Source organism: Carassius auratus, unplaced genomic scaffold, assembly GCF_003368295.1.
Source record: "Carassius auratus strain Wakin unplaced genomic scaffold, ASM336829v1 scaf_tig00215914, whole genome shotgun sequence".
In the NCBI taxonomy this organism is placed as follows: domain Eukaryota; kingdom Metazoa; phylum Chordata; class Actinopteri; order Cypriniformes; family Cyprinidae; genus Carassius; species Carassius auratus.
Window position 1 is genome coordinate 49,693 of NW_020528308.1, and position 72,089 is coordinate 121,781.

General features: G+C 37.6%; 4 protein-coding genes across 6 annotated transcripts; 3 read left to right on the top strand and 1 right to left on the bottom strand.

Moving 5' to 3' along the window:
- The first annotated feature begins 2,674 nt into the window (after positions 1-2,674).
- Positions 2,675-15,269, top strand: LOC113096421 (uncharacterized). Its single transcript, XM_026261805.1, has 10 exons — positions 2,675-2,792; positions 11,174-11,221; positions 11,469-11,587; positions 12,710-12,742; positions 13,083-13,172; positions 13,348-13,419; positions 13,509-13,597; positions 13,706-13,808; positions 14,007-14,106; positions 15,178-15,269. Exons 2-10 carry the CDS (start codon positions 11,215-11,217, stop codon positions 15,267-15,269), a joined length of 705 nt encoding a protein of 234 aa, XP_026117590.1. The 5' UTR covers positions 2,675-2,792; positions 11,174-11,214.
- Positions 15,270-15,316: 47 nt separating this feature from the next.
- LOC113096419 (uncharacterized) lies at positions 15,317-24,268 on the top strand. 2 transcript variants are annotated; one of them, XR_003288503.1, is made up of 5 exons: positions 15,317-15,515; positions 17,034-17,088; positions 21,302-21,492; positions 22,382-22,511; positions 24,033-24,252. XR_003288503.1 is itself a non-coding variant. In XM_026261803.1 (5 exons), exons 1-5 carry the CDS (start codon positions 16,318-16,320, stop codon positions 24,199-24,201), a joined length of 861 nt encoding a protein of 286 aa, XP_026117588.1. In that variant the 5' UTR covers positions 15,317-16,317; the 3' UTR covers positions 24,202-24,268. The 2 variants fall into 2 exon arrangements, 1 of the variants encoding a protein (XP_026117588.1); XM_026261803.1 differs by having other exon boundaries at positions 15,317-16,633; positions 24,033-24,268.
- An 82-nt stretch (positions 24,269-24,350) lies between these two features.
- LOC113096418 (uncharacterized) lies at positions 24,351-32,909 on the bottom strand. Of its 2 annotated transcripts, XM_026261801.1 has the most exons (7): positions 32,770-32,909; positions 27,413-28,330; positions 27,103-27,199; positions 26,878-26,979; positions 26,286-26,461; positions 25,681-25,782; positions 24,351-25,287 (listed from the first exon to the last, which is right to left on the bottom strand). In XM_026261801.1, the coding sequence occupies exons 2-7, from the start codon at positions 28,324-28,326 to the stop codon at positions 24,519-24,521; spliced, it is 2,160 nt and encodes a 719-aa protein (XP_026117586.1). In that variant the 5' UTR covers positions 28,327-28,330; positions 32,770-32,909; the 3' UTR covers positions 24,351-24,518. The 2 variants fall into 2 exon arrangements, with proteins under 2 accessions (XP_026117586.1, XP_026117587.1); XM_026261802.1 differs by lacking the exon at positions 32,770-32,909 and having other exon boundaries at positions 27,413-28,595.
- Positions 32,910-38,134: 5,225 nt separating this feature from the next.
- LOC113096422 (fucolectin-4-like) lies at positions 38,135-43,053 on the top strand. The gene is made up of 6 exons (XM_026261806.1): positions 38,135-38,140; positions 38,333-38,354; positions 38,566-38,845; positions 38,937-39,067; positions 40,658-40,714; positions 43,034-43,053. The coding sequence occupies exons 1-6, from the start codon at positions 38,135-38,137 to the stop codon at positions 43,051-43,053; spliced, it is 516 nt and encodes a 171-aa protein (XP_026117591.1).
- Positions 43,054-72,089: the final 29,036 nt, after the last annotated feature.

The following is a 72,089-nucleotide window of genomic DNA, read 5'->3' on the forward strand; positions in this document are numbered from 1 at the left end:
GAGTCGGCGAACTTCAAGTCGAAACTCCATATCAGCCCGACGATCTTCTGGCCGTTCACGCGACTCCATTTGGACTCGTGCTAAGCCGACTTTAAGCCGCACATCACCTTCTCCAGACTCAGCAGAGCCCGGAGAAAAAGGCTCAAAGGGCGGCAGAGCGGCCTTGGCACCAGAATCCTCTACCTCAGCCATTCCACCTCGCTCTGCTTCGCCAGGGCGACCACCAACACCTCCAACTACTGCAGGCAACACTAAAACACCTAGCTCCACCAACTTTTGAGACACAGTATACTTAATCTCTCTTTTTAGCCGCTGCCTTGAAACAGCAATCTGATAATGAGCAGCAATACGCAGCAAGTCATCTTTTCTACTTTTATTTAACTGCTCAACTGTAGGTGCACTGACAAAAGTGTCTAAATCAAAATCAGCCATACTGAAACTAAGGTTTTAAACCCCACACACTAGTTACCACCTCACACAACACTAACTCTTCAAAAAAAACTGAACATGGATATTCCACCATCCACACCAGCAGTAATTAATATCTCTGGAAAATATATATAGAATTTAAAGATCTCGGACGAGCCCCCATTTAATGTTATTGGCATTCCATTACAATGAAATCATTTAGATTCCATGGCTGCAGATGCAGAGAACCTGGCTCTCACTTAGTCTTTTCACAGGTCACTCTTTTGGACACGGGCTATTATGAATGCAGTCTCTATCAAGCTGATGAATATATGGTCATTCTCCCATTTGAGTTCTAGGTAAGATTTGTCTCAATGCTCAGCAGACATCTTTAAGCTAGAATCAGGCTTGTATATTTTGCATCTACTGGTGGTGGTTCACTCTGTTTCTTCATACCTGTTGGTTCGATTTTACTTGGCCTGTTGTGGCCTTCACATTAAACAGACTATTTTGGCACTTTGCATAACTCTATGCTATGGTGGTCATCAGGTAAGCTTGTCCATTACTGTTTATGGAGTATGGCTTATCGTGGCCTTCCCATATAATAACCTATCTGGGACTTCACCTAACACTGAGTATCTCTTCTACTAATGGTCATGCTGATTTGGCTCATTTTCTATTTTGGGGGGATAGGTTTCCTCTGTGGGTTCCAGCAGTTAGATGGAGTTCTATCAAGCATATGCAGCACTCTAGCCTAAATAATATTTCTGTGTATATGTTCTTTCTTATGTTGCTGTTAGACCCCTAGCAGTAACTTACCTCTCTTACTCAATACAGTGGTTTGGAATTCTTGTAATCCGCCATCAAGCTGCTATGTACATGACCGTCCTCCTCATCTGAGTTCTGTCAAGATCAGACTGTAAACTATTTCACATAATACTCAAGGTACAGTATGATACTCTTAACAAACTACATGTGGTGGTTATTTCTCACATGTCCCTCATGTCTAGTCTATCATGGTTTTCAAATACAGTGGCCTATCGTGGTCATCTACACATGATGCTTTCACAACACATATTTTATAGAAACATACACAGGCTATCAATGTAATTGCAGCCCATTGGGCCTTCACTTTACATGGGCTACTGAGGCTTCACATTACTCACTCGATTGCAGCTTTTGCTCATTTTGGCCTATTGTGGCCTTCAGGTAAATGACTATTTTTGTTTATGTAACTCTGCCTATCCTTGTCCTTCACAAAATTGGCCTGTAATGGCTTTCATTACATGAACTACACTGTCTTTGTGTTAAATGACATAATGTGGCATGTCATAAGATAGCTCATACAGTCATTCGTCTGTAAATATTTATGCATTTTTGTTTAAAATGTAATGCTTTAAGGTAAATTAAGCAAATACTGGTGGTGGTGTCACACCTATTCATTACATCTTCTCTTTCAACGCCTCTCGCGGCCTTCTGTCATGGATTTTGTGGCTATCCTCTCTATGGCGTTTTATAGCCTTTCTCTCATGACCTATCATGACCTTTCTTTCTGCAGCCTATCAAGGCCTTTCTCTCTGTGGCTGTTTCAGCTCTATTTAGTCACAGAAGCTGCAGTCTGTCATCTCAGTACACAGGCCACTACTGCTGTTGAACGTGGAGTTCAAACATCAGCCATTAAGTTACTGGGCAGATGGTCATCCTCCACATTTGAACCCTACATTAGACCTGAACCACAAACCGTCTCAAAGGTTCAACAAATAATTATCAAGCTGTCCTCAAGGTAATCTATATGCAATTACTGATGGTGTTGTAATACCTATTCATATTCTCCTAATAATTGTTGTAGTTTTCTATCAAAGGCTTATCCTAGCCTTTCTCTCTGATTCCCATTTTTTATGGCCTTCCTCTCTATTGCCTATCTATAGATTATTCTTGCTGAGGAATTTGAGATCAGTAGGAAGCTTCTTTGTGTTGTGTTTATTTATTTATTTTTTATTCAGGGAATCATGGTAGGTGTTTAGTTTTATGCAGTGCTCTGCTGGGGATGTAGAATCACTGTCGATGACAAAAATAGGATTAATAAATGGATTAGAAAGGCTGGAACGGTTATTGGCCTCAATCCTGATTCACTTGAGGTAATTGTGGAAAAGAGAACAAGGACAAATTTTAAATTATTTTGTCTTACAAAGGTCATCCACTACACTGTTTTTTAGCGCAGATGGGAGTTTTACTTACTCAAACATGTTCTGAGGGCAGAAAGGAAAATGATTGGTTTACAGATTCAACCAATGAAATTGAAGCAGAGGCGGGATCAAGTTTTTTTTTTTTGGCGGGATTCTAGATACGTTATCGACTGTTGATAGATCGCGGGTTTTGTAGAGGTAAGTGAATTTACAATATATTTTGTTAAAATTCTGTGATAAACGGCCTCTAAAATGTACTAAGATAATTGGGGAATATTGAAAATGCACAGAACTATCATCGTCTAATATCGGATCATTTGTATTTTGATTCGACTGCTAACTCCACTGCACATAACTAATGGTCTAAATGGGGTTAAACAAGCTGTCTGTAAAGCCGACATATGCGAAGACAGAACGGAAATAATTTCATTTCGATGTTATTTTTGGTCAACTATGCTGCTCTTAAAGCAGGAGTTACACCGTGTGTACACCAGACGCAATCTTTTATCGCAGCGCGGCGACTCTACACTGAACGCAACAACACGACCGTTGCATAGCACGAGGACAGAAACAGTAACGTTATGGGGAATCCGTTTACGGTCGGGAATTTGAGTAGCTGCTCTCAGAGCTGCAGTACTCAATAGATTCATATTACTGTGTTATTTTAGTGTACTATGCTCAGGAACGTGCACACATAGACATCAAAGGGGGCTTGAGCACCTGCCCTTTTTATTCCTGGAGAGAAAGTGCCCTTTTTTCTGGGGTGCTTTTTTTTTTTTTTTTTTTTTAAATAATATATATTCCTGTTTGCGCACAGCTTCCCAGTCAAACAAATACATTTATTGAAGAATAGTATAAATATCAGGTCAGGAGCGCTCATTGACTACCAAACATAGCAAACATGCTATAGTGAAATAACAGAACCCATTCTACATCGGACATCAACAAAGCCATGTAATAAAATAAGTTAATAAAATAAGAACGTCCCCAGTTAGTTAATGACTTGCATCAAGAGTCTTTCCCCCTGAAATTTAGAAATCTAAATTGGTGAATCTAGAAGAAATCTACAGATGCAAACAAATGGAGGATAGGGTACACTCTAAAAAATGTAGTAAATCTGAGTAACTGCATCTGTACATTAATAAATAAAACTGAGTAGAAATAAGTTAACATTAAAAATAACAATATTTATAAATTAACTTTTTAATTATGAACTTTTTATTATTTCCTCTAAACCTTTAAAATAGTATTCCATACAACCACAAATACATACATGACATTGGCTTTTATTTAATTTAATTTAATTTTTACTCAATTATTTTGGTAAGTTTAATTCAAACAATCAAGTAAGATTTTCAGAGATTTTATTAAGTTAATTAAGTTAAATATTTACTAAGCCACAGAATATTTTTTGAGTGTGGTTTAAAACAAACTCCATCTAAATGTGGATTTTGAAGGTTTTATTTGATGATGGTGATGATACAGTCCTCCCTCAAATGTGAAACTAAGTCCTTGTCAGTCACCATCAGTTATTGTGTATGTGTACATGCATAGCAATAATAATATAAATGTATTTGATTAAAACATTAAGGCAATTCAGTATTCTGATGCTTAGTTGTGTGAAGCTAAAAAGTTATTTTGCTTGTGAAACAAAAAGTATTTAAACAATTAATTTTAATCATGCTTGCAGTGCAGGGCCAGGCAGGCAGCATAATGCAAAGTTAACAAAATAGCAGCAACAACCCTCTTCAGTTTAGAGTGAATATTTGTGTTGATTTAAAAGTGTTATGTGTTCTGATAAAACCAAAATAACTAAAATGATTTAGTGCCTTGTGCAAAAAAAATAAATAAATAAACAAATTATTAGTAAAACACACCCCTCTGCTTGATGCAGTTATTTTGGTTATTCTAAATATATACTTGAAGCTAGTAGCATAGAAAATGTTTTCAAAACATGCACATTGTGGGATGGTTTCCTTTGCTGCTCTATAAACCTAGTGAATACTAAGAAGACCATGGTTTCTGTGTGAACTGATTATTTTGTAGACATCTTTTGAAAATTAGAGTTTGAGGAACATAAAATTAATTAACTTTTTTAAATTATTTTTTTTTTAAAAAGGAAGTCAGTGTTGCGTTAATATATATACTTTTTTGTTTAAAAAAACAAAAAGAAATACGTAATTATGAGAAGATCCTTTATTTCACTTGAGCCCCTGCCCCTCAAAATGTCTGTGCACGTCCCTGACTATGCTGCTCTCAGGGCTGCAGTACTCAATAGATTCATATTACTGTGTTATTTTAGTGTACTATATGCTGCTCTCAGGGCTGCAGTACTCAATAGATTCATATTACTGTGTTATTTTAGTGTACTATATGCTGCTCTCAGGGCTGCAGTACTCAATAGATTCATATTACTGTGTTATTTTAGTGTACTATATGCCGCTCTCAGGGCTGCAGTACTCAATAGATTCATTTTACTGTGTTATTTTTAGTGTACTATATGCTGCTCTCAGAGCTGCAGTTCTCAATAGATTCATATTACTGTGTTATTTTAGTGTACTATGCTGCTCTCAGGGCTGCAGTACTCAATAGATTCATATTACTGTGTTATTTTAGTGTACTATATGCTGCTCTCAGGGCTGCAGTACTCAATAGATTCATATTACTGTGTTATTTTAGTGTACTATGCTGCTCTCAGGGCTGCAGTACTCAATAGATTCATATTACTGTGTTATTTTAGTGTACTATGCTGCTCTCAGGGCTGCAGTACTCAATAGATTCATATTACTGTGTTATTTTAGTGTACTATATGCTGCTCTCAGGGCTGCAGTACTCAATAGATTCATATTACTGTGTTATTTTAGTGTACTATGCTGCTCTCAGGGCTGCAGTACTCAATAGATTCATATTACTGTGTTATTTTAGTGTACTATATGCTGCTCTCAGGGCTGCAGTACTCAATAGATTCATATTACTGTGTTATTTTAGTGTACTATATGCTGCTCTCAGAGCTGCAGTACTCAATAGATTCATATTACTGTGTTATTTTAGTGTACTATCTATGCTGCTCTCAGGGCTGCAGTACCCAATAGATTCATATTACTGTGTTATTTTAGTGTACTATGCTGCTCTCAGAGCTGCAGTACTCAATAGATTCATATTACTGTGTTATTTTAGTGTACTATATGCTGCTCTCAGAGCTGCAGTACTCAATAGATTCATATTACTGTGTTATTTTAGTGTACTATCTATGCTGCTCTCAGGGCTGCAGTACCCAATAGATTCATATTACTGTGTTATTTTAGTGTACTATGCTGCTCTCAGAGCTGCAGTTCTCAATAGATTCATATTACTGTGTTATTTTAGTGTACTATCTATGCTGCTCTCAGGGCTGCAGTACTCAATAGATTCATATTACTGTGTTATTTTAGTGTACTATATGCTGCTCTCAGAGCTGCAGTACTCAATAGATTCATATTACTGTGTTATTTTAGTGTACTATATGCTGCTCTCAGGGCTGCAGTACTCAATAGATTCATATTACTGTGTTATTTTAGTGTACTATGCTGCTCTCAGAGCTGCAGAACTCAATAGATTCATATTACTGTTATTTTAGTGTACTATGCTGCTCTCAGAGCTGCAGTTCTCAATAGATTCATATTACTGTGTTATTTTAGTGTACTATATGCTGCTCTCAGAGCTGCAGTTCTCAATAGATTCATATTACTGTGTTATTTTAGTGTACTATCTATGCTGCTCTCAGAGCTGCAGTACTCAATAGATTCATATTACTGTGTTATTTTAGTGTACTATATGCTGCTCTCAGAGCTGCAGTACTCAATAGATTCATATTACTGTGTTATTTTAGTGTACTATATGCTGCTCTCAGAGCTGCAGTTCTCAATAGATTCATATTACTGTGTTATTTTAGTGTACTATGCTGCTCTCAGAGCTGCAGAACTCAATAGATTCATATTACTGTGTTATTTTAGTGTACTATGCTGCTCTCAGAGCTGCAGTTCTCAATAGATTCATATTACTGTGTTATTTTAGTGTACTATATGCTGCTCTCAGAGCTGCAGTACTCAATAGATTCATATTACTGTGTTATTTTAGTGTACTATGCTGCTCTCAGGGCTGCAGTACTCAATAGATTCATATTACTGTGTTATTTTAGTGTACTATATGCTGCTCTCAGGGCTGCAGTACTCAATAGATTCATATTACTGTGTTATTTTAGTGTACTATGCTGCTCTCAGGGCTGCAGTACTCAATAGATTCATATTACTGTCTTATTTTAGTGTACTATGCTGCTCTCAGAGCTGCAGTTCTCAATAGATTGATATTACTGTGTTATTTTAGTGTACTATGCTGCTCTCAGAGCTGCAGTACTCAATAGATTCATATTACTGTGTTATTTTAGTGTACTATGCTGCTCTCAGGGCTGCAGTACTCAATAGATTCATATTACTGTGTTATTTTAGTGTACTATATGCTGCTCTCAGAGCTGCAGTACTCAATAGATTCATATTACTGTGTTATTTTAGTGTACTATGCTGCTCTCAGGGCTGCAGTACTTAATAGATTCATATGACTGTTATTTTAGTGTACTATATGCTGCTCTCAGGGCTGCAGTACTCAATAGATTCATATTACTGTGTTATTTTAGTGTACTATCTATGCTGCTCTCAGGGCTGCAGTACTCAATAGATTCATATTACTGTGTTATTTTAGTGTACTATATGCTGCTCTCAGGGCTGCAGTACTCAATAGATTCATATTACTGTGTTATTTTAGTGTACTATATGCTGCTCTCAGGGCTGCAGTACTCAATAGATTCATATTACTGTGTTATTTTAGTGTACTATATACTGCTCTCAGAGCTGCAGTACTCAATAGATTCATATTACTGTGTTATTTTAGTGTACTATCTATGCTGCTCTCAGGGCTGCAGTACTCAATAGATTCATATTACTGTTATTTTAGTGTACTATATGCTGCTCTCAGAGCTGCAGTACTCAATAGATTCATATTACTGTGTTATTTTAGTGTACTATGCTGCTCTCAGGGCTGCAGTACTCAATAGATTCATATTACTGTGTTATTTTAGTGTACTATGCTGCTCTCAGGGCTGCAGTACTCAATAGATTCCTATTACTGTGTTATTTTAGTGTACTATGCTGCTCTCAGGGCTGCAGTACTCAATAGATTCATATTACTGTGTTATTTTAGTGTACTATATGCTGCTCTCAGGGCTGCAGTACTCAATAGATTCATATTACTGTGTTATTTTAGTGTACTATATGCTGCTCTCAGAGCTGCAGTACTCAATAGATTCATATTACTGTGTTATTTCAGTGTACTATCTATGCTGCTCTCAGGGCTGCAGTACCCAATAGATTCATATTACTGTGTTATTTTAGTGTACTATATGCTGCTCTCAGGGCTGCAGTACTCAATAGATTCATATTACTGTGTTATTTTAGTGTACTATGCTGCTCTCAGGGCTGCAGTACTCAATAGATTCATATTACTGTGTTATTTTAGTGTACTATCTATGCTGCTCTCAGGGCTGCAGTACTCAATAGATTCATATTACTGTTATTTTAGTGTACTATGCTGCTCTCAGAGCTGCAGTACTCAATAGATTCATATTACTGTGTTATTTTAGTGTACTATATGCTGCTCTCAGAGCTGCAGTACTCAATAGATTCATATTACTGTGTTATTTTAGTGTACTATCTATGCTGCTCTCAGAGCTGCAGTACTCAATAGATTCATATTACTGTGTTATTTTAGTGTACTATATGCTGCTCTCAGGGCTGCAGTACTCAATAGATTCATATTACTGTGTTATTTTAGTGTACTATGCTGCTCTCAGGGCTGCAGTACTCAATAGATTCATATTACTGTGTTATTTTAGTGTACTATATGCTGCTCTCAGGGCTGCAGTACTCAATAGATTCATATTACTGTGTTATTTTAGTGTACTATATGCTGCTCTCAGGGCTGCAGTACTCAATAGATTCATATTACTGTGTTATTTTAGTGTACTATGCTGCTCTCAGGGCTGCAGTACTCAATAGATTCATATTACTGTGTTATTTTAGTGTACTATATGCTGCTCTCAGGGCTGCAGTACTCAATAGATTCATATTACTGTGTTATTTTAGTGTACTATATGCTGCTCTCAGGGCTGCAGTACTCAATAGATTCATATTACTGTGTTATTTTAGTGTACTATGCTGCTCTCAGGGCTGCAGTACTCAATAGATTCATATTACTGTGTTATTTTAGTGTACTATATGCTGCTCTCAGGGCTGCAGTACTCAATAGATTCATATTACTGTGTTATTTTAGTGTACTATATGCTGCTCTCAGAGCTGCAGTACTCAATAGATTCATATTACTGTGTTATTTTAGTGTACTATCTATGCTGCTCTCAGGGCTGCAGTACCCAATAGATTCATATTACTGTGTTATTTTAGTGTACTATATGCTGCTCTCAGGGCTGCAGTACTCAATAGATTCATATTACTGTGTTATTTTAGTGTACTATGCTGCTCTCAGGGCTGCAGTACTCAATAGATTCATATTACTGTGTTATTTTAGTGTACTATGCTGCTCTCAGGGCTGCAGTACTCAATAGATTCATATTACTGTGTTATTTTAGTGTACTATGCTGCTCTCAGGGCTGCAGTACTCAATAGATTCATATTACTGTGTTATTTTAGTGTACTATGCTGCTCTCAGGGCTGCAGTACTCAATAGATTCATATTACTGTCTTATTTTAGTGTACTATGCTGCTCTCAGGGCTGCAGTACTCAATAGATTCATATTACTGTGTTATTTTAGTGTACTATGCTGCTCTCAGGGCTGCAGTACTCAATAGATTCATATTACTGTGTTATTTTAGTGTACTATATGCTGCTCTCAGAGCTGCAGTACTCAATAGATTCATATTACTGTGTTATTTTAGTGTACTATCTATGCTGCTCTCAGGGCTGCAGTACCCAATAGATTCATATTACTGTGTTATTTTAGTGTACTATATGCTGCTCTCAGGGCTGCAGTACTCAATAGATTCATATTACTGTGTTATTTTAGTGTACTATGCTGCTCTCAGGGCTGCAGTACTCAATAGATTCATATTACTGTGTTATTTTAGTGTACTATGCTGCTATCAGGGCTGCAGTACTCAATAGATTCATATTACTGTGTTATTTTAGTGTACTATGCTGCTCTCAGGGCTGCAGTACTCAATAGATTCATATTACTGTGTTATTTTAGTGTACTATGCTGCTCTCAGGGCTGCAGTACTCAATAGATTCATATTACTGTGTTATTTTAGTGTACTATGCTGCTCTCAGGGCTGCAGTACTCAATAGATTCATATTACTGTGTTATTTTAGTGTACTATATGCTGCTCTCAGAGCTGCAGTACTCAATAGATTCATATTACTGTGTTATTTTAGTGTACTATGCTGCTCTCAGGGCTGCAGTACTCAATAGATTCATATTACTGTGTTATTTTAGTGTACTATGCTGCTCTCAGGGCTGCAGTACTCAATAGATTCATATTACTGTGTTATTTTAGTGTACTATATGCTGCTCTCAGAGCTGCAGTACTCAATAGATTCATATTACTGTGTTATTTTAGTGTACTATGCTGCTCTCAGGGCTGCAGTACTCAATAGATTCATATTACTGTGTTATTTTAGTGTACTATATGCTGCTCTCAGGGCTGCAGTACTCAATAGATTCATATTACTGTGTTATTTTAGTGTACTATATGCTGCTCTCAGGGCTGCAGTACTCAATAGATTCATATTACTGTGTTATTTTAGTGTACTATATGCTGCTCTCAGAGCTGCAGTACTCAATAGATTCATATTACTGTGTTATTTTAGTGTACTATGCTGCTCTCAGGGCTGCAGTACTCAATAGATTCATATTACTGTGTTATTTTAGTGTACTATATGCTGCTCTCAGAGCTGCAGTACTCAATAGATAACTTTTACTGTGTTATTTTAGTCTACTATATGCTGCACAGACGAGGCTTATGCCTATATTAAGACTATTTTATACTGCTTCAGGTACCACTTCAGAGTAGCACAATACCTGCGTGACTTATCATAGACATGTTGCTCTTGAAGCACGAGAGCTTATTTTATTAGGACCTGAGCACTGATGGTGTAAGGACCCTATTGTAATTGCTCAGTAAATTATTCTTGTTCTCTGAAATCATTTTAGAGGGCCTAAACATTCTCGAAAACTCATGAAACTTTGCACACGTATCAGAAGTGGTGGAAATGTATGTCTCATTTGGGATTCACAATTAGGTGTGGCAAAATGGCTTGATAGCGGCACCTTCAAAATGTCAATTAAGCACAGTTTGTGCTACGTTTAATGTACAAGTATGAAATTCGGTTGCCCACCGGTTTTCCTAAAGCCACTGGGTGCAAAGGCACTTTCATCACTGCTTGCAGCTTTAATTTTATCCTAATATTTGATGCTTTAAAATTGGTGCCATTGTTCTCCATTGGTAATGCTAATGTTTCCAATGTTTTATTATCAGCTTATTCCTCTGCTTTCAAGGAGCATTTCTTTCTGAGAAAAATGAATGGTAAGTATGTGTTTTTTTTTTTTTTTTGTAATGTACTTTAGCTAGGCTACCTGAACAACAATGTATTTTAATAAACAATAAAGGGAAAAGGGTGTAGTCTAAGACTACAAGAGTACTTTATAGGCCTGTATTTTCTGTAGAAAATGTTATTCTGTGATCTTTGCACATTATTTCAACACTAAAATATAGAATATTAAAACAATAGTTTAAAAACATTTAAATAAGGGGAAAATAATCATTTATGCAGTCTTACAAATTATGAAGTCTGGAGGACTGCATGGAAGAGGCATCGGAAGGATTGGACCCTATCCACTTTACATGGAGAGTTTTGAATCCCTCATAGAAAACAACGAAGTATCTGATGAGGTACCATTCTCTTGTATTTTATAATTCAACTTGTGTGTAAGAAATGTTTTAAAGAGAAAGTTCACCCTCAAGCTGCACGATTCTGCTCTCTGTTGAACTATATGCTGCTCTCAGGGCTGCAGTTCTCAATACATTCATTTTACTGTGTTATTTTAGTGTACTATATGCTGCTCTCAGAGCTGCAGTACTCAATAGATTCATTTTACTGTGTTATTTTAGTGTACTATATGCTGCTCTCAGAGCTGCAGTTCTCAATAGATTCATATTACTGTGTTATTTTAGTGTACTATATGCTGCTCTCAGGGCTGCAGTACTCAATAGATTCATATTACTGTGTTATTTTAGTGTACTATATGCTGCTCTCAGAGCTGCAGTACTCAATAGATTCATTTTACTGTGTTATTTTAGTGTACTATATGCTGCTCTCAGAGCTGCAGTACTCAATAGATTCATATTACTGTGTTATTTTAGTGTACTATATGCTGCTCTCAGGGCTGCAGTACTCAATAGATTCATATTACTGTGTTATTTTAGTGTACTATGCTGCTCTCAGAGCTGCAGAACTCAATAGATTCATATTACTGTTATTTTAGTGTACTATGCTGCTCTCAGGGCTGCAGTACTCAATAGATTCATATTACTGTGTTATTTTAGTGTACTATATGCTGCTCTCAGGGCTGCAGTACTCAATAGATTCATATTACTGTGTTATTTTAGTGTACTATATGCTGCTCTCAGGGCTGCAGTACTCAATAGATTCATATTACTGTGTTATTTTAGTGTACTATGTGCTGCTCTCAGGGCTGCAGTACTCAATAGATTCATTTTACTGTGTTATTTTTAGTGTACTAGAGTACTATAAATTGATCTTGGAAAATATAACTGAATTAACTACCATAGAACTATCCCTTTTATGCATGTAAGTTAGTTTGGATAAAATCATTAGAAATATAAGTCTAAGGCTTTCAGAAGTTTTATTCTTTTCACAGTTCTCCTCAAAACACAAATTTTGAAAGCTTGAACTCAAAATTCTCAAAACAAGTTTGCTATCACTTTTACTATTTGTAATTTTGTGCTTTTTCTTTTTTTCCCTCTTTTTTTCTTTGGTTTATGTCTCCTTAGATAATGGATGCCTTGTTCCATCTGTTCAGCAGGGTAAGATGTTAACTAAACTAATTTGAACACTTTCTATATAAGGGGAAGACACCAGTCTAATCTAACACACCTGTGTATTTTATCATGTATTGTGAAAATGTCTTGACGTATTGTGATATATATTTTCGTTATGGCCCAACCCTGCCTAGGAGTATTTTCAATACAAGAATTATTGGAACAGTACCATTAACACTTGTGAATGAAGACATCAAAATGGTCATAAAATGATCGCTGGTATTGTTCGGATAATTAGTTTGCTTTTTTTCATGCACTTCGTTGACCTTGTGAAGTTGCACTTATTTTAAAAATGATTGTCAGTACCTTTCATTTTTTTGTTTAGAAGCGGCCAGATGTTTTGGCCATCAATAATCAGACCCTGGGTCACATTCTGGAGGGTGACACCCGGGCTAGGAGCAGTTATTTTACGAAGGTAAGAAGTACCCTGACAAAACTTGAAAAGCCAGTTCTTACCAGTGTTACAGGTATAACTAATATAGACAAATATTCATTGCTAGTCTCACAGAATAGTTTTTAATTTGCTCTTACTGAATTAAAGGTATTACATACATTTCATTTTACATTCATATTTTTACTTTCCTTTTAAGAAGAACATGTTTGAAAATAAAACAGAGGTTGTTGGTCCCTTTTTGGAGGACGGGAATCATTGGACTTTTTTTGTAAGTTACTAACCAAGTAACTATGTACATATTATAAACATGTCAAGCATATTGGCTCCCAGTGTAACATTTATTTATTTTTTTTCTAGCACTGCAGCATTGTTGACCGTGCAATTACATACCTTAATTCACTTGGGGAAACAGATGAACAATATAACAAAATAGCAGAAAACTGGAGGTACAGGCATTTTTTACCCCCAAAAAACAAAATTACATTTCTGTTTTTCTATGTAAACTTTATTTTACACATCTGCATTACATATTTTAATCTTTATCTACATTTCAGCACATTTGCTGCTTCAAAAGGCTACCAGGGGCCATGGAAAAGAGTACTCAGGAAACATAGCTTACAGCATGATAGCATTTCATGTGGTGTTTTCACAGCTGTGGTAAAATGCTTTTAATTTATTATTATTATTACTACTACTAAAAAATCATTGTCAGTTTTTTGGATCATGAAACTTTTGTCATTTGTAATGATATTGCATATATTTCATATGACTAATTGGTTTATTGGTTTTAGAAATTCTACAAAATTCCAGTTGATTATGGCATTGAACTAATCATTCTTTTTGGAACACCTTTAGTTTGCTGAGGCCATACTTGGAGGCTCAGGGGGATACCTTACGTGCTCTCCTATCCAGGAAGAGAGGGAGCGTCTGGGGACACTTCTCTTTCATTCACTTGGTAAGTACCATGCTCATGTATGAATTTAGAGTTCTCTTTCGAAAGGGAACTTCTACTCTGCGCTGACAGTGCTATGGGGAACGTCCTCTGTGACCCGTGCTCGAAATGCCAAAAATCACAACACTCCAATCCTATTGGCCGGCGACAGTCTATCACATCAAACGGCGCGAACCGTGACGTATAAAGGGAGCGCCTGGGGCAACAGACGAGATCCTTTTGTCTTTTCACGACTGTTTTTTGCTCGTGCCATTTTCACTCTGCCAAAAAATGTCTTCTAAATCGTTCAGGAAGTGTGCTGATCCTTGTCCCAGGTTTCTGACACTGGAGGACACACAAAACTTGTGTGTATCTTGTCTGGGCGAGGAGCACGCACGGTCAGTACTCGAGGGTGCTGCCTGTGCTAACTGTGAGCGTTTTCCCATGAAAACGCTCCGTTCTCGTTTGGCCCTCTTCTCGAGGTGCCGTCACCGCTGCCTGGTGGTTCCGGCCCCGAATGTGCTGAGGCTGAGCGGCGGCTGAAATCATGGGGCTCGCAGGTGGAGCTCGCTGAGGAATTTGAGAGGGGTGTCAATCTTTCTCAAGCCGAAGCGGCTGACGAGGATGCGCTTCTGGCGGATGATGGCGATGTGCTATCTTTGACATCCTCGGACCCAGGAGCGAGTGCTCTCTTGGCTCAAAGCCCCAGAGAACAGGAGATGGCCGAAGTGGGAGAAGTGGGCGAGCCCGCAGCTCCCGCTAGGCCACCCTGCGCTGCTTTTTTGGAGTTGCTGGAGGTTATGGAACTGCCCTGGGAGCGCGTGAGGAGGGAACCCGCTCGCAGCAGGTTAGACGATCATTTTCTCTCTACCGTTTGATGTGATAGGCTGTCGCCAGCCAATAGGATTGGAGTGTTGGGATTTTTGGCATTTCGAGCACGGGTCAAGGAGGGCGTTCCCTATAGCGCTGTCAGCACAGAGTCTCGTTCTCTGTTCTCAGGGAACCATGGTTACATACGTAACCTGAGACGTTCCTATTGGTTGTTTCCTGTCGATAGATTAATAATGCAGCAAATATGTTTCCTATGTGTTTCAGATAGGTCAGATATTTGTGGCATCTGTTTTCATAAAGTACCCAGGAAGAACAAGGCAAGTGATGCAAATGACAATTTAAATATTAGAAAATAAAGTTAGATTCTAAGCTTCAACTGATGTTTGACCATTGGTTTTTTGATCTAGTACACCAGATTAAATTGTTTAATTAGTTGGGGAATAAAAGATAAATACAATAAATAAATGTTCCTTAGGAATTGGATAACCTTGATCTAACCTTTTTTTCATGCAAATGATCTTTCTAGGAAAAATGTTCAATATGTTTTGTCAGTATTCATAAAAGATGTCTTCCTGGGAAACCGGAGTGTCTTTTTTGCAAAGGTAGTACATTTTGGATTAAATGACCCTTGTGACTACATTGTAAAATAATCCTTCTAACAACTGCAAAGTTTAGGGTTAGTTCACCCAAAAATGAAAATTCGGTCATTAATTTCTCACTCTCAAGTCGTTCCACACCCGTAAGACCTTCGTCATCCTCAGTATTGGGCTGATTTTCAAAACACTGCTTCATGAAGCTTTTAAGCTTTACAAATCTTTTGTTTCAAATCAGACGTTCGGATCACTGAAGTCAGATGATTTCAGTAACCGAGGCTTCGTTACAGCACAAGTGTTTTGAAATGTCAATGGTTCACGTGACTTTGGCAGTTTGATATGCGCTCTGAACCACTGATTCAAAACAAAAGATTCATAGAGCTTCAAAGCTTCACGAACCAGTGTTTTGAAATCACCCATCACTAGATATAGTTGAATAAAGTCATTTCGTTTTTTGTTGCACATAAAGTGTTCTCATCACTTCATAACATTAAAGTTTAACCACTGTAGCCACATGGACTGTTTTAAACGTGTTTTTATTAGCTTTCTGGGCATCTGATAGTGTTGATTATCTTGCTGTCAAGAGAGGCCTCACTGAGCCATCAGATTTGATCAAAAATATCTTAATTTGTGTTCCGAAGATGAACAAAGGTCTTACGGGAGTGGATCTATTTAATGACATATTTTTTTCAGGGCAAACTAACCCTATATGGCACTTTACATTTTTAGAGGCTGTATAAACTATTATTAAAATTGACTAACAGATAGTCTGTTCTCTATTCATTTAATATTATTTCTAAATACATCAATTATGTTAGAAGACAGCTCAGGAGAAAGCGAGAATGAACCTGAGGGACAAGATAGATCAGGAGAAAGAGAGGACGAACCTGAGGGACAAGACAGATCAGGAGAAAGCGAGAATGAACCTGAGGGAGAAGACAGCTCAGGAGATAGAGAGGATGAACCTGAGGGACAAGATAGATCAGGAGAAAGAGAGGATGAACCTGAGGGACAAGATAGATCAGGAGAAAGAGAGGATGAACCTGAGGGAGAAGACAGCTCAGGAAGAAGCAAACAAAATGAAGGAATTCAGGAAGAAAGCAGCTCGGGACTTAACCAAGTTGAAGGTAAAGTCTTAAGTAAGATCTTGGAAAAACACAAATTTGCTTAAAAATTTGTGGACACTTTGTCCTACATGAATTTTCATGTGAAATTAAGGTTGTTAATATTGAGATATTATGCCATTTGCTGCTGCTATGTACTTCTTTAACCTGTGGAAGGTTGTAGCCATTGTAAAAAATAAATAAATAAATGGTTTTAATGTTACTGCAGTAAACAATGTGATTAGTGTGTTGATTTGTGTAGTAAAGAACCAGTTTTTATATTGACACTGGTATAAACAAAGAAAACCACAATGCATTTATTAATCTATAGACATAGTAATTACTTTTAACTTAATTTAAATGAAAGCATGCTATGCCTCTCCCATACTGATACTGTTACTTTTCTTTTTATTCACCCTTCCAGGGGGATTCCTGGTGGAAAGTGTTTTAAAAGTTTCAGACTCTCATCAAGCAAAAAGGTAAAAAACAAAAATAAATAAAAAAATGTGTGTGTGTATATATACAGTATTGTTCAAAATAATAGCAGTACAATGTGACTAACCAGAATAATCAAGGTTTTTCGTATATTTTTTTATTGCTACGTGGCAAACAAGTTACCAGTAGGTTCAGTAGATTCTCAGAAAACAAATGAGACCCAGCATTCATGATATGCACGCTCTTAAGGCTGTGCAATTGGGCAATTAGTTGAATTAGTTGAAAGGGGTGTGTTCAAAAAAATAGCAGTGTGTCATTCAATCACTGAGGTCATCAATTTTTTGAAGAAACCGGTGTGAATCAGGTGGCCCCTATTTAAGGATGAAGCCAACACTTGTTGAACATGCATTTGAAAGCTGAGGAAAATGGGTCGTTCAAGACATTGTTCAGAAGAACAGCGTACTTTGATTAAAAAGTTGATTAGAGAGGGGAAAACCTATAAAGAGGTGCAAAAAATGATAGGCTGTTCAGCTAAAATGATCTCCAATGCCTTAAAACGGAGAGCAAAACCAGAGAGACGTGGAAGAAAACGGAAGACAACCATCAAAATGGATAGAAGAATAACCAGAATGGCAAAGGCTCAGCCAATGATCACCTCCAGGATGATCAAAGACAGTCTGGAGTTACCTGTAAGTACTGTGACAGTTAGAAGACGTCTGTGTGAAGCTAATCTATTTTCAAGAATCCCCCGCAAAGTCCCTCTGTTAAAAAAAAGGCATGTGCAGAAGAGGTTACAATTTGCCAAAGAACACATCAACTGGCCTAAAGAGAAATGGAGGAACATTTTGTGGACTGATGAGAGTAAAATTGTTCTTTTTGGGTCCAAGGGCCACAGGCAGTTTGTGAGAAGACCCCCAAACTCTGAATTCAAGCCACAGTACACAGTGAAGACAGTGAAGCATGGAGGTGCAAGCATCATGATATGGGCATGTTTCTCCTACTATGGTGTTGGGCCTATTTATCGCATACCAGGGATCATGGATCAGTTTGCATATGTTAAAATACTTGAAGAGGTCATGTTGCCCTATGCTGAAGAGGACATGCCCTTGAAATGGTTGTTTCAACAAGACAATGACCCAAAACACACTAGTAAACGGACAAAGTCTTGATTCCAAACCAACAAAATTAATGTTATGGAGTGGCCAGCCCAATCTCCAGACCTTAATCCAATTGAGAACTTGCTGTTTCTGAAGCAAAACCAAGAAATGTGAATGAATTGTGGAATGTTGTTAAAGAATCATGGAGTGGAACAGCTGAGAGGTGCCACAAGTTGGTTGACTCCATGCCACACAGATGTCAAGCAGTTTTAAAAAACTGTGGTCATACAACTAAATATTAGTTTAGTGATTCACAGGATTGCTAAATCCCAGAAAAAAAAAATGTTTGTACAAAATAGTTTTGAGTTTGTACAGTCAAAGGTAGACACTGCTATTTTTTTGAACACACCCCTTTCAACTAATTGCCCAATTGCACAGCCTTAAGAGCATGATATAATGAATGCTGGGTCTTGTTTGTTTTCTGACAATCTACTGAACCTACTGGTAACTTGTTTGCCACGTAGCAATAAAAAATATACTAAAAACCTAGATTATTCTGGTTAGTCACATTGTACTGCTATTATTTTGAACAATACTGTATATATATATATGAGCTGGAGCTTCTTCCTGTTATAGCGTCCTGTGTTTCACACTGCGCATGCGCAGAACGCCTACATGCAATGCAGCGAAAATTACAGCTGTTTGGGAAAGCATATGCATTTTACTTGGTTTTACTCTCACTTGAAGCCTTCAGAATGTGAAAATATTGATCCTAAAGTATTGTGGCAGAGCAAATGAACACCTCCCAAAAACAAGAGTGCCCAGAGTGCTGCTTATGTGATGGTGGCACATGTTTGTGTTTCTGAGTTCATTCTTTCGAGTTTCTCTATCCATAATTTCATAGATATGTGGCTATATTTAAGCACTGGTTCACCTAAAACTCTTACACTATCTGTAGTTAATTGGCATGGTTTGATATAGTGCTCAGGTAAATTTGATTAAGTAAATGTTAAACTTTTGAAATTCAGAAAAAAAGAACCACATGATGAATCAATACATGAATATAATGTATCTGTGTCCTGTTATTTATCTTTTGGTATGCATTTCAGAAAAAAAAATGGTTAGGATTCAGGTGTAATTGCAAATAGTGATTAATCATGATTAATCCACTGAAAATTCTGATTAATTTGATTAAAAATTTTAATCATTTGACAGCCCTAATGTATGTATATATATATATATAATGTATATGTATATATGTGTCACGAGATCTCGCGAGACTAAAATGTGATGAGATTTCTCGTCAAGGCGAAAAGTATTCTTGTGATGTTGCCATGACAGAGTGTTAGGATGATTAGGAAAGAATATGCCACCGCTACATTTACATTACGTCTCCACTGACATTTTTTTGAGCGCGATCAGTCATAAGTATCAATTTACATTCACTTAAAGCAGCGCACACACTTAGTGGATTCATAATATCGGACTCACCGCAGGTAACTCATAATCTGCAGTTGTTACTCCTGTCTCCTGACAAAAACATTGTATGCAGTGCCTGTGGAGTGTGCAGTGTTACTGGAGCGCGCAGCCGCGCACGTCTCTCACAAGGAACGTCATGGCAGTGATTGACAAGCCAGAGGAGATGGTCCTCACTGCAGAACACAAGATCCAGGGGGCGTGGTTGGATCCAGATCCAACTCCTCCCACCTTACATATACCTAAACCTACCCGTCTCCACCCCCTGCACCCTTAACCCACCCACCGCCACCCTTAAACCTACCCATCTCCACCCCTAAACTTACCCATCTCCACCCCCTAGATGGGGATCCAACCACCCCCTGGATCTTGTGTTCTGCAGTGAGGGGCTACTGAGACAGAGGGCAAATCGTTTACGCGATGATCGCATAATCAGTTTGTGGAAAGGAGTTCAGTTAGGAGGTCAAAGGTTGTAGAAGCTCATAAATAATGTACAGTAAGGTCTGAAGAGACTGAAATCATACAGAAGAGAAGTCAGTGAGTTGAGTTTGTGGCAAAACCTTTTACAGTGCTTGAGTATTGTTGCCTTTTACTGCATATGATAATTCATAATCAGAAAGTAGAAATGAAATGGCATTCATTACAAGATGATTAGTTAAAACATTTCAAATACACCTGCAGAATATGTTTTCTAGTCATGTATTTCACCATTGAGGATTTCTTTAAAATAGTGTGTAAAAATCTTGTCTCGTCTCATCTCGTGAACTCAATCTTGAGTCTCGTCTTGTCTCGTGAGATACCCGTCTCGTCACACCCCTAATATATACAGGTGCTGGTCATATAATCATCAATAAGTTGATTTATTTCACTAATTTCATTCAAAAAGTGAAACTTATATTATATTCATTCATTACACACAGACTGATATATTTCAAATGTAACAAAGCTACCAGTACCTGGTTTAAGGACCATGGTATCCCTGTTCTTAATTGGCCAGCAAACTCGCCTGACCTTAACGTCATAGAAAATCTATGAGGTTTTGGGAAGAGGAAGAAGCGATATGTCAGACCCAAGAATGCAGAAGAGCTGAAGGCCACTATCAGAGACACCTGGGCTCTCATAACACCTGAGCAGTGCCGCAGACTGATCCACTCCATGCCACGCCGCATTGCTGCAGTCATTCAGACAAAAGAGCCACAACTAAGTATTGAGTCCTGTACATGCTCATACTTCTCATCTTCATACTTTTCAGTTGGCCAAGATTTCTAAAAATCCTTTCTTTGTATTGGTCTTAAGAAATATTCTAATTTTCTGAGATACTGAATTTGGGATTTTCCTTAGTTGTCAGTTATAATCATCAAAATTAAAAGAAATAAACATTTGAAATATAGCAGTCTGTGTGTAATGAATGAATATAAAATACAAGTTAAACTTTTTGAATGAAATTAATGAAATGAACTTTTTGATGATATTCTAATTATATGACCAGCCTGTATATATAAATGGGTTATTAATTATAGCAAATTATGCTGTATATCAGTTATTTTAAAAATCAAGTTAATTATCTTATTGCCATGGTTCAAATCCTTCTTTCTTTTGTATATAAATATTTTTTTTTTTTAAGATAAAGCACCTCTGCCTTTGCAAGGATTTTTATAATGTACATAACACATTGATATTTCAGATACCTGGTCACATTGGATGAACTACAGAGGAGGTGCTCTCCTCCAGAGAGTTACTCAGCAAACACTGTTGTGTCTTATCTACGGAAGGCCAAAGGACAAAAAACGAAAATCACAGAGAAGTTGGCAGAGTTGGAGGTGAACCCCTCGAAGCGCACAAAGTTCACTTCACAGTGCTCCAAACTTTGTGAAGGTAAAAATATAGTAGTAGTAATAACTCTAAAGGGAATTCTGAGACCAGTATCCTTGTTTTGTGTTTTTGAATCATAAGTTTATTTATTATAGTAAAATTTTCTAACAATATAACTTCCACTGAAATTCCACATTACTTATAACTGTATTGTTATACAGTTATATAAATGTAGAAATAAAAAGTAAATATAATCGTAGAAAAGTTGTTTTGCCACTATGGGCAAGTTTTATGGTGTTCAGTTTTACCAAAATAAATCAATATATTACGTTAATAGCCTGATTTGCTGTTTTACTGCCAGTTTTGGAATATACACTCACTGTCCACTTTAATAGGAACTCCTGTACACCATGTCCTTCATAGAATCATACAAGCAGCAAATCATATGGCAACTGCACCCTGCATAAAATCATACAGATACAGGTCAAAAGCACATCAATCATCAGAATGGGGAAAATGTGATCTGTAACTTTTACAGTTTCTGTGCCTCAGATTAGGCATTTGCACCCCCATAATTATTGCTTACTTAATATTTTTTGTACCATTCTGTGCAAACTCAGAGACTTTTGTGTGAGAAACATCCCAGTATATCAGCAGGATCTGAAATATGGCACCAACAACCATGCCACGGTTATGGTGTTGTTGATTCTGATAGTTGATGTGAACATCATTAACCAGAGCTCTTGGAATGTATCTGCATGTTGTTGTTATGTTTACATTATGCTGCTGCCGTGATTGGCTAATTAGATAACTGCATGAATATACAGGTAGTCTTAATAAGGTGGACGATGAGTGTATCCACATACTTCATCTTTTGTTATTTTTTTTTGTACTGCTTATAAGTTGGACATTATTACAAATAATTTTGCTGTTGTATTTATTTGTATTTTAGATGAATGCAAGGATCTGGCTGGGGACATAATGTTCCTTGCCGCAAAATTCATCCCCCAGAAAAGGGTGGGTGAAGCCTTGCTTAAAGAAGGGAATGTCCATGCAGCTATGGTCAAAACCGAAGACTGCAGGTAATTTAATAACAATTTACTACTACACTTGATGTTAAAGGGATAGTTCACCAAAAAATAAAAATTCTGTAATTAATTACTCAGCCTCATGTCGTTCCAAACCTGTAAGATGTTCGTTCATCCTCAGAACACAAATTATTTGAAACAAAAGATTTGTAAAGATTTGAAGCTTCATGAAACTGTGTTTTGAAATCACCATCACTAGATATTGATTAATAAAGTCATTATTTTGTCATTTTTGTCACACAAAAAGTATTTTTGTTCACTTCATAACATTAAGGTTGAACCACCACAGTCACAAGACCTGGGGCCTGTACCATGAAGCTGGATTAGGTGGCTAGCCAGCTATGTTTCAGCTTAGTTTCCGCCAACCCTGGGTTTTAGGTACTATGAAAGTAGCTCTGGTTTAATCGGTGTTCGTTGCCATGGTATCTTGCGCTGCACGGCTAACCTGCTCCGGGGCAGGTTATGTTCTGGATTCAAGATCTCAGACTGAAGGTGAACCAATCAGATGTGAGAGAAGTGACACATGTCTGACACAAAGTCACTCCAGTTTATCTTGCTCCACATTAAAGGTCACTTATGCTTAAAAAAATAGAAGTCTGGCTTTAATGATAACATCATTTTATGATTTATATAATTATTGTGATTCAAATTATTATTTATCTCTTACACACAAGCAATTTTAGTTTAATTGTTATTATAAACTATTTAAAATAAATATTAATGTATACAGATCATGTAATATAAATAAGCTGTAGTATCAAAAGACTGAACTGTTTAAAAAATTACAAATCTGAACTTACATGTTCAAGTCTCTATCACTATATATTTTCAAATGTATAAACTAAGTTAACAAGTTCCACTTGTGACTACACTGAGAGAGCAAGATCATTTATTTTATTAGTCCTCCATTTTTCATATGACATTTAAATTTGTCATATTCTTCAATCTCTTAACCTTTAGCAAAACCTTTAACCTTTAGTTTTGATTCTCGCTGGGTCTCTCGCGAGAAGTAAATCAAACTTGCTTTCTGTTGCAAGGCTCGTGATTGGCTGTTCGCCAGTGATGTCACACATTCATGTGCACACGCTCCACAAACTCAGGATCAAAGCCTAAATTGACAAAGAAAGTTGATGAACAGCATCATGGTACCAACAAAGCCGGACTGGAGAGGTTTGGTTTTGTCAACTCCAAACTAATCCTGTAACTTTGAATTTGTTCAGCTACCATCATGGTACAGGCCCCTGTTTTATATATGTCTTTAGTACCTTTCTGGGAATCTGAAAGTGTTCATTGTCTTGCTGGCAATGGAGGCCTCACTGAGCCATTGGATTTTATCAAAAATATCTTAATTTGTGTTCTGAAGATGAATGAAGATCTTATGGGTGTAGAACGACATGAGGGCGAGTAATAAATGTCGATTTTTTTTTTTTTTTGGGTGAACTAACCCTTTAACTTAATGATTCAATGATCAGTTGAACTGGAAAAATAAATAGCTTTTTGTATTTTTTATTGCAGGAAGACTTTGAAAGATTTAAAGGCTGCTCTAGAGAACAATTGGGACACATTTGACCTGGCAACACATGGTCTTGGTCCTGCCGTAATAAATGGCACTTTTTCATTGATAGATGCGTGTCTTAAGGAAAAGATGAGAGCACTGAAAAAAAAAGACTCCACAGATGAGTAAGGTTCCCCCACTTTTTTTTTACTTGTATTGTTTAAAACTTGTTTCTCGATGTTCAGCTGTACAAAAATTAAAAAAAAAAAATAATAATAAAACATTACAAAGAATTGTGTTTTTTATTTTATTTTTTAAATCTTAATTACTTACAATTCATATCTGTTCCTTCAATTTGTTCTTATACAAAGTATCTGTACAACACTCATTGAAAAAAGACAGTAGCAGCAAGAGGAAAAAACAAACAAACAAACAAAAAAACATTCTCGCTAGGCAAAGCAAATAGTGATTGTTTCATCAATGAAACATTTCTTATCTCTACAAGATCAAACACGTTTTTTCTTCTTTTTGACCATGTAGGGTACAGTGACTACATCTTTTGCTTTTTTGATCCTTTTACGATAACTATGAAGTGCAGTCACTTTTCTTTTTCTTGACAGTTTACTAAACTGTGAAAAAACTAACTTGTGTGCTCTTTCAACTAACCTGTACACTTCATTACCCTCACAAAATTTTTCTGATTTGCTCCACTCATGGAGATCTGTAAGCATGGCTTGCAGTGTAACTTGTTTTCTCTCACTGGACCTAAAGCAGTGTGAATCATCAGGTATGTTCTCAGATGATGTTGGGTATAGAATGTTGTGAACCAATATACATACACACACCACTCCATGGCTATTTGCAATGCATGTGCAAAATTTGGTCCCTTTACAACTCACAGTTTCTACACTGCCATCAGAGTGGTAGACAGTAAGGTTTTCATCGACCCTGAGGTAAGATTCACTGTCAACAATTTTTTTTGCTGCTTCTGCCCTAAGATCTCGAATTATAAGTCCTTGTTTCTCTGCAATGTTTTGTGAAAAAATTAAGTGTTTACACACACATCCACATTGGAATCTTTTGCAATCGCATTTGTGCATGACCAAGTCCACACTGTGACATTGTGTGCTTGTGTCGGGTGGAACCAAACACACTCCATTTTTTATTTCCACTTTTGCACCCAGGCCTTTTGCAATCATAGAATGGGCGGCATTAGTGGTCTCTTCAGTGTTTGCTCCTTTGATTCGTCCAGTTTCTGTGAGGTCATCCAGGTAACTGAACAATGAAATAAAAGAACAAGTTAGGAAATGGTAAACTATTGTAAAAATGAAATGACTGAAAAAAGCCAATACCCTTAAACATTTGTATAGATTTTATAGGCTATAAAATAATTAAAGAAAAAAGGAAGCTGGGAGCTGACAGACCTTTTTACTGAATGATTTGTGCTAAGGAAAAGATCATGTCATAGACAATAGTGAATGTTTATTCAAGAGAGCTTCCTGTATCCAAACAAGCTGATAATGGCAACAGGTAATGGCCAGAGATAATCTAATTTGCAATATTATCACATGATTCTGTATGTCACATGATTTCTGTAATTGGCAATTACAATTTAGCACCATAATAAAAGTAATACATTGAACTATATATACAGCTAAATATATTTACCTGTAATATTTTTGGACATCTCCACACAGTAAGCGAAGAAGCTGATCAATCCTGCTATTCATTCTTCCCTTAAGGAACTGGTACTTCATTGTAAGAAAAAATCTATGTACAAAAGTTAAGAAACTTAAAATATCCTTAATGAATATTTGTCCTGGATATCATGTTATTTAAAGGTGCTCTAAGCGATCTCACGTGTTTTTAGGCCAAAAACATTTTTTGTCACATACAGCAAACATCTCCTCACTATCTGTTAGCTGTCCCCTGAACAACACTGTTAAAAAAACGTGGTCTCTGTAGTCGCCACAAGCTCCAAAAACGGACACAAAAACAAACTGGTGCAGCCTGTACCACGAAACAATAAACAGTGCCTCAGGCAATAACCGACAAGCAGCGTCAATACGCAAGCTATATTTTAAATGCACGTTCATGACTGTTTCAGGAAGCACAGAGGGGAGGGGTAGGAGGAGGAGGAGGGAGGGTCTAGCTAGCCTCTGTTTTGTTTGACAACACTTCGAACGTCAACAGGAAGTAACTCCGCTCAGGATCGCTTAGAGCACCTTTAAAATACGATTTTAGGGCATGATGTTATAATTTTAGTAGCTGACCTCTCTGCCTTGTTGTTGGTTTCGCTGTTATGGTGATAAAATGACCTGCCAAAATTGGACCATAAATCACCAAAACAAATCCACTGATTCTTGAGGTAGGTTGATACATGAGAACTACCAAGACATGTATCAAGCTCTTCACACTTTCTGGATGACATGCTGTTGAACTCTTCTTCCTGTAAAGAAAAAGACACAACATTGTAAAGTTATGCCACCTTAAGTTTACACACATTTAAAGGGGTAGTTCTCCCAAAATTGTAATTTTGTGTCACTCCAAACCTTTTTGACTATTTCCTCAGTAGAACACAATATTTTTTTTTTTTTCATGCAATGAAACTTAATGGGATACAAAACATTTCTATATTCTATTGCGGAAAAAAAAAAAAATCTTTTGAATTTGGATTTACATGAGGGTTAGTAAAGAAGGATTTGAATTTTTTTTGTGGGAACATTTTTAAAAGACAATTCATTAAAAAATAATACACAAACTTAACTAATCCCATTGAAATTTATAGTAAACAACTCAAGATTTATTTCCATGTACTGAAATGATTTCTAAAGAATGAAGTGATTTATGATATAAAAATATTACCGTTAAACAGGATTTCATTCCAACCATTGCTTGAATCACAAGATTCCGCTGATTCACTGGCAAGTTTCCTCCATCTCTTTTAACCATCCACCTATGTACAGCCTACAAAAACATTCAAAAGCTATAGTCATATAATGGCATTTGAATTATAATTGTATTTTTAAAATAAATAGGTCTGTAAAATGAATAGGTCTTTTTCCAGTGCAAAAGATTTAATAAACCTACCTGGAGTACATGAAACCAGCAAAGAAGAACCTTGGCTGTTGGAAAAACTCTTCTTATGGCATTGAGTTCCTTAAGGTCACGGTCAATCATTATCGACCTACATGATAAGGAATTGAGAATTAATGAATATACGTCAACATCTTTAGAGTTTGTAAAAATGGACAGCTTTTGTAAAAAGGTAGTTTACAATGTGCGGTATTTAAGCAAGTGTTCCATCCAATAGTAATGTTTGTACATAGAAATACCTCAATACATCAGCACACTTTGCTGCCAAACTACTACTGACTCTACTATGTTTTTAACTTCTTACCTGGGAAGAAATCCAGGGTTGTGATTTGCGAGCTTTTCCAAGCAGAGAGCAAGTATGTCCGCTGATTCCTCACTAATAATAAAGTAAGCAAATGGGACTGCTCTTCCAATACTGTTGGTCAAAAGAAGAGCATAAAATGCATAACCATATGATGTCATGGCTTTGTAAGTAGCGTCCATGAATACCATGGTATGGGGATGTTCTCTAAGTATATCCTTTTGCCAGGGTGTCTGCACTACAATTATAAGTGGTTGATTTTCACTCAAAGGCTGGTAGTAACAAATGTGTTCCTGCAGCTCCGATGTGATCAGCTTGTCCACACTAATGCAGTCTTTCGCATCAGGAAAACTAAGAGCATTATTGGTCTTCTTGATCAATCGTATATCTTCAGGTGTAACGTAATATCGCCGATTATATTTGTCCATATGTCCATGACGTTCTGCCCAGTCCACGGATTTTAAAAGTGTTTCTGAAATTGACAGTCCTTGACCAAGCCACATTTCAATGAAGGTCAATAACTCTGGATCAATGAGATTTTTTATGCCCTCTTCTTTCATGCACACATCATGTCCGTTGTGTTGAAGCATTTTGTTGACCACAGCACCTGTAAAACTACCATCTTTGATTATTTTAAATGACACATAAGCTTTGCAGGAATTAGCTCTTGTCTTTGTAGGTTCTCCTTTGCTTTTCCCACTTGCTTTGGTCGATCTTTCACATGAAAAGTAAAAGTAGTCTTTATGAGTAGACACAGGGGACTTGAAGGTGCTTTTGGTTTCCTCCTCCAGTTTCTTAATGTAACCCTTCATGAAATCAGTCTCCTCGCCAGAAAAAGGTATGACCTCTTGAATGACTCTAGCATCCCTTACTTTCTTTAACTTTCGCCTTATCCCCTCAAGCCAAATATTCTCCATTTGCCTAGAAAAAAAACAACAAATAAAATGGTTATAAAAGCACTAGCACTACTCAGTACTACATTTGCAGAGAGCAGCATATAATACACTAAAATAACACAGTAATATGAATCTATTGAGTATTGAAGCCCTGAGAGCAGCACATAATACACTAAAAAATAACAGTAATATGAATATTGAGTACTCCTTCCCTGAGAGCAGCGCATAGTTGAGTAAAATAACAGTAATATGAATGAGTACTCCTGCCCTGAGAGCAGCACATAATACACAAAAAATAACAGTAATATGAATATTGAGTACTATTGAGCATAGGCTAAATATAACAGCGATATGAAACCACTGAATATTAAAAATAACATCGATATGAATCTATTGAATACTTCTGCCCCGAGAGCAGCATAGACTAAAAATAACAGAAATATGAAACAACTGAAAATTAAAAAAAAAAAAAACATCGATATGAATCTATTGAATACTTCTGCCCCAAGAGCAGCACAGACTAAAAATAACAGCGATATGAAACCACTGAATATTCAAAATAACATCGATATGAATCTATTGAATACTTCTGCCCCGAGAGCAGCATAGACTAAAAATAATAGCGATATGAATATTAAAAATAACATCGATATGAATCTATTGAATACTTCTGCCCCAAGAGCATCATAGACTAAAAATAAGAGCGATATGAATATTAAAAATAACATCGATATGAATCTATTGAATACTTCTGCCCGGAGAGCAGCATAGACTAAAAATAACAGCGATATGAAACCACTGAATATTAAAAATAAAAGCGATAAGAATCTATTGAATACTTCTGCCCCGAGAGCAGCATAGACTAAAAATAAGAGAAATATGAAACAACTGAAAATTAAAAATAACATCGATATGAATCTATTGAATACTTCTGCCCCTAGAGCAGCATAGACTAAAAATAAGAGCGATATGAAACCACTGAATATTAAAAATAACATCGATATGAATCTATTGAATACTTCTGCCCTGAGAGCAGCATAGACTAAAAATAACAACGATATGAAACCACTGAATATTAAAAATAACAGAAATATGAATCTATTGAATACTTCTGCCCCGAGAGCAGCAAAGACTAAAAAGAACAGAAATATGAAACCATTAAATATTTAAAAATAAAATCGATACGAATTTATTGAATACTTCTACCCCGAGAGCAGCATAGACTAAAAATAACAGAAATATGAAACAACTGAAAATTAAAAATAACATCGATATGAATCTATTGAATACTTCTGCCCCGAGAGCAGCATAGACTAAAAAGAACAGAAATATGAAACCATTAAATATTTAAAAATAAAATCGATAAGAATTTATTGAATACTTCTACCCCGAGAGCAGCATAGACTAAAAATAACAGAAATATGAAACAACTGAATATTCAAAATAACATCGATATGAATCTATTGAATACTTCTGCCCCGAGAGCAGCATAGACTAAAAATAATAGCGATATGAATATTAAAAATAACATCGATATGAATCTATTGAATACTTCTGCCCCAAGAGCATCATAGACTAAAAATAAGAGCGATATGAATATTAAAAATAACATCGATATGAATCTATTGAATACTTCTGCCCCAAGAGCATCATAGACTAAAAATAATAGCGATATGAATATTAAAAATAACATCGATATGAATCTATTGAATACTTCTGCCCCAAGAGCATCATAGACTAAAAATAAGAGCGATATGAATATTAAAAATAACATCGATATGAATCTATTGAATACTTCTGCCCGGAGAGCAGCATAGACTAAAAATAACAGCGATATGAAACCACTGAATATTAAAAATAAAAGCGATAAGAATCTATTGAATACTTCTGCCCCGAGAGCAGCATAGACTAAAAATAAGAGAAATATGAAACAACTGAAAATTAAAAATAACATCGATATGAATCTATTGAATACTTCTGCCCCTAGAGCAGCATAGACTAAAAATAAGAGCGATATGAAACCACTGAATATTAAAAATAACATCGATATGAATCTATTGAATACTTCTGCCCTGAGAGCAGCATAGACTAAAAATAACAGAAATATGAAACAACTGAAAATTAAAAATAACATCGATATGAATCTATTGAATACTTCTGCCCTGAGAGCAGCATAGACTAAAAATAACAACGATATGAAACCACTGAATATTAAAAATAACATCGATATGAATCTATTGAATACTTCTGCCCCGAGAGCAGCAAAGACTAAAAATAACAGAAATATGAAACAACTGAAAATTAAAAATAACATCGATATGAATCTATTGAATACTTCTGCCCCGAGAGCAGCATAGACTAAAAAGAACAGAAATATGAAACCATTAAATATTTAAAAATAAAATCGATACGAATTTATTGAATACTTCTACCCCGAGAGCAGCATAGACTAAAAATAACAGAAATATGAAACAACTGAAAATTAAAAATAACATCGATATGAATCTATTGAATACTTCTGCCCCGAGAGCAGCATAGACTAAAAAGAACAGAAATATGAAACCATTAAATATTTAAAAATAAAATCGATACGAATTTATTGAATACTTCTACCCCGAGAGCAGCATAGACTAAAAATAACAGAAATATGAAACAACTGAAAATTAAAAATAACATCGATATGAATCTATTGAATACTTCTGCCCCGAGAGCAGCATAGACTAAAAAGAACAGAAATATGAAACCATTAAATATTTAAAAATAAAATCGATACGAATTTATTGAATACTTCTACCCCGAGAGCAGCATAGACTAAAAATAACAGAAATATGAAACAACTGAAAATTAAAAATAACATCGATATGAATCTATTGAATACTTCTGCCCCGAGAGCAGCATAGACTAAAAAGAACAGAAATATGAAACCATTAAATATTTAAAAATAAAATCGATAAGAATTTATTGAATACTTCTACCCCGAGAGCAGCATAGACTAAAAATAATAGCGATATGAATATTAAAAATAACATCGATATGAATCTATTGAATACTTCTGCCCCAAGAGCATCATAGACTAAAAATAAGAGCGATATGAATATTAAAAATAACATCGATATGAATCTATTGAATACTTCTGCCCCAAGAGCATCATAGACTAAAAATAATAGCGATATGAATATTAAAAATAACATCGATATGAATCTATTGAATACTTCTGCCCCAAGAGCATCATAGACTAAAAATAAGAGCGATATGAATATCAAAAATAACATCGATATGAATCTATTGAATACTTCTGCCCGGAGAGCAGCATAGACTAAAAATAACAGCGATATGAAACCACTGAATATTAAAAATAAAAGCGATAAGAATCTATTGAATACTTCTGCCCCGAGAGCAGCATAGACTAAAAATAAGAGAAATATGAAACAACTGAAAATTAAAAATAACATCGATATGAATCTATTGAATACTTCTGCCCCTAGAGCAGCATAGACTAAAAATAAGAGCGATATGAAACCACTGAATATTAAAAATAACATCGATATGAATCTATTGAATACTTCTGCCCTGAGAGCAGCATAGACTAAAAATAAGAGAAATATGAAACAACTGAAAATTAAAAATAACATCGATATGAATCTATTGAATACTTCTGCCCTGAGAGCAGCATAGACTAAAAATAACAACGATATGAAACCACTGAATATTAAAAATAACAGAAATATGAATCTATTGAATACTTCTGCCCCGAGAGCAGCAAAGACTAAAAAGAACAGAAATATGAAACCATTAAATATTTAAAAATAAAATCGATACGAATTTATTGAATACTTCTACCCCGAGAGCAGCATAGACTAAAAAGAACAGAAATATGAAATTGTTAATTATTTAAAAATAAAATCGATACGGATATATTGAATACTTCTAACCCGAGAGCAGCATAGACTAAAAAGAACAGAAATATGAAACCACTGAATATTAAAAATAACAGCGATATGAATCTATTGAATATTTCTGCCCCGAAAGCAGCATAGACTAAAAATAAGAGCGATATGAATATTAAAACTAACATCGATATAAATCTATTGAATACTTCTGCCCCAAGAGCATCATAGACTAAAAATAACAGCGATATGAAGTACGTTGGTCCCACTTGCAATGCTAGGGCGGGGGATGTATACATTTGAAGGTGGCTTGAACGAATTATGTGATCGCATATATCGGCTTCACAGACAGCGGGGTAGGTTAGCACTGGAAAACCATGTTTTACCATAGTTATCCAATTAAGTTAACAGCTTTGGCGCTGTGAACTGAAAAAGTCAAATCAAAATACGATCGGATGTTTAGACGAGGATTATTATTTTTGTGCACTTTCAATGTTCCCTTAATTATCTTAGTAGCCTACACTTAGAGGCTGTTTATGTTTTTTTTTTTTTAACAATATATCGTAAATTTACTTACCTTACAATATATGTGATATCCCACTCCAACGAACAGTCGATTACAACGGATCTTCCCTCCAAATTTCCAAACGTCTAGACCCCGCCTCTGATTTAATTTCATTGGTTGAATCTTTCAACCAATCATTTTCTTTTCTGCCCTTAGAGCAACTTTGAGTAAGTAAAACTCCCACGAGCTTTTTTAGCGGACTTGGAAGATTAGTGATGCCTCAGTGCCTCAATTAGTATTATACTATTTGTGGTGTTTGTATTGTGTAATCTAATATCAATACTAGACCTATAGAACTGAACTGTTATATTTATGACTGAGAAAAAAAATATGCATCACAAATATGTTCATAAGTTAAAGGGGGGTGAAATGCTGTTTCATGCATATTGAGTTTTTTACACTGTTAAAGAATTGGATTCCCATGCTAAACATGGACATAGTTTCAAAAATTAAGTTGTACGTTTGAAGGAGTATTTCTGTTCCAAAAATACTCCTTCCGGTTTGTCACAAGTTTCTGAAAGTTTTTTTCGAGTATGGCTCTGTGTGACGTTAGATGGAGCAGAATTTCCTTATATGGGTCCTGAGGCACTTCTGCCGGAAGAGCGCGCGCTCCAGTAGAGCAGAGCAGAGACATTCACTGACCAGAGCGTCGCGAAATGTCACAAAAGAAGTGGATTTTTGGTTGCCAGGACAAGACATCCCTGCACAGATTACCAAAAAAAAAAAAAAAAAAACAGCATTAAGGGACCAGTGGATGGAGTTTATTTTTACAGAGCATCAAGGGAGTTGTGCAAGTGTTTGTGTTTGTTCCCTGCATTTCGAAGATGCTTGTTTTACAAACAAGGCCCAGTTTGACAACGGATTTGCGTATCGTTTATTTCTTAAGGATAATGCAATCCCAACGAATAAGGGTCACGATCGTGTGTTGGAACCGCATGCGGTGAGTAAAACTGCTTCAAATATCTCTGTGTTGTTAACTTCGCTATCGGCGCGTAAGCACATCAAGTAAACAACATGCAATGTTGTCATCAAACTGCACTTTCCACATGTACAGCTTAAAAAAAAAAAGACAACATAAAGTGGAACTTAGTCATTTTCCAAAACCGCTAAGCAAATATATACAGTTTCAGTACATACCACATAGAGACGCTGTTACTGATGCTGGTCTTGTTAAATTTCAGCCTCTGGATCTGATTCTGGATCATAAATATATGCTGAATCTGACTGTTAGCAATGGTTTGTTTCGGTTGGTTTTGTCCTCACGTAATGTCACAGCTTCCAAACGCTCTCAACGCAAAAGCCTACTCGCGCTCGTGATTCTTTAGCTCCGCCCACACATCACACCTCCAGCCACTCTTTCTCTTATAAATATAATAAAACTAAATACTTTTTGGAGTTATGAAAGATGCAGTACTACTCTATAGGTACTCAAGATTAACAGGAGATTGAGTGAAAACGAGCATTTCACCCCCCCCTTTAATGTTAAAACTAATCCATTCTATATCTAAACCTAAATATATTTTGCAGGTTGGTTGATTGACCTCACAAATGAATATATCAGCAATGTGAAGGAAAATAACATTGAAGGAAAACATAGTAAAAAAAACAAACACACACACACAAGTGACTTTCTGAACACTAGTAGCTTACAGCATCACTGATGTCTGAGTTTGAGACAAAACAGCCAAAAATGTACAGTCTGACATCTGTATAAATTGACAGATCTTTTGAGCTTTGAGCAGATGATGGACTCCTGTTGAGCTCTTGATTTACATCCTGCCTGAGATCATTCAAATACACAGAAAACAACATGGAAATGATCAGTGATCAGACTGATGGAGTGGAAATCATGAACTAAAGGTCTGTGGGTTCATCTAGAGCAGGGGTGTCAAACTCATCTCCTCGAGGGCCGGAGCTCTGCTGAGTTTTGTTCTGACAAAGAAACCATGTAGTTTCTAATAAGCCTGAAGGACTTGATTGATGGGATCAGGTGTGTTTAATAAGGTTTGAATCTAAACTCTGCAGGGTTCCCCGTCTGCACTGTGTTCTTGGTGACTTGCATAGTAATTATAAGAATTTTGATCTGATACATCTGGTGATGTATTTTTCTGTGTTTATCTTTGTCTTTCTCTCACTTGTTTCTAAGTGAATCTTCCCTAATTGGGCTTAAAAAGATGCACCTGCTGATTCATCACCCAAAGTCCAGCAGCTTTTGAAATATCAGGATGTAACGATCTCAGAGGTAGGTCAAGGTCGGTCCTAGAGAGCCGCAGTCCTGCACATTTCAGCTCCAACCATGAAAAAAAAAAAAAAAAAAACTCACCTGCCTCTACCGTAGTAATTCTGAATGGATTGATGAGCTTGTTCAGGTGTGTTTGATTAGGGTTGAAGCTGAACTCTGCAGGTCATTGAGTTAATTGTTGTTTTTGTTGCCTAAGCCATTCAGCTATTTTTTTAAATCCCCATTTATTTCTTTCCCTTGAGTTTTGTGAGCTTGCGAGTGTGACACTTCTTTTGTTCCTTGTGAAAATTGTAAATAGTACCATAGGGATTCTGTGCCAGTTTTCCTTCAAGCTTAATTTCAGGTTGAGCTTTATTGTCATTCTGCTACATGTTTGGACATACAGTGGAACGAAATGTCGTGGCTCACAAGTGCTACATAAATACATACAACAATAAAGTAAAACCTATACAAAGTATAAACCTAAACAAAACTAACCTACTGACAGATTTTGACTATACATATACTACAGGTGCATCTAAAAAAAATTGAATATCAAGGAAAAGTTTTTTTTTTTTTTTTTTTTATAATAATACTAAATAAAAAAAAAAAATTCTAGAATCATTGCACACAAACTGAAATAGTTTTTTGTTTTACTTCTGATGGTTATGACTTACAGCTTAGGAAAATAAAAAATTCAGTATAAAAAAAAAAATAGAATATTTTCTCAAAGATTAAACAATCAAAAAAAAAACGATGAATGTTCAAGATCTCCAAAGAGAGTTTAATTATATGCAATCAATTGGTTGGGGCTCCGTTTGCATGAATTACTGCTTCAATGTGGCATGGGATGGAGGTGACCAGCCTGACATTGCTGAGGCTTTATTGAAGCCCAGGTTGGTTTGATAGCAGTCTTCAGCTCCTCTGTATTGTTTGTCAGATGTTACTTATCTTTCTCTTCACAATACCCCATAGATTCTCTGTGAGGTTCAGGTCAGGTGAGTTGGCTGGCCAAGCACAGTAATATCATGGTCATCAAAACTATAAATTAAATAACAGAAGTAATTAAAGATAATTTGAAAAAGGGGAAAAATATAACTCGAATTATATATAAGATCACTTTAAAGGGACTCAATTACAATATAACAAGAATAAAATTAATACACAAATTACAAATCAACTGAAGTTGGACACAACTAAGACAACCAAAGAAAATCAGGAATCAATTATTTTAACACAGTCTAATTAAACATATTATGAATGCAACAAAACAGACAAACACGCAATCTGTAAGAGGCCAAATATTCAAACAAAAAGGTGACTCTTGTTGCATGGGTCCAATCATGCGACCTTAACCGAAACCACACAGAAACACAATACAAGTCAATGTAGAACGAGAGAGCAACAATTATCCACACTGCCATCTATACAAAAGAACAATTATTAACATAAAAAACTCGAATAAACAGAATGAGAAAACAAACACCCACTTACCCACCACTGCTGAGGGAACCTGGGTAAATCTGAATGTTTAACATTAACTGAAATAAAACACAGATTGAGACTCACACTACATCCATGGTTGATAAGCAAACAGAATACATCAATGCGTACCGGGAGGAAGACAGATGCTCATTCTGCAGCAAAGCAGAACCACAATCAATGGCACAGAAACAAGCACAAAGCACAGGATCGACTGCATCCAGCTGCTCTCCTAACAAGACGAGAGATGCACATTCAAATCAACTAAAAACTAGAACCAAAATAAAGGAAATAGATATCATACAGGACTTTAAACCACCTGAAGTGCTTTATAAGTCCTCAAACAGGCACCAACCAATAACGTCAAGAAAATGCCACCCCAGCCATTCACTATACTTACCTATCATGTGGGTTTAAAAAAAAAAAAAAAAAAAAAACTTAGCCTTACCTAGCTTCAAAAGAAAAAGACTAACTCGTCCCTTACTCCCTCTCCTTTTTTTAAAGCTGTACATTAAAACACAGGAGGCAACACAAATCTTCAAATTAATTGGCATCCTCCTCTCTACAAATGATCCCCCAATAACAAAATTTAGCTCATAAATTAAAAAGAAACCTGGCAACACCGACTAGCCAGGGGCAGACTTAACCAATAAGAGAGGTAAGTGGCTGGTTAGGGCCTCAAGGGAAACTGATATTGGTATCAGTATAAGACCTAGCCCTTCAAATGGTAACTGGAAACACACACCAAGGATGACTATCCTAGTCACAACGTCTGACTTCAAGTGTACCTGATGGAGAGGAACACAATCACACCCCATCCTGATACAACGTATTAGTACGTCAGAACTGGTGTGCAAATTCTGTGAGTAGGGAAGTAACACCTTCAGGATTAAAGACTGCTCTGAACCAGTATCTCATAAGATCACAACAGGTTGATGATCTGTGTCGGACGAGGAAACACCACCAGTACGGATGAAAGGCTACATGGACTTATTCTTGATTACAGTAAAGGTTTTTTTTTTTGGTCCCCACAAGGATCAAATTTCCTATAAAACATACAACTGTGTGTGTGTGTGTTTAATTTGATTGATTTTTTTTTGATTGAGAATAGAATATACACTCCACATGAACTGTTACTTTCCATGTCAAGCTGGCAATGATAAATACAATTAAACATGTTTCTTATTTTTTAAACATGGATCCTTATTTTGAATATCTTCTTAATCACACAAGTTTTTTAAACTATTGATCCCATTTTTTTAGATTATTGCTTTTAGGAGAGTAACCAACACTAAAAAATTTAACTCATGGATGGATGCACGCTAGCATAAAACACAAACAATCAAAAAAAAAAATATATATATATCCACCCCCTTACAAAACAAAAACAAACAATGAAACACAATTTTAATTTGCATTTTGCCAGATTTGTTTAGTAAATCAGACTTGACCTGAGAGGATTTCTGAGAAAAGCATTTCTGGAGATCCTGTGATGTGTGAAATATATTCAGCAAGCTGCCAGTCAGGATTTCCTAAGGGTGGAGACTCAAGCTGCTAAGAGAAACACAAATAAAAAGAGGGATTCATAGAAGAAGAGAGAGCAAAAGGGGACACTCACACCCTTGTCATATCTGACCATAACATGTATCTGGTTAATGGTCTTTAAAAAACAAGATGGAGGTACTCTCTTATCTGTTCTTACTTTTAGGTGAGTAAAAATGACATGCATTAATCACAGGATGTAAATTATAGATGCTGTTTAGCTATTCTTTATGAAAATATTTAAAGAATCAAATGCAACCTACAATTGATGGACATCAGAAAAAGAAATGTAAATATTTTGTTTTTGTAACAGGTGTCTTTTCCATTCAGGGGAGTTCAGAAAACTTGGAAGGTAAAAAGTAGTAACTAAGGTTCCACTAATTAACATGTTACATGTTAGTTCATGTAAGTGCAGATCCATTAAAAATATTAACTTCAGATTTTAATGTAGTAGTAAATGTAATTCAGTCTTGGGTTGGAATATAATATTTTACCTCAATTGGAATGTACTGAAACTTCACACATTTGAGTCTTGACCCTCTGTCTCTTTAAATGTTTTTTAGAGAATTTGGCATTAAAAGGAAAGGCTGTACAGTCGAGCACATATTACACCTGGGGAGCTTCAAACGCCATCGACGGCATCAGATATGCTCCAGTTCCAGCCTCAACCTGCTCCCACACAGATATCGAGCTCAACCCATGGTGGAGGCTGGACCTGCTGGATTCTTACTACATTTCCAACGTGACCATTACCAACAGAAAGGACTGCTGTTCGGAGCGCATGACTGGAGTAGAGATCCGCATCGGAAACTCTCTGGAGAACAACGGCAACAACAATCCCAGGTGAAGTTATGAAAACAGTTATGATCGTGTGGAGAACTGGATTTGAGCAGGTCAGCTGATTGTGTCGTGGTTTCTCTCTTTCTCTCTGTAGATGTGGTGTCACTTCATCTGTCCCAGCAGGCAGTTCTGTCAGTTTCTTTTGCGACGGAATGGAAGGTCGTTATGTGAACATGTACCTTCCTAAGATCCAGGCGATTCTCACCCTGTGTGAGGTGGAGGTTTATGGAACAGGTAACTCTGGTACCTCATTCTAGATTGTTAAAGTGCGGTCACAATAGTGAAATCTAATGTGGAAAAAATAGGTCCATTGTCCGTTGTCAGTAGAGTAGAGATGTATGATGAACAGAAATTAACAATCAACTATTTCAAAGGGGTCATATGATGCATTTTCAAGTTTTCCTTTCTCTTTGGAGTGTTACAAGCTTTTTGTGAATAGATAAGATCCTTAAAGATTTAAATCTCAAACCCAAAGAGAAAGTCTTAATAAAAGTTAAGACTTGTCCACTCCCTCCTAAAATGCCTTGTTTAAACATGCCCCCATATAACATCGTCACTATGGTAAGATTTGCATAACACCGCCCAAATGTTCACACAAAGAAAGGAGGAGTAACCTTGATTCTCGCTGTAGTATTATTGCCACGGCTGTGTGTTTTGTTGTGAAAGCGAAACTACTTAGTTTGCTCTTCCAAAAGAGGACACAAGAAATCAGTGGTTAAGTTGTATTTGCAGCACTCTTCCAGAACAGTTCATATATATATATATATTTAACACTGTATAGGTTTGTTCCCCCTCGGCTAGGGGTGGGTGATATGATAAAAATATAACAAATCTTTTTTATTATTATTTTTTTTTTATGTCATGATTTTATGACAATTCTTTTTCATGTTGGTTTTTCTATTTTGCAAACTGTTTGAGCATCACAGCCAAACTAATTTGCTTATTATAAAGCCTTTTAAGGTAACAAAATATGAAAAAGTATCGTTGTGATTATTTTATCAGTTATTAAAAAATGAGAACAAAGATACACATTACAAATACAGATACAAATGCAGTGTGCAGTGTCCCATGAGAGTAACACTGATGTTAATGTTTGTCGCAGTATATTGATTCGGTAGTGCCAGAACTGCATCTGATAGAATATGCACTGCAACACAATACAATGATATTTCTGCAAAAGCAGATCATAAAGAAATTTTTATCATCTACTATCAAAAATCTTCATATCTTACCCTCGGCAGAACACGTGGCAGACCAGAACGCAAGGGCACCTTAGCATAGGACCTCAAAGGGGCAGGGACTCGAAACCCGCACAGCACCCCCAACCCCAATGACAATGCATTTCAGTTGCAGTCCTCTCTGGCAGAATATAATAGTATTGTGAGGAGCAGGGCATCATTTAAATTGTTAAACGTTGAAAATACTATCCTGATCCACTCCCTCAAGGCGTGCATTTCTCATTCAAAACATGCTTCACCAGAAACACGGCATGTTTTTTTATTATTAACAGCAACAGAGAAGGACAGCAACTAGTGAGTGTTTTGTCTTGTTTTCTCATTAGACTTCTGTGTGATCGTCATTACTAGGAAAGTTTTTGGTTTAAATTGTGTGTGTCTTATCCTGGTAAATACGTGCTGAAAATGGTGCTTGTTTTTGCGTTTGCCTATCGCGGGACTGCCCAGTTTCGATCTGCTAAATAGTGAGGCATGGCCAGCTGATTTCAATCACAGGTAATCAGGCAAATACAACAGCGGTAGGTTTCACTGCGGCAGCGGTCGCGGCAGCCCTCGTGTGAAGACCAACGAGGGTAAAGACCATCGATTCTACCTGCGCGACTCTACCGAGCAAGGACACCGACAGGGCACGAGTATTGTTTTTTGCCCCTTTCTTTACTTTTTTGTATAGCTTTCCCTCAAATATTTCTTACACTTGTAGTCACTATGTGCTTTCAGATCTCTACTATCACTACTAACACTCAGAGAGCACGCTACATACATCGCAGGAAGGCCTGTCCCTCTGACCTCTACTACTACTACGCTCTCTATTCCAGTTGGTCTCTGGAACTGCCAGTCTGCAGTTAACAAAGCAGACTTCATTTCATCTATTGCTTCTCATTCCGGTCTCAACCTCATGGCACTGACTGAGACTTGGATCAAACCTGAAGACACTGCCACCCCTGCAGCCCTCTCCACTAATTTCACTTGTTCCCACACTCCTCGTACCACTGGGAGGGGTGGAGGTACTGGTCTCCTTATATCAAAAGAATGGAAATTTGATTTTCAGCCATCACCTACAGGTAATGGTTCATTTGAATCATATGCCATTACTGTAACCCACCCTGTTAAAATCCACTTTGTGGACATTTATCGTTCCCCCAGGAAAATTGGGAAACTTCTTGGAGGAGTTGGATGTTGCTGCTATCAAACTTTCCTGAAGATGGTACTCCTCTGGTACTGCTTGGTGACTTCAAAATCCACCTAGATAAACCCCAGGCTGCTGACTTCAAAACTCTGCTTGCCTCATTTGATCTCAAGCAAGTGTCTACTACAGCGACTCACAAATCGGGCAACCAACTGGACCTCATCTACACGCGCTGTTTCTCTGTGGACAACTCTTCAGTTGATCCACTGCACACCTCAGACCACTTCCTCATTACTGCTAACCTAGCATATCTTCTGTGGTCTCATCCTCGCTTCCTGCATTCTCTCAGTTTTCAGCTCTGGACACAAACAGTGCTAAGGACACTCTTTGCTCCACTTTAACATCTTGCTTGGACAAATTTTGCCCACTGTTGTCTAGACCAGCACACGCCACCCCATCTGTGCATCAGTGACCATTCTCCACACCGCAGACTTAGGAAAACTTCACAATGACCGACGCACACTCTCTCCTCCCTCACATTTCTCCTCCTTCTCCCCACTCTCAGAGATGGACGTTTCCAAACTTCTCCTGTCCAATCATCCTACTACTTGTCCACTTGATCTGATCCCCACTCACCTCCTTCAAGCGATCTCCTCTTCAGTCATACCTTCACTTACTCACATTATCAACTCCTCTTCAGTCATACCTTTGCTTACATTATTAACTCCTCTCTTCACTCTGGAACATTTCCCTCAGCATTCAAGCAGGGTAAGCCCACTGCTCAAGAAACCATCTCTAAATCCATCGCTTCTTGAAAACTACAGACCTTTTATACTACTATCCCTTTTTTCCATTCATTGCAAAAACACTTGAGCGAGCTGTGTTCAACCAGCTTTCTACATTCCTTGTACAGAACAGCCTCCTGGACAGCAAACAATCTGGCTTCAAAAGTGGCCACTCAACTGAGACTGCTCTGCTCTCAGTTACTAAAGCCCTGCGATTAGCAAGATCAGGTTCAAAATCCTCAGTACTCCTCTTACTGGACCTGTCTGCTGCTTTTGACTCCGTTAATCACCAGATTCTCCTGTCCACCCTCAGAAAATTGGGCATTTCTGGAACCGCACTCCTGTGGGTTAAGTCCTACCTCTCTGACAGATCCTTCAGTGTGTCTTGGAGGGGTGATGTTTCTAAGTCACAACACCTTGTTACTGGGGTTCCTCAAGGCTCAGTACTTGGACCACTTCTCTTCTCCATCTACATGACGTCATTAGGATCTGTCATTCAGAAGCATGGCTTTTCTTACTACTGCTACGCTGATGACACCCAACTCTACTTCTCATTCCAACTAGATGACCCGACGGTAGCTGCTCGCATTTCAGCCTGTCTGAGTGACATTTCTAGCTGGATGAATGACCATCACCTTCAGCTTAACCTTACAAAGACAGAACTCCTGGTGATTCCAGCTAACCCATTGCTTAATCACAACTTCTCTATACAGCTGGGTTCGTCAACCATTACTCCTTCGAGGACAGCCAGAAACATAGGAGTTGTTATGGATCATCGGTTAAGCTTCACAGACCACATTGCTACAACGACCCGGTCCTGCAGGTTTGCCTTATACAAAATTAGGAAGATTAGACCCTTCCTGTCAGAGCAAGCCACCCAACTTCTTGTCCAAGCTCTTGTTCTCTCCAGACTGGACTATTGTAATGCTCTCCTGGCGGACCTTCCTGCTTGTACTGTCAAGCCTCTTCAATTGATCCAGAATGCAGCAGCAAGGGTTGTCTTCAATCAACCAAAAAATGCTCATGTTACTCCTCTCCTCATCAGGTTACACTGACTACCAGTAGTCGCTCACAGCAAATTCAAGATACTGATGCTAGCCTACAAGATGACCACTGGCACGGCACCAACATACCTAAACTCACTTGTTAAATCTTATGTGCCCTCCAGAAGTTTGGACTCTGCAAGTGAACGATGCCTTGTGGTGCTATCCCAAAGAAGTTCAAAATCACTCTCACTGACGTTTTCCTGGACTGTGCCAAGCTGGTGGAATGACCTCCCAATCTCAATTCATACAACTGAATCTTTACTCATTTTCAAGAAACATCTAAAGACTAATCTTTTTTCGACAGCATTTAACCAACTAATACTAGCACTTTTCCTTTTCTTGTCTTTTCATTTATTTAAAAAAAAAAAAAACCTGGATATGCGTTCTATACTAGACTAACTGAGACTTGTCATGGCACTTGTATACTGTTGTTGTTCTCTTGTTGACCTGACTGCTTCTATTGTTCTCATTTGTAAGTCTCTTTGGATAAAAGCGTCTGCTAAATGATTAAATGTAAATGTAAATGTCGCAATCTCTGAGGAAACTGACGAGAGCCAATGAGCGTTTGATATCACTTCCGTAAAAACTTGTTGTAAAACTTCTTAACGGCACATTTTTTAATAGTTACTATAGCTACAGAAGAAAGAGATACATATCGCCAATGAATGCAGTTTGAATTTGGATCTGTTCCTCACACAAAGCATCAAATGGATACAGTATTTAAATAAAAATAAAATGCTTTCATGATCATTTTATTTAATGCTTGTGCATGACAGCATACTAATAAAAATTATGTGTCCCCACTCTCTATTATAGATCAGTATGCGTCCCATAGTAAACCAAATTAATATTACATGATAATGGTTAAATACTCTCTCTCTTTCTCTTTCTTTTCATGTAAAGATTCTAAGATTATTTGTACCAAGAATACTAATATAAAATGTAATAAAATTATAATTAAGTGCAGTTTAATGCACTTGACTGATTTGCTTAATTTTTAAATGTGTTTCATTCTGTTTTGACTTGCCATTTCAAAGACTACATTTTAACAGTACTACACTTCATTAAAATGTATGTGATCATTTAACCATTATCATTAGGGCTGGGTATCGATTCAGATGTTCCAGATCGATTCGATTTCGATTCACAAGCTCTTAAATCAATTCGATTTTTGATTCTCGATTTAATTTTCTATACTCGATTCACAATTCAAGTCAATGAATATAGATTTAATACAAATACTATATGTATAAAAAAAAGAACAGAGAACACAAACCTGTATATTAAACTCTTTCATTCTAGGTACACTTGGGTACATTAAAACAGAACCCATCTCTAATTTTCAAATGCATATAATTATGTTAAATAAATACAATACAATTTTGACGCAAGATGAAAAATGCTTTGTTCTTGTCCACAACACTATCGTCGTTGTCTTGCTTACGAAATCTACAATGCTTCCATACCTCTGACGTTTTATGTGAAGGTGGCATTAACGTCGACAAACCACCTGAAACCGCCATTTTAAGCACTGAATGAATGAATGACAGGTTCGCCTCCTTTTTTTTAACATCTTTACCAATGGCATATGACCCCTTTAAATGTAAATAGCACTGAGATAAGAGTGAAAATGGGCTGTCAACATAAACTCTAATTACATTATTCAGTAATTATTGAATGTGATATCCAGTCAGTGCAGTAATTTATATATTATATATATATATATATATATATATATATATATATATATATATATATATATATATATATATATATATATATTATTTATTTATTTATTTATTTATTTTTTTTTAAATGTAGACTCTTGTGAAGACTTCATATGACCCAATACCTGTGAATAGATGATGCCTACCCTGCAAGGAATCCAGACACAAAATGATGACATTTTCATTGGTTTAAATGAACACAAAGTTTGCAAAGTGAATGCATATCTGTTATTTGTAAATACTATAATTTGAATTAGATTTCAACTGTTCTTTCTGATACAAGCTCATATAAAGACTATTCTGATTTTGTAACAGAAAAACTAGCATTTTCTGTAAAGCTGCTTTGAAACAGTATGTGTTGAGAAATGTGTTGTACAAATACATGTGAATTAAACTGAATGAGCCATTGTATTGTTGTTGTCTTCTAGGGAGTGTTGAACGTTTCACAGGGGGTATTGTGTTCATGACAAAATAAATAAACAAGATCAAATTATACATAAAAAAAAAATATATATATATATATATATTTATATATATATATATATATATATATATATATATATATATATATATATATATATATATATATATATATATATATATATATTCTGTGCTCTTCTATAACTGTCTGGTTTGGGTCAGCCAACAAATCAGATTTAAGAAGACCGCAACGGACAGTTAGGACAGCAGAAAGGATCATTGGTTTGCACCTGCCCAGTTTTCAGGACTTTTACAACTCCAGAGTGAAGAAACAGGCATGTAACATCATCAGATGTGGGTAGAGTTACATGTACAACAAATTGGTAATGTCATAGTGGTATTGTGTACTGTAATCGAATGTAGTCTATCTAACCTGTTGTACCATAGACAGCACACGCGGTGTTTATCTATAAAGATATTTGTCGTTAGCAAACAATAGCCTTTCCAGATTTGTTTTAAATTGACTGTAGATCCAAAGCCATGTCTTCAACGCTCTTGATGTTCTTAAATTTTTTGTTACAACTCTGAGTGAAAACCGCTTCAGATGGCCCAGCGCATGCAGCAGGGAACTGAACTAATCATTCCGACTGATTCGCGAACCAGTTCACTGGTTTTCCAACTGATTTGATAAAGCTTTTGAAACGAATTGACTCAAAAGAAAGAATCATTCACGAATGGGCATCGCTCATTGCTAAGAAAAAAGTAGACGCACGTTTGGAATAAACGGAATCATTTATTACTTTTATTGCATTAAGATGAAGTAACAAGTAGAGTGTGGCCCAGAGTAAAGAAGTAAAAGTGCAGTTTTTTCCACTAAAAATGTACTTAAGTAAGAGTGAAAGTACCCATCTTTAAATACACTCTGAAAGTATTAGTTACCCCAAAAATGTACTCAAGTAAATGTAACAAAGTAAATGTAACTAGTTACTACCCACCTCTGATCATCATCAAAGACTTCGATCTGAAAGGAGGTATTTGGGCACTCCCCATTGATTAAAAATTTCATCCTTCAAGATTTTACAGATGTGTGGTGTTTTACTGTCTCTTAAAGGAAAAAGTTCCACCTATTTCATAAAGTAGTCAACCACCACCAAAAGAAAAATATTGACCTTCTTACTTCTCAGTAAGGGTCCCATAAGGTCAATGCCAAGCATATAACCTATGGCGTTATTTATTAGTCAAAAGTTATGAGCGTATAAGACATGCTCACGGGCACATTATGTTATTTCACACGCGCAAAAATGCACCTTCAGCTGACATGATAAAAGTACTCGCGCACAAATTCAACAACCGAGAGGTGTACATGTAGCTGCGAGCGAGCACCTGGCATACTCTCATAGGTTAACTCTGCTTGTACAGTGGAATCCTGCGCAGTGGGCTTCTGTTCGCGGAGTGCTGTTTTGCTCGCGCAGTGGATTTCTGCTCCCTCAGCTGATTTATGCTCCCTTGAGTCTACATGACTTTTGACAATTTGGGGGCGGAAACCAAGGAGAGCACTGACCCTCTTATGATTGGTTACTTTCACACAGGGACATCCTTGTACCTTGATTGACAGCTCTCATTACAGGAAGCACGGAGTTGGGTTACGTTACCACGGAAGAAGAGTGGGAATGAATTAGAATGAGTTTTCTAATATACATAAAATGTCTCTGCACGTATAAAATGCTGTGCAGAGCATAGTTAAATCAATTACCATCGATGAATATATTAGCGAACGATGAAGCCTACGTTTTGTTAAGTTAACATTAACGTTGCATATTTTCTAACTGAATCATAACGAAATTGTTTTCACATGTACTTTTATCGCAAATATATACATCGATGGTAATTGATTTAACTATGATCTGTGTAGCATTTTATACGTGCAGAGACATTTTATGTATATTAGAAAACTCATTCTAATTCATTCCCACTCTTCTTCGGTGGTAACTTAACCCAATTCCGTGCTTCCTGTAATGAGAGTGGTCAATCAAGGTACAAGGATGTCCCTGTGTGAAAGTGAACAATCATAAGAGGGTCAGTGCCCTCCTTGGTTTCCGCCCCCAAATTGTCAAAAGGCATGTAGACTCGAGGGAGCAGAAATCAGCTGAGCGAGCAGAAATCCACTGCACAAGCAAAACAGCACTCCTTGAGCAGAAGCCCGCTGCGCGCAAGCAGGATTCCACTGTACAAGCAGAGTTAACCTATGAGAGTATGCCAGGCGCTCGCTCGCAGCTACATGTACACCTCTCGGTTTTTGAATTTGTGCGCGAGTACTTTTATCATGCCAGCTGAAGGTTCATTTTTGAGCGAGGGAAATATCATAATGTGCTCGTAAGCATGTCTTACATGCTCATAACATTTGACTTAAAAATAACGCCATAATAACCTGGCTCATTTACTTCACTTGATTGAAAAAAAACCAAAGGTTGTAACGGACAAAACGTTACTTGGTTTTATTATTGTAGTTTCGCTCCAATTTTCTTGGTGGTTTCATAGGTGATTAATTTGGGTTACATGTAGGACCTTTAGGAGCAGCTTGAGGGCGCTATTGCCTGGAGGTGACAGGACATATAAGCCTGTTCACCATAGAGTAAGTCAGTTTGTTTGGTAGAGGGAAACCATTTGGTTGAACTCATGCTACGGGCTTGCTCTATGAAAGTCCTTGGTTGAGAACGTTTCCACTCAGCTGTGAGTATTGTTTGGTCTGTCAGCCATTTGCTTTCTTTTTAGAAAGGACTTTATTTAGTCTATGTCTACTAGGGCTGAACGATTCATGGCATGTGATTGTCATGCATGTCTTATTAGTAAAGCCGGTTCTGTAATTAGCAGTAAATGTCCATCACCTGCTTTCAAATGGAGCGGCACTTAATATACAGAGCCGTAGTTCGCTGACAAGCTATGCAATAGTGGGAAGTCATGGCCTAATGTTTAGTGAGTTGGACTCGCAATCGAAGGGTTGTGAGTTCGAGTCTCGGGCCAGCAGGAATTTACATGAGTAAACTGAATCCCAAAGGCAAGTGCTGATATCAGTCCATGAGTCCTATCAAGGCACAGATATCCTAATACCATCAATCAGAGTCCACAACCAAGAAATTGTCAAAATAAATGAATAAAATAAAAACCTATAATAATCCCCACAGAAAGGAAGGAGTAAAAGAGTATAAAAAAAAAAAACTGGTTCAGTCTCGCTCACATTTTCTTAAAGATTTCTAGACCCCACCAGCAAGGCTCCAGGAAAAATGAAAAAAAATTATACACAAACGATCTCTACTGAAAAATGTCCTTGTTCACTGAGGGGCCCCATACCCCTCAATTCAGGTACACCTCCAGTCAATGGCCAGATATATCTCAAATCCATGGCCCTGGCACTAGTGAGAGCAAGATGTTTCCCCATGGCCTTTTACAATAAGAGTCCCTTGTATTCCAACTCGATATATCCTCTCCCCCACCCACAAAACATATATAAATAACCATTACAAAACAAAAACAATTATCACTGCATTACTAAAAATGTTTAAAATGATTTAAATATCTGAAATTAACATTATTTCTCTGTTTTGTGGCGGACTCACAGGTTGTGTGATTAGCAGCAGCTTTGTGTGTAATCAGTGCAATGGATGTTGGGATATGTAGTCTGGGATGACATGCAACAGTTTGTGTAGTGTGAGAGTCAATGTAACAGAAGGGTGACTTCTGGTGGCAATTGGATGGTCCATGGACAGGATTCGTGACCGCGCATACCTGGCGAATAAAGTTGATTCTAATTAAAAATGCAAAAATACAATTGATAACATACTGATAATATAATCATGCATGTTTTATATTATCATTGCATTTTTTGTTTCTGACATTAAATGCAGTGCCTACAAAAATCTACCTATTTTTTGTGCAAATACATCTGTCATTTAAGATTAATTAATGGGCGCAACATAAATAGATTGCATTGTTATCCTCAAAAATCATGAACAAAAGTAAAAAAAAATATGTCCCAGATGATGTTAAATACAGGTTCACTTTCAATAAGGATGGATATGGTTTAGCGTTGAACACACATTTTTATGTAGTGTAGAGCATGAAACCTTAGAAATGTTGCATTTTAAAAACAATAAATCAGTTCCCTGCATTTTGGAATTCAACTGATTTGCTAATTATTTGTTTATGGTGATTTTATTTTGTTGTTGTTGTTTTTTCCAAGAAGTGCTAAGTATTTTTCAAATTATTTGTATCAGCTTTAATGCACTTATCAAAATAGCAAACACAGTCAAATTTCAGTTTTGTTTTTAGTGACAAAAATAAGTATTTAAGATGTATTATTAAACTCTATTAAGATTATTTTAGCAATCAAAATAATAGGCTAATTATGATAAATGCTATGACTATCCATTATGACATCTAGGAATTTTTATATTTATGTAGCCTACACAATAATATTCTTTTATATAGTAATCATTTAGTTTTCAATATTTGGCATGTTTGTGTAATATAAGTAAGTAAGTACAGTTTATTTATAGAGCGCTTTTCACAGATACAATCACAAAGTGCTTTACAAAGTACAGCCACATTAATATTCAAATAAATTAAAACAAATAAAAAGTCCAAAGTAAACTTAAGCCCAGTCAACTAAAAGCTTGTTTGAATAATAGTGTCTTGAGTTGCCTTTTAAAGGACTTAACAGAATCAGCCTCACGGAGGAACAAAGGCAAGGCGTTCCACAGTCTGGGGGCTACAGTCGCAAAGGACAGATCTCCCCGGGTATTATAACAAGTCTTTGGGACAATTAAAAGACTTTGGCCTGCTGATCGAAGGGAATGACCTGGCGAGTATGTGCATAGCAAATCAGTGATGTATTTTGATGCCTGACCATTTAAAGCTCTAAAAGTTAAAACTAATATTTTAAAAATCAATGCAAAATTTGATAGGTAGCCAGTGTAGGGAGGACAAAATAGGGTTGACGTGAGCCCGTCTGCCAGATCCTGTTCACGAGTTCACACTTACATTTAATTAGCTGAAGTATTATAACGCATATTTGGCATGCTGTCCGGGGAAGGGGCTCCGAGCTCGTGAATGGCCCGTATATGTAAAAATGTAAAATGAACTCTAGTGGAGGAGATGGGGTGGAGGGGGGATGCTGATAAACCGTCAATGGAGACAGGTAGGCTAATTCAGCTGTAGCTATACCCTACGGTTGATTATCTTAAGTGGCTCCACCTCTGCTAATTAGGCTAAGTATCTGATGTGCTCCTCCCGAACCTTGTTATGAAACTACATTTAAAAGCCTTGCAGCAGCATTTTGTACCATTTGGAGACGATTTAGAGCAGATTTGTTAGGAAAAGTAAAAAGAGAGTTACAATAATCTAAACGTGCAGAAATAAAAGCATGAATTACCAGCTCAAGATCAGAGTCTTTTAAAATCATCCTCAATTTAGCAATATTTCTTAGGTGATAAAAACAATTTCTGACCAAAAGTCTCGAATGGCAGTCCAAAGACAATGATTGGTCAAACCAGACACCTAGATTTCTGATGTTCGACTGGATAGTGGAGCTTAGAGAACCAAGGTGTTGGACAATATGTGGAATTTTGTTGTCTGGGGTTATAATCAGGGTTTCAGTCTTTTTCGAGTTTAATTGGAGACAGTTACTAGCAAGCCACGATTTAACACAAGATATACTATTCAATAAATCTGTTAGTTTGTGGAACTCAGAATCAATAAACGAGCAATACAATTGTATGTCATCAGCATAAAAATGGTATAACACATTGTTCAAATGTTTCAAAATATTTCCAAGAGGTGTAATGTACAGTAAAAACAGAAGTGGACCCAGGACAGATCCCTGGGGGACACCTTTCAAGAATGGAGTGGCTTCAGACAATATATAATTTACATGTACAAAAAAGTTATATCACTCAGGTAAGAGGAGAACCCTTTTAAAACAGGCCCAGCTACACCAAACTCATTTTCCAATCTATGTAACAGTATTTTGTGATCCACTTTATCGAAGGCTGATGATAAATCCAATAAAACCAATACTGAGTATCTTCCTGTGTCGGTCGCCATTTGGACTTCGTTAGATACTTTGAGGAGAGCAGTCTCAGTAGAGTGCATCTTTCTAAAGCCAGACTGATACTTATCCAGGAGGCCAATGTTACTTAGAAAAAACTTTCAGCTGCTCAGCTACTACTTTCTCCCAGACTTTTGAAAGAAAAGTCAGTTTAGATATTGGCCTATAATTGCAGTGCTCCACTGGATCCAAATTGGGCTTTTTTTAAAAATGGGGCTTACCACTGCCTGCTTATAAAAATTTGGGACGATCCCAGTGGAAAGTGAAATGTTAATAATTTTGACAACAATAGGACCAAGAATGGTCCAGTGGGCAAGAAGGTGGCTTCATCTTTTTAAGTAAGATCATGAGATCATCTAATGAGACGACAGAAAAGCCCAGGAGCAATTTGGGGTAGCTACCACAATTGGGCTCTCATCAGATGCTTTTACACTAGATTTGATTTCATTCACCTTATTATGAAATATTTTAAGAAATTGTTGCAGTCCTCAATGGTGAAAACAGGCACCAATGGAGTAGAGAGTGAAACAATATTCTGAATAGTATCAGAGACAACTTTAGGGTTTCTCTTATTCTGGTTTACAAGATTAAAAAAATACTTAGATCTGGCCTGCTTCATCATTTAACTTAGCGAAACCATAAGCTCCTTTAAATGTAGTCTGTGCACTTCCAAGTTAGTGGATTTCCACAAACGCTCTACCTTATGACATATTCTACTAGAGGAAGCAATTTCCTAATTTAACCAAGGACAAGGATTTTTAGGAGAAGTTGTTTTGTGCTTTACAGGGGCCACTATGTCCAGAGCAGAAAGGCAATGGTCATTGAAGTGATTAACAAGGGGTTCTGCATCAGTATAATCCTCAAAGAATTTGGGCTGAAAGAAATCTGAAAAATTTTCAGTAACTTTTTGATTTATAATACGCCTTTTGGACACCACTGCATGAGCATCACTGACCACATTACAAGACACATTAAAGTATATACAGCAATCATCAGACACATGAATATCCATAACATTAAGGCAGTTTATGTCTAGGCCAAAGGAGAAAACTAGATATAATGTGTGGCCTTTTTTGTATGTAGGACCAGAAACGTGTTGCTTTAAATTAAAAGAGTTTGTAAGTGTTAAAAACTCAGACACTGCATTACAAAAGGGATCGTCAATGTGGAAATTAAAATCACCAAGAATAAAACTTTGTCTAATTTAATAATCGTAGATAAAAAATCAGAAAACTTTCGTGCTGGACCAGGAGGTCGGTAGATTAAAATACAATAAAATAAGTCCATATTTCCAACCTTTGTCATTTGAAGCTCAAATGAGTTGAAAGGCTCAGACTTCATAAGCCTACAGCGAAAGCAGTTTCTTTGGATGACTGCGAGGCCGCCTCCTCGCCGCGCAACCCGTGGAGTTCCAAGTACGGAGCAGTCCGGTGGACACAGTTCATTTAAATTATAGTATTCTTGTTCCCGTTGCCACGTCTCAGTGAGGGCCATGAAATCAAGATTTCCGTTTGTGAACAAGTCTCCCAGATAAAGTAACTTGTTTGATATAGAGCAGGCATTCAGTAAAGCAAACCGGGTTTGCCGCGCCCAATGGACGGGAAGTGCACGCTGACCAGCGGGACACCTCGGCATAGCCAGAGAATTATCTATCATGATGGTTGTAGGGCATGCTCAAGCGGAGCGAGGATTCAGGCCAGCCGGGTTGGAAAGATCCGATCAGAGAGACGTGGAGAGGCTGAGGCCGGGGGCGCACGGTTCGACTCCCATGTCTGGTCACTGCTCGGCACCGCTCGGCTCTGAAAGATCTGGACCTCTCGAACCATGATGTTTGACCTCCCTGCTTTCTCTGCCTGGACTGTACACCAGACCGCGATCCCCTCTTCCTTCTTCTGCTGCGGCGTTTCACTAGTAGCAGGTACTCCGGTGATGACGTGGCGCATTCAAAAAGTGGGGGGGAAATAATCCTTATACCTGTCCCAGGTAACAAACACATTTCTCATTTGGTCCTTGATACAAAATAGTGTGTGCCAATCATATTGGTTAACAGTAGAGACACAGGATTTAATTGACAGGCTTAATAGGGCATAATATACCACTAGGCAGATGACTAGTGTCCGGGTCATCAGAGAGGTGGCAAGTGCAATGCCGAACACTAGCTATCCCAGACACGGATCTGCACTACTGCAACTGTTACAGCAGCCATAAGTGCCGCTATGCGTCCCTGTGTGTGTAAAAAGCAGAGTGCATGAGCGCTGTGGACCCACCTAACGCGCTTTTTAAATACACAAAAACAACTGCGCCATTGACTTTACACTTGGTTTGAGTTGGTCTATGGTGCAGTCTATTTTCAGTTCCTCAAAATAGCAATATGCCAACAATATGCCTGAACACGACCCTTTTTTTTAGATCAGCATGTCCATATGCACACAAATGGGTGCAAATGAATTTGCTATTTAGACAAAGTGGTGCAGGATGGGAAAATGAGAACTGCATCGGGCTAAAACTAGCAAAAACACTTGTGCCTGGTGTATTGTAGGGCCCATAGTCAGAAAACTATTTAACTTTGCATAAACACAGATATATAAGTACATAAATATTTTTTATTAACTTTCTGTAAGTAATTTAATATACAGATATAGCAGAAAAAAATCTGGCTTATGTTTGCACTTCTGTCACTGGCCATAATTGAAATCAGGATTAGGTATAGACCTTTTTCATGGAACGCGAAATTACCCATTATGATTTGCGCGTTCGCTTATGTAGGATGCTTCGAACTTCCGGTTCGCAACTAGATGCATTTAATTAGCCGTTACAGAGATTTTGGACTGCTCTGAAACCACGTTTGTAATCGGTTTTACTTGCTTTTAACGTCCATAATGTCAACAAGCAACGACGATATTAGTTCGCGGTGGCAGCATGGTCAAGGCTGTTTAACAAAAACCGTAAACAATATAACTTTGTCTGTTCCACATCCTACAAAGTTGACCAGCACCACCTCCTGGTTCGATGATATGAAACAATGGCCAGCAGTCACATATGCTGACATATTCAATTATCTTGTTTTGTCTGAGGGTGTGGATGGCGAGGAGTTATCTACATAGTAACAAAATTGGACAAATTCTTTGCCATAAACATCAGCAGTTCACATTACTGAAAGCGGAGGTAGAGCCGAGTCAGGCTATTAATAAACCAAATCACATCGCGTGGGTTATGTTACAAAATAACAGAGTAATGGAAACAGCTGGATGCTCCTGTGTAGCTGGTCCTGGCAGGTCTTGTAGTCATGCTGCTGCTGTGTTGTGGAAGGTGGGTATTTATAATACAGCAACACTTCTAATGTAGCTAAACCCAAACCTAACAATACTAGGGGGTAATAATATGGCAAAACACCTGCCCACTTCAAGCACTGACTGTGTGATACAATGTAAAGACGTACTTTTAGAGCAGTATTTAACCAATTATACATTTCAGTTATAACTAAATTATTTAGCTCTAAAAAAGTGCTAATGGTGATGTATTGTTTAATAATAAAGTAACTGTTGTGTATTTACGAAATTCAAAGTGAGCTTTCTGTGTTTCCTTATACCCTCCTACGTAGAGCTGTAGTCAAGTTCGACTTTGTCGAGTCCAAGTCAAGTCCAAGTCCAGGACTAGTCGAGACCGAGTCAAGACCGAGTTCAAAGAGGTTTGAGTCCAAGTCAAGTCCAAGTCCAAAAGTTTCGAGTCCAAGTCCAAGACCGAGTCCAAATGAAAGAAAAATGGGTCCTCTTTAAGACCACATACTTAACTACTGATAATGTTTGTGATGCGAGAGAAAGCATATCTCCTATTCTAAGAAAATCATTTTACATTATTATTTGTAATGATCAAAAAGCATGTGCAAAGTAACAACTCTGTAGGACAGGGGTCTCCAAACTACATCCTGGATGGCCAATGTCCTGAAAAGTTTAGCTCCAACTGGCCTTAAAACACCTGGAAGATTAGTGTGTCTAGTAAGAGCTTGATTAGGTAAGTGTGTATAATTAGGGTTAAAGCTAACAGGGGCGTTAAACAAGATCCTGGGCCCTATGCATAGGCAGTCCTCATGGGCCCCCATGGCCCCCACCCATGAAAATATCCAGGTAAAAATATATATTTCAGATTCATACTTTTCAAGGGCCCTCTCTTCCTTTGGGGCCCTGGTAATGAGTACTGGTTTTACCCCCAGTCCGACCCTGGGAGCTAAACTTGGATAAACAAACAAAGTTTGGAACTGTAAGGTCAAATAATTTTTATGTACTTTATTTTTTGTTGACATTATATCTGTGGTCAAAAATGTATATGACTATGCCTAATTGGCACAGTGCACAGACACACGCAAAGCTCGGGATATGACAAATGCACATAAATACAGCGAAATTTTTGTCATACTGTACTAGGGCTTGCTTAGACTAGTCGAGCTCTGTCGGAAACAATCGACTACTCCAGCATGCATTAACCATAATGCATACAAAGTGTTTGCAAGTAGGCTACGACGTGAATTTTTGAATTACAATATTGCGTGGAGCTGTTACTATATGACCTTATCTATGTTGCATGTAAAAATTAAATATGTAATGTAATAATTAGGGTTGTGCCTGAAGCCGAATACCTTATTCGGAATGGCACAGATAATGGCTTAAAAAACGAATAATGCTCAAAGAATAATTCTGCCTGAATACTCGGCTAAAGCTGACAGAGTCTGGTGTTTGCTAGATAACAGGTGAGCCAGGGGATCAGCACCAGAAGTGAATGAATGTAAACTTTATGAGTGAAAAGAGAGCAAATCAAACACCGCATTGTTGTCGCCTCTCTGTTTAACTCTCAGAAATCAGAGTGTTGCAAGAGTAATTTTACCTCTAATAATACATCATAGCTACACGTTATATTATTTGTATATATTTAAAAGGCAAATATTGAAAGCTTAGGCTACCATGATACGAATGAATGGAATAAGCACAGCGCTCTCACCAATCAAACAGCCGCGCTGCGCGTCTCAGTCTCTCAAAAACCAAATCAGTTCTCTCTCAAGAGTAGGCTAATAAACAGCTTCGATACGGATACATTGTCTACTTGTCCTACATGTTTGCATATTTACCTTTTGCTGGTTTGCGTGGAACACACACATCTGTTTAGTGAAGTTCATTAACATTAAGACTCGCTCAAAGTATTCTGCGTAATGAGAATGTGTGCATTGAATGGATTCAGTCGTGTTCAAATGATCACTAAACGTTTTTCATGACATCTCTCTGCTTGCATGATAAATATTATTTTAGAAATTAATAATTATTTCAGTTTAACACGACATACTTGTTCAGTGATAACTACAAAAAAATATATAAAAAGTCATAACAGTCTTATCAAGTAACTGTACGATGTTGTATCCGAATGCAGATATGAAAAATTTTGTGATTGTTACAGATACAAATACTGGCTGTTACATGGAAATGTAAATATGTAATGTCATATATAAAGTTTTTAAAATTTACATATGTAATTGTTGCATAAGGGTATACATTAATACGCGTTTATTGATAAAAAAAAGGCTATCTAGGTGTAGACGTAAATAAAACACAATATAACAGGTAGAAAATTACATTAGTAACATCTAAACTTTTCAGGTCGCAGTAAGTGCACCACTGGTCATGCACATCCTTTCCCGGAACAATACTGAAAGCTAAGGCAAGATGGAGAAACAGATGATCATAGTTGTACAAGGATAGCCATTTTTTAAATGAATCTATTAGCAGAGCTACTGCAAGTGATTTTAAGTGCTGGAATTCCATTTATTCTTTGCTGAAACTTCTGCGTCATCATGGAGAGCGGGTCATGGTTGCCCAGCAACAGCAGACGCCACTGGAGCGCAAGCGCAGGCTACAGAGTGCTTTGGAAATAAGGAGAGTGGCGCGCCTAGCATTTTCCACACGTTTTCAGTCGCGACATCATGCAAATGTGGTTTTGTTTTGAAGGATAAATTTTTTATTTTATTTTTTTGCTGGACTCGGTCGAGACCAACTAGAAGACTTGGCGAGTCCAATGGCCAAGTGCGAGACAAGTCCGAGTGCAAATTCAACGAGTCCGAGACAAGTCCGAGACGACAGAAAAATGTCTCTAGTCCGGACTCGAGTCCAAGACCGGACTCGAGTACTACAGCCCTACTCCTACGTTACGTGAATATTGTACGTAAACACGGTAGATTTCGAGTGTTGAAATAAACGGCAAGCACTGGTTACGTTTACTCCTGCCTCTCGTGTATATATCTATAAATATACGAATATATAACATATTTTGGCGACGAGGACCCTTCGTACCACGTTAAGTTTTGTTATTTTGTACCTTAGTCAAAGTTTCAAGGCTAAAGATGTTCGTTACCCAGATTCCACACCCCGATCGCGCCATTCTCCACGAGGGAGAGTGAGTGGATGCACACGAATCCGAGAAAAAAAAAAACAGCCGCGACAGTCGGAACGGAACGAGTTGTCTTCACTGGAAGGAAATAGAGTGAAAGACAGGGTAAAGAAATTGATGACGCAACGCGAATCAGAAAAAAAAGTGAAGGAATCACAACAGCTGATGAACTGAAACAAGAGGGGAGTGAGTAAAGAAAAAAAAAAAAAGAATGGCTGGATTAATTGGTTGTATTGGACCGTTTGATGAATCAGTAGAGCAGTGGAGTGCTTATACCGAACGTTTTGACTACTTTGTGCTGGCAAACGAAATAAAAGATGAAACAATTGTGCCAACATTTCTAAGTGTCATGGGTGTGAAAACGTTTAATCTGCTGCGCAGTTTAACTCAGCCACAGAAACCAGGCGACAAATCATATGAGGAAATAGTGGGCTTACTCAAGGATCACTATTCACCCAAACCACTGATAATCGCAGAGAGATTTCCCTTCCATAAAAGAAATCAGCAGGATGGTGAATCCATCTCACAATTTGTGGCTGTGTTGAAACGATTGTCCGAACATTGTGAGTTTGGCCAATCATTGAGTGATACCATACGTGATAGGCTAGTCTGTTTCTAGTCTGTTTCTGTTTCTGTTGCTAGACCCTTCGTACCACGTTAAGTTTTGTTATTTTGTACGTTAGTCGAAGTTTCAAGGCTAAAGATGTTCGTTACCCAGATTCCACACCCCGATCGCGCCATTCTCCACGAGGGAGAGTGAGTGGATGCACGCGAATCCGAGAAAAAAAAAAAAACAGCCGCGACAGTCGGAACGGAACGAGTTGTCTTCACTGGAAGGAAATAGAGTGAAAGACAGGGAAAATAAATTGATGACGCAACGCGGATCAGAAAAAAAAGTGAAGGAATCACAACAGCTGACGAACTGAAACAAGAGGGGAGTGAGTAAAGAAAAAAAAAAAAGAATGGCTGGATTAATTGGTTGTATTGGACCGTTTGATGAATCAGTAGAGCAGTGGAGTGCTTATACCGAACGTTTTGACTACTTTGTGCTGGCAAACGAAATAAAAGATGAAACAATTGTGCCAACATTTCTAAGTGTCATGGGTGTGAAAACGTTTAATCTGCTGCGCAGTTTAACTCAGCCACAGAAACCAGGCGACAAATCATATGAGGAAATAGTGGGCTTACTCAAGGATCACTATTCACCCAAACCACTGATAATCGCAGAGAGATTTCGCTTCCATAAAAGAAATCAGCAGGATGGTGAATCCATCTCACAATTTGTGGCTGTGTTGAAACGATTGTCCGAACATTGTGAGTTTGGCCAATCATTGAGTGATACCATACGTGATAGGCTAGTCTGTGGTCTTCGAAGTGAGGCTATACAAAAACGACTGCTAACTGAAAGTAACTTAACTTTACAGAAGGCCATAGAGATAAGCACGTCAATGGAAATGGCCGCAAAAGAGGCACAACAATTAAGTGCATCCACCCATGTGCACAAAGTGTATGCTGATTCAAAGAACAAGTCAAACTCAGATAAGCCATGTTACCGCTGTGGAAAAATGGGCCACCAGCCTGAAGATTGTTGGTGTAAGGACATGAACTGTAGAAATTGTGGCAAGAAAGGCCACATTGAACGTGCCTGCAAAAACAAAAAGACACAACCAAGCAAAAATGCTGGACCTAAAAAGAAAAGTTACCAGAAATTTAAACAAAAGCATGTGAATCAAATGGAAAATGCCCGGCACACACATAGTGATTCTGGATCTGAGGAAGAGGATGCCTTGTGTGTTTTATCTGTTTCAGGAGATGAGAAGGTCTATTGGGTGACTCCTCTTCTAGATGGGAAACCAGTACGGATGCAGGTGGACACAGGAGCTGCGGTATCACTGGTGTCAGTGACAACATTCAATGAAAAGTTGCCACACCTCACACCTCAGCCATCAAACATTACCCTGAAGACCTATACAGGTGAGATCGTTCCTGTTAAAGGGTTAATTTTGGTGACAGTTGAACTAAATATGCAAAAAAAAAGAAACTTCCACTGTACATTATTGAAGGAAATCACCCAGCTTTGCTAGAAAGGACTTGGCTGGAGAGGATTAAGTTGGATTGGCAAGAGGTCCATCTGGTCATTAAAAATTCAAAACTCAAAGGGATTCTAAATAAATATTCGGATGTGTTCAGTGATAAACTAGGAAGTATGAAGGACATTGCAGTGAAACTGACTGTAAAACCAAACAGTCAACCAAAGTGTTTAAAGGCCAGACCGTTGGCCTACGCAATTAAACCCAAGGTTGAAGCTGAATTAGAGAAACTAGTAAAGGCTGGAGTTCTGCGACCAGTACACACGAGTGAGTGGGCCACGCCAATTGTGCACGTCATAAAAAAAGGACGGGTCCCTTCGACTATGTGGAGATTTTAAGGTGACCGTGAATCCGGTACTGACCCCAGAGCAGTATCCCCTGCCTCGTATTGAGGATCTTTTTTCTGGTCTCGCTGGGGGCCAACGGTTCAGTAAGATTGACTTGTGCCAGGCATACTTGCAAATGCACGTGGACCCGAACTCACAATAACTTCTTACCATTGTGACTAATAAGGGGATGTACCAATATCCGCAGCTTCCTTTTGGGATTACCTCGGCGCCGGCCCTGTTCTAAAGAGCAATGGACCAGATTCTCAGTGGGCTGACCGGGGTGCAGTGTTACCTGGATGATTTGCTTATCACCGGAAAGGATGAGGCGGAACACTTGAGTAACCTAGAAGCCACCTTGCAGAGACTGCAAAGTTTTGGACTGAGAGTCAGGAAGGACAAGTGTGAGTTTTTCTGCCCTTCTGTTGAGTATTTGGGCCACGTGCTTGATAGTTCGGGACTTCATAAGGCACCCTCGAAAGTGCTCTTTTTTGGGGTTGTTGTCTTATTATGCGAAATTTGTGCCAAATTTAGCAAACAGGCTGAAACCGTTGCACTCCTTTACACTCCTAACTGATCACAGACCTCTCACCTCCATCTTAGGCCCACATTCAGGTATTCCTTCACTTTTTGCTGCAAGAATGCAGCGTTGGACCCTTCTTCTGTCTGCCCATCAGTATGATATCAAGTACAGAAGATCGGAACATCATGCTAATGCTGACGGGCTCTCCCGACTGCCATTGCCTACTACACATCCAGAACCAGCAACGGCAGAAATTTTCTACTTCAAAGAGGTAGACAATTCCCCTGTATCGGCAGCTCAGGTAAATAAGCACACACGTACTGACCCAGTGATGTCCACGGTTTTGGACATTGTGCTCAGAGGGGATGTGGGAGAAATGTCTCCGCTCCTAAGGCCTTATGTGATCAGGAGAAATGAACTTACAGTTGAATCTGGATGTCTACTCTGGGGCTCAAGGGTCATTATTCCACCACCATTGAGACAATGAGTACTGGAGGAACTTCATTCTGGACACTGTGGAGTTGTTCAGATGAAGGAGATTGCCCGTAGCTACCTTTGGTGGCCAGGTGAGGTAATGAAATGCACGTCATCAATGAAAACTGTGGAAGCCCTTCGTTCAATTTTTGGTCGGTTTGGCTTGCCACAACAACTTGTCAGTGACAATGGGCCTCAGCTGGTCTCGGAGGAGTTCGAGGCTTTTATGAAGGCCAACGGGATTTTGTCCAGACAATGAAGCAAGCTCTTTAGTCGACACAGGGTAAAGGATCGCTGAATCAACGCCTAAACACTTTTCTACTTTCTTACAGAAACACCCCTCATGCCAGCACCAAAGTGTCTCCTGCCGCCGCTATGTTCAAAAAACAACTTCGCACACGTCTGGATTTGTTGAAACCCCTGAAAACAAAACAGACGGTTCAAGCGCAACAACACCTTCAGATGAAACGGCGTCTAAAAGCAAAACATCGTTGTTTCAGACCTGGAGACAAAGTGCTAGCTCGTAACTATGGGAAAGGTGTCAAATGGCTACCAGCAGTAGTGATTGCACAAACAGGACCAGTGTCTTACACGGTTGAACTGGCTGATGGTCATCTCATCTGGAAAAGGCATGTAGACCAGTTATTAGCTGCAAATTCATGTGACAACTTGGGAGAACTGGTGACGATAGATCCTTACCTGGAAATTGCTTCAGAATACCATGATCTGTCTGAAAATTCTTCCACACCAACCCTCGGGAATGCACAGACTGAGACTCTACCAAGTCAGGGGAAAGAGACTGTTCCTGGTACAAGTCAGTCAGTGCCCTTGTCAAACCAAACCCCTGTGAAAGAGAATGTAAATGTGAATGTACCTACCGTTCGGCCATATCCTAAAAGTGAACGTCGACCTCCTAATAGACTGACACTCTAGTTAGTGACAAGCCCACAACAATGGGGCAGAATAATCCCCAGGGTTATGTCCGGGAATAGAGGTAGTCTACCCTCTTTCCCTAGTTTGTTTAAAAAAAAAAAAAAGGATCCCTCTGGATATTGTATGCATCTGATGTTAAGATAAAATGTTCCTGTTGAAGTAATGTTTTTTTTTTCCTCTACAACAAATTTAGGAGGGAGGAATATGTTGTGTATTTACGAAATGCAAAGTGAGCTTTCTGTGTTTCCTTATACCCTCCTACGTTACGTGAATATTGTACGTAAACATGGTAGATTTTGAGTGCTGAAATAAACGGCAAGCACTGGTTACGTTTACTCCTGCCTCTCATGTATATATCTATAAATATACGAATATATAACAGTAACCAATATGTTCTGGTTTTTGAAAGGTGCAAAATGCAGTGGCAAGTGGTATGACAGGGCTATCTTGCACTGATGAGCAGTTAAGATGGAATTCAGGAACCAGAAGAAACCTTGAACAGAAAAGAATCAGTCAGATGACCTTTAGACGTCACAAAGCTGAGGATGTATATGGTGCCTCTTTAACAAGAGAGGGAGAAAGGCTACCATTTACACCCAGCTATGACACACATAAAAACTTTAGGGAGAGAGTCAGTTCTTCAGACACAAAACCACTTTTTGAATTAAAAAAACAGTCTTTTGGAAAAATGCTACACTGCCAATGTATCAGTGGAAGGAGATGACACTGAGAGCTTAGAAGTCCACCAGCCACATGGAGAGACTTTAACTTGCTGTAATTGTAAAGCATTTTACAGCAAATACATAGAACTGAACTTTGACCAGGCAGCTGAATTGGAGATTCAAACACAAAATCAGAGTTTGTCAGAGGTTTGGCATAGTGCAAGACAGCCCAGGATCACTGCTAGTTCAGCCAAAAGTGTACCAGTGCGAGCAACAACGAATCCTAATAAATTCATGAGAGAGCATCTCTTTCCTACTTTTCGGTGTGATGCGGCTACAAAGTATGGAAATGAGAAAGAGGCAATAGCTTGTAGCTTTCTTGTAGAAAAAGGTCTACAGGTCTCCCACTCAGGTATCAGGGTCAGCCTGGCAGAACCATGGCTGTCTGCAAGCCCTGATGGCATAATAAATGGTATGGAAGTACTGGAAATAAAGTGTCCCGTTCCCAAGAACAACACCACCTGTCTAGCAGATCATTTCACCATAAATAATAGTGACATTAAATTGGTTGATGGCAAGCCTGAATTACAGAAGAACGGAGTCAGGGGCTTCTACAGTCAGATACAATTAGGCATGTTTTGTACAGGGCTGAGAATGGCAAAACTGTTTGTCTGGTCTCCAAAGGAACACATTCTGATAAATGTACCATACGATGCAGAGTATTTTACAGACCAGGTTACTCGACTAAGAGGCAAACTGAATGACAAATACTTACATATAGTCAAAAAAGATTAACCTACTGGTGAACAAAGATTAAACAGTTTTAAAAACTGTACAGATGCTGACATGGAGGAGAAAAATGTTTTATTGTATGTTTTTTTATGTATGTGATATTTTCTTGTTTACAGGGTTTGCACTTAGAAAGTCTTGTGTGTTATTTATTTATATTAGATTACAGTGTATATATGTACATAGCACACATAAATAGAAAACACACTGAAGTTCAAATGTCAAGTATTGTTATTAAACACATATATACATATATGCACATGACTAATGCAGCAGTGTAAGCATCAAATTAAAAGTTAATCCAGAAATGAAAATCTTGTCATTATTTTCTCACCGTCATGTCAGTCAAAACTTGTATAGTTTTTTTCTTCTGATGAACAATGATTCATATTGGAGAAAGTTGGTAACCAGACAGTTGATGGTAACCATTGACTTCATAGTGAAAAAAAAAAAAAAAGACTATGGAAGTCTGATTACTATCAACTGTCTGGTTACCAACATTCTCCAAAATAAATCATGAGAGAGTTGAAGACAACATTTCATTTTAAAATAACTTAATTATCTGCGTCACGGATTAGATCACCACACAAATTCACTAAAGCTGCACATATACAAAGAATTTTATCTATCTTTGGCATAAGGGTGACAGGCAAGGTTTGTGATAACACCTTGAATACTTTCAGTCTCCTAATTGCACGTTCAACATGTACCCTTACATTTGCAATCCTGAGGCTACATGTGACTTTTTCTTCTGTTAGCTGAATTTTGTTGGCAAAGTGATGAATTATCATATTGACTTTTCTTTCAAACAGCAAGTCTCTAATCAAAAAAACCCTGTCAACCAATACTTCATCTCCTGGATGGAGATATTCGAGAATGCCAGAATCACACGTGATGAATTTGTCGCTACAGCGTCCCCCATATGCTGGAGATATAAACATTACTAGACCACATGGTGCAATAGCCACTAAATACTTGATGGTGTTGCAAGCATAGTAGTGGCTGTATGATTCAGACCTTGAGTCTAGGTTCCCTGGTCTTTGGACTTCACTTTCACTGCAGTCTAAGATACAGGTAACATTAGGGTAATGTTGCTTGTATGCCTCTGGTGTTGTGGCCCTGATTGTTTCTTTGGGGAGCCATGGTATCAGTTCCTTCAAGACTGCAGCCATGGTGTCAATCCAAAAAGAAATTACCTGCTCACTAGATTCACTGATATACGGAATTGAATGGCAAGATCTTCTATCAACAGGTTTAATTTCAACTTCATTAGTGTGAGCAAGATTTGCTGTTCAATTTCAGTCTGGTAAGCCAGATTCTCATGGGGACGTTGAACAGCTACAAGGGTATGAAATGTGTGGAGAGGGAGCCCAATGTAGAGATTTGAGTCATAGTCATTCATCAGAGTTAGAGGCTAGAATGTATCGCACTGCGTTGACTGGTTTACATAAGTTATACTGTGTTGTCCCTAATATAACAATGCTCCTCGGAGATGTGGTCTTCCCACTGTGTTCCAACAGAGGTAAAGGTTTTACATGTACAGCTGCTGTCATCTACATCTGTTTGCTTGGGACTGGGGACCGATGCAAGACTCTCTTCTACAGGTCTCATCTCATCCATTCCATGCTGCTCTGGGTTAACACCAGCTCCTGTAAATACAGAAAAGGCATTATACAGTGAAGCATCTAAAATCACATGGGTTATTATATGGTACAAGGTGAGTTTCTATTTTTAGAAAATGGTTAATTACAAAAAATGTATTTACTAATTAATTTTAGGATATAAAATGCTGAATTTTGGTTTAGCACTAACACACTTTTAATTGGCATTGTATGAAAGACAAAATGCGGACTTTCCAAATTTTGTAAACAAAAATGAGTTAATGAGCAGCTAGTTTTAGGTATTATTTTGTTAAATGTTGTGATTTGAGCTGCAATATGGTGAACTCTCCACTGAAAGAAACTGACACTGACTGACTGATATCAGTGCTTTTGTTTTGTCTCAAGATGCTTACCAGTAATGTAACTTCTAAGGCACGTTTATAAAATAAATAAATAAATACTTTAATGTCCTGATTGAACTATGGCCCAATCCTGACTTAGTTTAAGCCCTGTGTGTAAAACCAGGCCTTAAGGTCCTATACATTTACAGCTGGTAAAATAATCAGACAATCCACACTCTGCTGACAAAATATATACACGAGTCCGAATAATTCAATTAATGAGCCGATTCTATAAATATGTTAAATAAACCAATGTTCATTTGTGATTATCATATTTGATAACACAGAAAATACTGCAACACAATTTTTTCCCCCTAACACATGCATTAATGCTGAAAATATATAATTAATATTGAATACACTTAAATGCTGAATGAAACGCTTGTCTCTCAAAGATGTTTAAGCACACATCATGAGAACTTGGTCGTCTAGACATACTAAAATTATTGTATCATAAGCTGCATTTTATTGTGCAGACGTAATAGAACGTTAGCCGTGTAAATAACGTTAGTAAATATTCTCACCTTCATCCGGCCATGTTCGTCGTCTTCTCTTCTTACTTAATGGACGATCATATCCAAGCCAAAGTTCAGGATATGGATTTTCTGTCGTTGGTTGTCTGTCCACAAAGTGGAATGAGCATACATAGACGTTACGAGGTGGGCATTTCAAATCAAGTGCTGCGAGCCACTTTCTTTTACCGTTGTCGGTGGATGGCATCTTGTGCAATTTAAATGGTCTTGGGCATTTACATTCTGCTCTTATTGTTGGCTTGTGATCCTAACACTCTTGATCAAGAAGATTTTTGAGCTTCCTGTAGCTGTTCTGACAGCCTTTAGCAGCACAAAACTTCCCAGAGCCACCGCGATTTGCCATTACACTAACTTGACAGTTACTAAAGGTAAGTTCGAAGCATCCTACAGGAAGTCACTCGCCGCTATTGCGCCCTCCATGGAGAAGTGAAGAAAAAGGTCTATAAAATAGTCACATACGTGAAAATGAGTTGATTATTGAACAAATGGTTGTAATGTGGCTCAGATTCAGACAGAAGTCATGTGTTTGTGGTGTTTTTCATGCGTAATAAGAGAATGCAGGACATCTTCACGAACAAATGGTTCTCAAAATCAAAAATGCTACAAAAAGCATAATATCTGGTGAGAAACTCTCACAAGTTTAAAAATAAACAGACTCTAGTTTTGGAATCAATAGCCCAAAATTAAAAATTTATTCATTTATAGGGACTTTTATGGATATTAAACCACTGAAAGACGGTCTCACATGGGATTGTTGCCACCATTGTTCTCCACAGAGTTTCCGAAGCAAATCTCCGCTCCGTTTATTCGTTCTGGACAGCGATTTAGTCTGTTTGTGATTACGACGCTACTTACTCTGTACACAGAACTCAGATCTACCCTCCACCAGGGGTTAGTCTGAACTTTGGTTAAGGAACATGCTGACCATGATTTTGTTAATCCTGGATTGAAATCAGTGGCATATTCAGCAGACCAGAGACCATAAATTGATGACTGTGTGAGGTTTTTCCTCCAGCTGCCAAATTATCTGGAAGATGAAACAATGTCAAGAAATAATTTTAGTCAGCATATTTTATATTTGAAAGTGTTTCAGGAGGTTTACTTAAATCTATAATGCACTTCTATCAAATCTGTCTGAACTGTTGATTCTTGACAAAGTCCTATTCAAGGAATAATTAAAATTTAAATAACATTTCAAATCAGAAACAAAATCTGACATGAACTGTCCCATAAATGTTAAAACATTAAAAAAAAACATGCAGCGCATGTGCAGTCCAAAACGCACATTCACGACTGACTGTTTCTGTGGAAACCAGAGCCTCCAACTGCAGCTGTTGTCGCCTTTAGGCGATTAGCTCTTTTATTTAGAAGGCAGGCCTTAATCTGTCAAATTAGGCATTATTATTTCTGAAGACTATGGACACCACAGCAGTAATGACTTTATGAACTACTTTACTTCTAAAATCGATACTATTAGAGATAAAATTTCAACCATTCAGCCGTCAGCTACAGTTTCGCATCAGACAGTGCACTATAGACCCCCTGAGGAACAGTTCCACTCATTCTCTACTATAGGAGAGGAAGAATTGTATAAACTTGTTAAATCATCTAAACTTACAACATGTATGTTAGACCCTATACCATCTAAGCTCTTAAAAGAGGTGCTTCCAGAAGTCATAGGTCCTCTTCTGACTATTATTAATTCCTCATTGTCATTAGGATATGTCCCCAAAACCTTCAAACTGGCTGTTATTAAGCCTCTCATAAAAAAGCCACAACTTGACCCCAGAGAACTAGTTAATTATAGACCAATCTCGAATCTCCCTTTTCTGTCCAAGATACTAGAAAAGGTGGTATCCTCACAATTATATTCCTTCTTAGAGAAAAATGGTATATGTGAGGATTTCCAGTCAGGATTTAGACCGTATCATAGTACTGAAACTGCTCTCCTTAGAGTTACAAATGATCTGCTCTTATCATCTGATCGTGGGTGTATCTCTCTATTAGTTTTATTGGATCTTAGTGCTGCGTTTGACACAATTGACCACAACATTCTTTTGCATAGACTTGAACACTTTGTTGGCATCAGTGGAAGTGCATTAGCATGGTTTAAATCGTACTTATATGACCGCCATCAGTTCGTAGCAGTGAATGAAGATGTATCATATCGATCACAAGTGCAGTATGGAGTACCTCAAGGCTCAGTTCTAGGGCCGCTACTCTTCACGCTTTATATGTTACCCTTGGGAGATATCGTCAGGAAACATGGTGTTAGCTTTCACTGTTATGCTGATGATACGCAGCTCTATATTTCCTCGCAGCCCGGTGAAACACACCAATTTGAAAAACTAATGGAATGCATAGTCGATATAAAAAATTGGATGACGAGTAATTTCTTACTGCTAAATTCAGAAAAAACAGAGGTGTTAATCATAGGGCCTAAAAACTCTACTTGTAATAACCTAGAACACTGTCTAAGACTTGATGGTTGCTCTGTCAATTCTTCGTCATCAGTTAGGAACCTAGGTGTGCTACTTGATCGCAATCTTTCCTTAGAAAGCCACGTTTCTAGCATTTGTAAAACTGCATTTTTCCATCTCAAAAATATATCTAAATTACGGCCTATGCTCTCAATGTCAAATGCAGAAATGTTAATCCATGCATTTATGACTTCAAGGTTAGACTATTGTAATGCTTTATTGGGTGGTTGTTCTGCACGCTTGGTAAACAAACTACAGCTAGTCCAAAATGCAGCAGCAAGAGTTCTTACTAGAACCAGGAAGTATGACCATATTAGCCCGGTCCTGTCCACACTGCACTGGCTCCCTATCAAACATCGTATAGATTTTAAAATATTGCTTATTACTTATAAAGCCCTGAATGGTTTAGCACCTCAGTATTTGAATGAGCTCCTTTTACATTATACTCCTCTACGTCCGCTACGTTCTCAAAACTCAGGCAATTTGATAATACCTAGAATATCAAAATCAACTGCGGGCGGCAGATCCTTTTCCTATTTGGCGCCTAAACTCTGGAATAACCTACCTAACATTGTTCGGGAGGCAGACACACTCTTGCAGTTTAAATCTAGATTAAAGACCCATCTCTTTAACCTGGCATACACATAACATACTAATATGCTTTTAATATCCAAATCCGTTAAAGGATTTTTAGGCTGCATTAATTAGGTAAACTGGAACCGGAACACTTCACATAACACCGTACTTTCTACATCATTAGAAGAATGGCATCTACGCTAATATTTGTCTGTTTCTCTCTTGTTCCGAGGTCACCGTGGCCACCAGATCCAGTCTGTGTCCAGATCAGAGGGTCACTGCAGTCACCCGGATCCAGTACGTATCCAGACCAGATGGTGGATCAGCACCTAGAAAGGACCTCTACTGCCCTGAAAGACAGCGGAGACCAGGACAACTAGAGCCCCAGATACAGATCCCCTGTAAAGACCTTGTCTCAGAGGAGCACCAGGACAAGACCACAGGAAACAGATGATTCTTCTGCACAATCTGACTTTGCTGCAGCCTGGAATTGAACTACTGGTTTCGTCTGGTCAGAGGAGAACTGGCCCCCCAACTGAGCCTGGTTTCTCCCAAGGTTTTTTTCTCCATTCTGTCACCGATGGAGTTTCGGTTCCTTGCCGCTGTCGCCTCTGGCTTGCTTAGTTGGGGTCACTTCATCTACAGCGATATCATTGACTTGATTGCAAATTAAAACAGACACTATTTCAACTGAACAGAGATGACATAACTAAATTCAATGATGAACTGCCTTTAACTATCATTTTGCATTATTGAGACACTGTTTTCCAAATGAATGTTGTTCAGTGCTTTGGCGCAATGTATTTTGTTTAAAGCACTATATAAATAAAGGTGATTGATTGATTGATTGACATAGACTAGAACTACATTTATTAAAAACAAAATGAGAAAAGCTAAAGTCAAAATTGCAAGGTTGTTAAGTATCTTTGAATTCCCTGGAAAAATCACATAGACTCCCACTTCACAGAGAGTAAGAATCCAGGAATATTTACAAGAAAAGTTCCAGGAATATTTACAGTAACAATGCAAACACTCAAAAAAAACTTACCACTGTAAACGGGAGTGTGTATGGCTGATATTAAAAATCTATAGTCCTTTGTAAATTAATATTAAACCATTAACACTAAATGAAATAATTTAAATAAATATTAAGACTGTTTTAGATAAAATATAATGTTTGAATGAAGATATTCAATTCAAGTTTATTTGTATAGCGCTTTTTACAAATCATTGTAAAGCAACTTCACAGAAAATGTTATTTTTACAATATTTAGTAGTAGCTTGGTGACTGTCAGTTTATGTGCATATGACTGGATTTTTCAGAAATTTTTTTACAGGACGTAGTCAGCCAGAAGATGAACATTATTAACAGCAGTTATTATATGATACAGTGACACTTGTAGCAATATTTGTTAGTTCTGTTTGTTGATTTAGGGTTATATATATATATATATATATATATATATATATATATATATATATATATATATATATATATATATATATATATATACAGTATTGTTCAAAATAATAGCAGTACAATGTGACTAACCAGAATAATCAAGGTTTTTCGTATGTTTTTTTTATTGCTACGTGGCAAACAAGTTACCAGTAGGTTCAGTAGATTCTCAGAAAACAAATGAGACCCAGCATTCATGATATGCACGCTCTTAAGGCTGTGCAATTGGGCAATTAGTTGAATTAGTTGAAAGGGGTGTGTTCAAAAAAATAGCAGTGTGGCATTCAATCACTGAGGTCATCAATTTTGTGAAGAAACAGGTGTGAATCAGGTGGCCCCTATTTAAGGATGAAGCCAACACTTGTTGAACATGCATTTGAAAGCTGAGGAAAATGGGTCGTTCAAGACATTGTTCAGAAGAACAGCGTACTTTGATTAAAAAGTTGATTAGAGAGGGGAAAACCTATAAAGAGGTGCAAAAAATGATAGGCTGTTCAGCTAAAATGATCTCCAATGCCTTAAAATGGAGAGCAAAACCAGAGAGACGTGGAAGAAAACGGAAGACAACCATCAAAATGGATAGAAGAATAACCAGAATGGCAAAGGCTCAGCCAATGATCACCTCCAGGATGATCAAAGACAGTCTGGAGTTACCTGTAAGTACTGTGACAGTTAGAAGACGTCTGTGTGAAGCTAATCTATTTTCAAGAATCCCCCGCAAAGTCCCTCTGTTAAAAAAAAGGCATGTGCAGAAGAGGTTACAATTTGCCAAAGAACACATCAACTGGCCTAAAGAGAAATGGAGGAACATTTTGTGGACTGATGAGAGTAAAATTGTTCTTTTTGGGTCCAAGGGCCACAGGCAGTTTGTGAGACGACCTCCAAACTCTGAATTCAAGCCACAGTACACAGTGAAGACAGTGAAGCATGGAGGTGCAAGCATCATGATATGGGCATGTTTCTCCTACTATGGTGTTGGGCCTATTTATCGCATACCAGGGATCATGGATCAGTTTGCATATGTTAAAATACTTGAAGAGGTCATGCCCTTGAAATGGTTGTTTCAACAAGACAATGACCCAAAACACACTAGTAAACGGGCAAAGTCTTGGTTCCAAACCAACAAAATTAATGTTATGGAGTGGCCAGCCCAATCTCCAGACCTTAATCCAATTGAGAACTTGTGGGGTGATATCAAAAATGCTGTTTCTGAAGCAAAACCAAGAAATATGAATGAATTGTGGAATGTTGTTAAAGAATCATGGAGTGGAATAACAGCTGAGAGGTGCCACAAGTTGGTTGACTCCATGCCACACAGATGTCAAGCAGTTTTAAAAAACTGTGGTCATACAACTAAATATTAGTTTAGTGATTCACAGGATTGCTAAATCCCAGAAAAAAAAAATGTTTGTACAAAATAGTTTTGAGTTTGTACAGTCAAAGGTAGACACTGCTATTTTTTTGAACACACCCCTTTCAACTAATTGCCCAATTGCACAGCCTTAAGAGCGTGCATATCATGAATGCTG

Coding starts and splice junctions, on each gene's coding strand:
- LOC113096418 (XM_026261801.1), bottom strand. CDS start 28,326: ATGGAGAATATTTGGCTTGAGGGGATAAGGCGAAAGTTAAAGAAAGTA. Junction 26,980..27,102: donor GCTGGTTTCATGTACTCCAG/GTAGGTTTATTA, acceptor ATGTTTTTGTAG/GCTGTACATAGGTGGATGGT. Junction 25,288..25,680: donor GATGTCCAAAAATATTACAG/GTAAATATATTT, acceptor TTCATTGTTCAG/TTACCTGGATGACCTCACAG.
- LOC113096421 (XM_026261805.1), top strand. Junction 13,420..13,508: donor GGAATCATTGGACTTTTTTT/GTAAGTTACTAA, acceptor TTTTTTTTCTAG/CACTGCAGCATTGTTGACCG. Junction 14,107..15,177: donor ACTTCTCTTTCATTCACTTG/GTAAGTACCATG, acceptor TATGTGTTTCAG/ATAGGTCAGATATTTGTGGC.
- LOC113096422 (XM_026261806.1), top strand. Junction 38,355..38,565: donor GAGTTCAGAAAACTTGGAAG/GTAAAAAGTAGT, acceptor AATGTTTTTTAG/AGAATTTGGCATTAAAAGGA. Junction 40,715..43,033: donor ACCGACAGGGCACGAGTATT/GTTTTTTGCCCC, acceptor TCTCCTCATCAG/GTTACACTGACTACCAGTAG.
- LOC113096419 (XM_026261803.1), top strand. CDS start 16,318: ATGTTAGAAGACAGCTCAGGAGAAAGCGAGAATGAACCTGAGGGACAA. Junction 16,634..17,033: donor GGGACTTAACCAAGTTGAAG/GTAAAGTCTTAA, acceptor TCACCCTTCCAG/GGGGATTCCTGGTGGAAAGT. Junction 21,493..22,381: donor GTGCTCCAAACTTTGTGAAG/GTAAAAATATAG, acceptor TTTGTATTTTAG/ATGAATGCAAGGATCTGGCT.